The sequence below is a fragment of the Rhodamnia argentea genome, chromosome 2 (assembly GCF_020921035.1).
Source record: "Rhodamnia argentea isolate NSW1041297 chromosome 2, ASM2092103v1, whole genome shotgun sequence".
Classification (NCBI taxonomy): domain Eukaryota; kingdom Viridiplantae; phylum Streptophyta; class Magnoliopsida; order Myrtales; family Myrtaceae; genus Rhodamnia; species Rhodamnia argentea.
The window spans coordinates 16,441,465-16,513,553 of NC_063151.1; the positions used below are offsets into that span (position 1 = coordinate 16,441,465).

General features: G+C 39.5%; 3 protein-coding genes and 1 long non-coding RNA gene across 5 annotated transcripts; 2 read left to right on the forward strand and 2 right to left on the reverse strand.

The window, feature by feature from the left end:
* The first annotated feature begins 16,024 nt into the window (after positions 1-16,024).
* LOC115732485 (protein ESSENTIAL FOR POTEXVIRUS ACCUMULATION 1) lies at positions 16,025-26,652 on the forward strand. 2 transcript variants are annotated; one of them, XM_048275036.1, is made up of 10 exons: positions 16,025-16,210; positions 17,616-17,704; positions 17,889-18,779; positions 18,859-18,979; positions 19,069-19,251; positions 19,715-20,476; positions 21,805-24,523; positions 25,431-25,624; positions 25,707-25,766; positions 26,067-26,652. In XM_048275036.1, the coding sequence occupies exons 1-10, from the start codon at positions 16,141-16,143 to the stop codon at positions 26,441-26,443; spliced, it is 5,466 nt and encodes a 1,821-aa protein (XP_048130993.1). In that variant the 5' UTR covers positions 16,025-16,140; the 3' UTR covers positions 26,444-26,652. The 2 variants fall into 2 exon arrangements, with proteins under 2 accessions (XP_048130993.1, XP_048130994.1); XM_048275037.1 differs by having other exon boundaries at positions 19,072-19,251.
* A 246-nt stretch (positions 26,653-26,898) lies between these two features.
* LOC115726392 lies at positions 26,899-28,813 on the reverse strand. The gene is made up of 3 exons (XM_030656242.2): positions 28,420-28,813; positions 27,757-28,095; positions 26,899-27,511 (listed from the first exon to the last, which is right to left on the reverse strand). The coding sequence occupies exons 1-3, from the start codon at positions 28,798-28,800 to the stop codon at positions 27,005-27,007; spliced, it is 1,227 nt and encodes a 408-aa protein (XP_030512102.2). The 5' UTR covers positions 28,801-28,813; the 3' UTR covers positions 26,899-27,004.
* Positions 28,814-52,571: 23,758 nt separating this feature from the next.
* LOC115726393 (transcription repressor OFP7-like) lies at positions 52,572-54,044 on the forward strand. Its single transcript, XM_030656245.2, has one exon. It carries the CDS (start codon positions 52,812-52,814, stop codon positions 53,871-53,873), a length of 1,062 nt encoding a protein of 353 aa, XP_030512105.2. The 5' UTR covers positions 52,572-52,811; the 3' UTR covers positions 53,874-54,044.
* Positions 54,045-54,982: 938 nt separating this feature from the next.
* Positions 54,983-55,594, reverse strand: LOC125313904. The gene is made up of 3 exons (XR_007197617.1): positions 55,526-55,594; positions 55,280-55,355; positions 54,983-55,197 (listed from the first exon to the last, which is right to left on the reverse strand). It is a non-coding gene; the product is annotated as an uncharacterized LOC125313904 (long non-coding RNA).
* Between the last annotated feature and the right edge of the window lie 16,495 nt (positions 55,595-72,089).

The window sequence follows — 72,089 nt, forward strand, 5'->3', positions numbered from 1 at the left end:
CATCCGAGATGGGAACCTTCACACGTCATAGTCAAAAGACATTGCCTTTATGATTGGCTCAAGTGAGGCATAATAGGGCAAGATTAAAATAAAACTAAAAGATGGTCTCATTGTATACGTCGTCGAGGCTATTATACTAGGCAGAGCATACCAAATCCAATCCCACAATATGGACGTTTCTCAATCTATGTTGACAGTGATACTAACGGTATAGTTATTCTCGATGAACACTTCTTTATCCCAGGAAAAGCCTCGATGTGCTATGATATGTCGACTCAAACCGTAGCAATATCTTACTTTTCACTCATTCATCCCACCCTTTGTAGCAGTCTTACTCCCCCCAATATAAGACAACAAACAAGTCGGACCAAACAACCACCAAATAATTCTAGGAACACAGAAGCTAATAAAGGAGAGTTTGCAAAAGCTCGCACAAATATGCAGATTTATTTGAGCAACTGTTAAGCCCACAAAAACAAATGGGAAAGGAACATAGCAGCAACAACAAAAGTAACATGTAAAATCTTTTGATGCAATGATCACCGCAATCGTTATTACCTTGGTCAATGATCATACCATGTCTTCATCTCCACCTCCTCCACCTTCTTGTTTAATCATTAGTATCATGTCTAACTAATTCTGCAGCAACGGCATCATCGGCAATCCCGTCCTCATTATCTCGCCCTTAATTTTGTCTATCACCTATTTCACGGAATCGTTCCATGAGAAATTTTATCTGAGACTGCGTTTGAGGCTCGAAGGATCTATGATGGTGCATCATTTCTCTCATATGCTCATCTTTCTCAGCAAGCCAATCTCTGACCTCTTTAATCTCTTTGTCCTTCCGTACAAGTAAATGTCTCGGTTGGGCTATTTCCTCCTCCCTTTGGGTCCTCTTTCCACCAACCGCACCGGAGGATGAACTTGTGGTAGCCTTTCCCGTGCAAATCCTTGTCATGGAGCCCAAGCCACATGTTCTTGCACCCATTGCCTAAACCCACATTGTCTGTTCTTTAGTTGCTGGAAGTCCATCCACACTCCCACCATCACCTCCACCGGCCGTACTCATCAGCTCATCAAAATTTTCCTACATCAATAAAATAGATATGAAAATAAAATAACTTTATATATCTAACTACCATAAACATGAAAAGTTTATAACCTTATACACCTTGACTGATTTCGCTCGGTCGTTAGCCCATGTCTTATCTTTTTTCGAAAAGTTCATTCAAACAAAGCTGCGTAGGACGGCACCACCCCGAATTCACGTGTCTACAAAATTGAAACACAAATGAGCAATTAAATTAGATTAACTTACCACATATTTAACATAACTTACCATCCTTTCTCTATGATCCGCAACGTCGATGGAGCCCCCAGCATACGTCGCAAACGCTTGAGCGTAAGAAGAAGCTCGATTCCTCTTGCTCTGTTCACTCCTTTGCTTAATTTTTTCACTATCCCAGGTTATCTTTATTGCCTCCCAATCGTCGCCGGCGACAAAAGCCGGCCTTTTCTTGGCCATCATTGCTCTATGCATCACTCGGCGAATGTGATCACCGACTTTTTTTATTAAAAACTCTACGAATTTCCCCCTCATGCTCTTCATCCTAGTCATACTTTCGTTGTAATCAATGGAAAAACAACTGATTTCATTTGTGCCGAACTTAGTTTGTGAGAAAACGGAAGAACAAAACTCACCTTGAACTCGTTCCACCACAAATCTGTCACTTGTGTTGGAGCGGCAGTATAAGTAGTCCACGACCCCTTCCAATGATTATTCACAATTTGATTAAGTTCGCGCACCACCTCCACACTATCTTTGAATCCGCAATGTCACTCGGTTCACATCCATATCGAAAACCAAACGAGGGGATGACCTAAATATTACATTTAGGTTAAAAAAAATACTTACGAATCTCCATACGGCTCTATCTGTTTAGGCGTATTTTCTTGAGGTGTGCTTCCCTCATCATTCGAGGCTCCAACCGAAGAAGGTGGAACAGAAGCACATGGAACCGAAGTACGTTTAGGTTGGATGGGTCCATCGGTGCGTAGTGGTACGGGGTGAGATGAAATGGCCGGGGACGAGCCGGGGGAAAGGGTCGGGGACGAGCCGGGGCAAGGCAAATGGGAATCTAAATGGCTTGGTCTTCCTTGTGAAGATGCACCATGGATGTCCTGGGAATGGGAAGGGCCTGGTCTTCCTTTTGATGATGCACCATGGATGTGGCCTCCACACTTATACCGACATAAAAAAAAAAAAGACTAGACAAACATCAGCATAAATAAGAACATGTATTAGGGATACATAATTATGAAGCTTACCATTTTGTCTCGATTCTAGCTACCGAATGAAGACAGTAATTAGGCGGTGAAGAATTCCGATTGTATTCACAAACAAGTCCCGAGAGCTACACTGAAGATGGCTTCGCAATCGTCTCAAGACAAGAATACTTGTTGAGTAAAAATAAGCAATGGAATGCAAAAGCCGACGGGATATAAACAACTCTAACGGATGGTCTTTCTTTCTCTTTTCTTTGGCTCTTTTTATTTATGTTTTTACTCATTAATCACTACTTATTTCATTTAATTGGAGGAAACCTTGCAAGCAATAAACATGAACTATCAGAATTAAAAATAACCACCTCAATTGGACAGGCGAAGAAGCAATCGAAAAAAGAAATTAGCAATGATACTAACATGACAAAACACAAATGCGAAGAAGCATAAGCAGCATTTTCATGAGCAACAACCCCCGATTTGTCTCCATTTGCGATGGAAAATTTCTTTTGTGGCAAATTTTGCGACGAAACTTTCGCTTTGTGGCAAATGTTGCGACGAAACTTTGCTTTCGTAGCAAATTTTGCAACGAAGTTTTTTTTCGTCGCAAATTTGCGATGAAATTGTTTTGTTGCAAGATTTGTCGTAAATTAGTGACGAAATTGGAAGTGAAATGGAAGCAAAGAAAGGAATGTTTTTTCCATAACATTGAAAGCTACACCATATATAGTGGCCGTCGGTAGATGATTAGGTGTTAAAAGGATGTTCTATTCCGTCATATTTTAACGTTCTCAGTATATTTTTATAGCAGCACCAACTAGGTAATGGATATTGTAAAGAAAACCATCCTATGTATACTAAGAAGGTGTATAAATTCCATTGATGGTGAATTTGTAAGCAAAGCTATCATTAATATCATATCTAATAATGTATGAACATATGCATGCTACGGTTATCAATGGAAGAGGTAGGTGGGAGTTTTTGGTTTTTATACCAGGATACGTAAAAGGGACTACATGAACATTTTGATTCAAAGAGTCTCGACAAAAATAGGAATTTGAGTCTAAGAATTAAAGCAGCTGGTTGGTGAAAACTTTGTTCTACTTGTGCTATCAGAAACACTACCATGCAATGCATTTGGGAGTCTTTGGGTTAAAAAAGTAATGTCATGCGGCCATCCACAATCAATGGCTAACCCAACTTTCCAAGCTTTAGCTTTACTTTGAAGTATCTAATCAGCACCCTACTGTCCATAGTCCAAATATGGTTGTTAGTTCTAGACTTGGATTGTGGCTTTGAGATTTCTCTTTGATCGGGGTTCATCTATCTAGGTTTTTTGTCTTGGGGACCATTTGGGTGCAATCGGATATATTCGATCTACCGAAGGGAAATGACTCTAATTGTACAGTAAATCAAACTTTAGTGACATTAATCCACCAGTAAGGAACCGACGGGTAACCTTGTAAAAGAGAGAGAAGGTGGCAAAGTAGTTTTCTCCTTATTCGGTAGTCGAAATCTATGGCGAGTGATGCTACATAAGAAACATTTAGTCTAAGATCGGATGCACCACTAAATCGGGCGAGGAGGTAGACATTCGAGATTTGCAAATTCGACCAAACGGGTACTGTCCATGTGCGAGACTTATTGCTCATTCTCGTGTGCACACAATCGTGGATATGCATATGTAGGATTGGTCTTGTAATCCCGATAGGTAGTGATTAGGGAACCGCATTTGTCCATCATATTAACAGCTTGTAGCCCATCATGCTGTTTTGTATCAAAATCTAACCGTCTCAAAAGTTAATATGCAAATGTTGAAAGTGACTATTTGGTGGTGGTGCTTTCAGCACGGGTGAAACAAATGTGAGGAACAACAAGACAGTAGAAAGCAAGGACTTGTCGTGCACTTTAAATCTATTTGCCCGAATTCATGGTGCATCAAGAAACATGAGAAGCGGATGCAACTGAAACTCCACACTCTTGTATTCTTATTGACTGAAACAAACTAATAGGAGACAGATTTACTCACACATAATCATATTTTTGAAGTGAGAAGTTAAATTACCTCTATTTGCATAATGATCTCACGACATGTGAGTTCTAAAATAAATTGTCATAGTGTGGAAATCCCCACAAACGCTAAGACCACCAAAAAATAATAGCAGACTCTAACGAGTAATGAACTTCTTTGATTCCCCCGCCTTAAGACCAAACCCAAGTACATGGAACAAAATCATCCAACATAGTAAATTAGACAACTTTACAATGACAACAAGATTTGCTAGAAAGTTTTAAAGCTTGCAAGCAATAAACGTGAACTATCAGAATGTCAACAAGGACCACCTCAATTGGACAGGCAAAGAAGCAATCAAAAAAAGAATTCAGCAACGATACTAACATGACAAAACACAAATGCGGAGAAGCATAAGCAGCATTTTCATGAGCAACAACCCCTCGGCAAATCACAAGATTCAACCCTTATAACAAAGAACTACAAAGAAATCAAACTTTTTCACCCACAAACTCGGGTAATAAAGAGAAAAAAGAGAGTAAAAAATCACCCGATCTGTGGTTTTCGGCGGAGAAGCGGCGACGGTGAGGTGGCCGGCTTGTGGGTTTCTCGAATCCGTGGGTCTCGAGCTCGGATCGTTTAAGAGCAACAGCCCCTCCGCAATCAAGACAAGGTTGCCGCTGTCGACGGCGGAAACCTAGGAGTGGGTGGCGACGGCCTTCTCTTTGACCTCGAAAGAGCCGAAATCGAAGAGCTTCACGAGGACGGGATGAGGGTGGGAGCGACGGCGATGAGGACGTTCCTGTCGTCCTCGGCGAGGAGGGGCAAGAGGGAGTCGAGGGCGGAGATCTTGGAGTGGGGTGCCAAACTAGAGGAGGGTCGGGAGGTGGCGGGACCGGACGCGGGACGAACTTACGCTTCAACGTGGAGGAGGAGGAGGAAGGGTCGGGTAGGAGGACATCGCAATCGTGAAGGTGGCGGACGTGGAGGGAGAGGATGGAGTCGGGGAGGCAAGGGAGGTGGCAGGTGAGGGCGAGGAGAGGTAGTGAGAGACGAGAGAGAGAGAGAGAGAGAGAGAGAGAGAGAGAGAGAGAGAGAGAGAGAAGCCTTTACAATGAGGGAGGGGCGTCGGAGGCAAGCCCTAATTCGCTTGTTTTGCAACGAACCGATGATCATCGTTGCAAAACAAGCGCGCGAAACACCCACGCAAAAATTTGCCACGACCCAATGAGAATTGTTTCTCGTCGCCATATTTTGCTTTGCTAAGCACAAATAAAATAATTGCGGTGAGAAACAATTCATAAAGAGTGTCACAAAAAACCTAATCTCCATCTTCATCTTCACCTTCGTCTTCGTCTTGATCCTCATCTTCATCTTCGTTTTCTTCAACAGTATCATATTCATCATATGTCTCAAAATTAGATTCTTCGATGCCTTCTACGTTTGATTCGCGAATTTCATTTGGATATACATCTATCACAGCTCCGCATGGATCTCGTAAAGTCAAAATGTTATATTCCTCAACTTCAACCGTATTACAAACTTCCTCCCGTTGATACGCTATATCCTTCCGGTGTTCCTCGACTTTTCCTCGTGCTTTGGTTTTACATATAGCCCACCAATCAGCTTTGTTGCGTTTCAAACTAGGATACGATGCATAATATATTTGAATTGTTTGTTGTGCCAAGATAAATGGTTCATATTCATATACTTTTTTTGTGATTTATTTCAACCAAATTAAACTTCGTATGCACCTTCATTCCTCTATCGGGGTCGACCACGTGCACTTAAATAACACAACCCGCATTGATGGTCCAAGGTACTCTATCTCTATGATTTCATCCAACAAGAAAATCATCTTTCGCACTACCACTATTGGATGACCGAATACGCACACCACTGTTCATTGTTGCTTTTCCCATTACGTACTCTCGAGTGTGAAAATTGTACCCATTTATGAAATATACTGGCCAAGTTCGTACCGTTATTTTTGGACCCCATGACAGATGATATATCAATCCTTGCTCTTCGACTTGATCATCAATACTGTGAACCCGATGACGCACATGCAAAGTCAATAATATATTTTTAATTAATAATTTATAAAATATTAATAACTTGCTTTTCATCCAAAGACAACTTACATATGTTTGCAACCATGCTGCAAATCGTTCATCACATACACGGTCAAAATCATTTGGTGGTGGTCCAGACATTGGAGCTTGAAAAATCCTATTAACAAATACCAATTATATATTAGCAAATGTTCGACACAAATATATATATATGCAAAAGTACACTTACTCGAAGTATGGCTCGACTTCTGGAAAATTCAGCAAAATATATGTATGAGCTGCATGCAATTCATCATCTGTTAAATAACGAAAATTACATGCGCCGCTTGGTTGACCAAGATAATTGAAAATAGAGAATGATTTGCAATTGAGGTCAATGGGCCCCTCATCATTTCTTCCTAATCTCCGTCTCTTGCACTGTACGTGTGACTCAAAATAGTATGATGCAAATGTTGTCACTTCTTCCATAATATATGCATTGCAAATTGAAGCTTCAACACATGCCTTGTTCTTCGCTTTTCTCTTCAAATGATATAAGAACCTGGTTACAATAAAAAAAAAAAAAGTTTATGAGAACGTAATACGTAATAAAGTAACTTCAAATTTATTTAAAAAAATATTTTACCTCTCAAACGGATACATCCAGCGAAATTCGACGGGACTTCCAACTCTGGCCTCATAAGGCAAGTGAACTAAGAGATGCTCCATTGAATCAAAAAACGATGGAGGGAATATTCTTTCTAAGTTGCAAAGAATTATTGGAATATCTCCTTCTAGCTTCTCCATGTGTGATGTTTTTAACACCGTTGAGCAAATATCGTGAAGAAAATTACTTAACTCTGTTATGGCGCCCCATACAAAGTTCGGCAGAAGTTCCTTGAAAGCTATTGGCATTAGTCTTTCCATAAATATATGGCAATCATGGCTCTTCAAACCTATCAACTTGCATTCATTCAAATCAACACATCTCCCAAGGTTTGAAGCATATCCATCAGGAAATTGCACTGATTTCAACCATTGACAAGCAACCCGTTTATGCTTCTTATCCAATGTATAAATTGCTTTTGGTTTTGGTCCCCTACTACTTGCATCCACATCTAGTGCCGGCCGATCACAAATAACTCTCATATCTTTTCTCGCATTCGGGTTGTCTTTCGTTTTTCCAGTGACGTCCATAACAGTATTGATGACATTATCGAAAACATTCTTTTCTATGTGCATGATGTCAAGATTATGACGAATAAGATGAGTCTTTTAATATGGTATATCCCAAAATATACTACGCTTAGTCCACTTATGTGTGCCTCCGTACGCAATAGTAATGTCATGGGGGTTTTCAACAACGGTCGAAAAGCCATGCACTCGTTCCTAAATTTGTTCACCGATCGACCTCAATGGTGGGGACGTTTTTTCACTCCTATTCTTGGTGAACTCTTTTTTATTCTTTCGAAATGTATGATTCATTGGTAAAAATTGTCTATGACAGTCAAAATAGTTGGCCTTCTTATCGTATTTTAATCTGAATGACTTTGATCTCTCCATACATATGGGACATCCTAGGATCCCAGTTGTACTCCATTCGGATAACATCTCATAAGCTGGAAAATCATTTATCGTCCAAAGAAGTGCAGCCTTAATTACAAATGTCTGATATGTAGAAACATCATACGTAGGAACACCTTCATCCCATAACTATCGTAACTCCGCAATCAATGGTCGCAAATATACATCTATCGGTTTTTTCGGATTTTGCGGGCCGGGCACAATCAATGTTAAAAACATATAAGGTGTCTTCATATACATATCAGGTGGTAGATTGTATGGAGTTAAGATAACCGGCCAACATGAATAATTTTTCCCGATTTCCCAAAATGGGCAAATCCATCAGCACAAAGACCTAACCCGATATTTCGAGGCTCCATCACAAACTCGTAGTATGTTCTATCAAAATGTTTCCAAACTTCTGCATCTGAAGGATGACATATCGGACCATCCTCGGTTTCATGAGTTGCATGCCAAGTCATGTGTCTAGCAGTGGCTTGAGATTGATAAAGCCTTTGCAATCTGGGAATTAAGGGCAGATAAAATAATTGCTTGCACGGTCTACGCTTCTAATTATGACTCCGCCTCATACTAATATTGTACCTTGGTTGGCCACTGAATTTGTAAGATTCGGCATTTTCATCATCCCCCTAGTATAACATACAACCCCCACTACATACATCAATCCTTACAACTGGAAGACCTAAGTCATTCACTAGCTTTTTCATTTTGTACAAATCACCTGGCATGATATTATCGCGAGGCATTACTTCCCGCATTACATTAATGAAAGAGGTGAAGCAATCCTCGGACACATTATGTTCTGCCTTGATGTTTAACATTCTCGTCGTCGCTGATAACTTAGTGTGGTTGTTACAACCTACCCACAAAGGTTCATTTGCGGCTTCCAACATTTCTCCGAACCGATTAGATGTAAAATTTTCATTATGCACATTCTCATCAAAACCTGTCACTCCCGCATCATCAAATTGTGATGCATAGCTAGTGCCCACTTGTTCAAATGTGGGAACAAAACTAGAACCGGCATGGTTTGATTCGAAAGCGAAATTCGACCATTGCATCAATCACCATCCTCTGATACGGGTTCAATTGATTATAATAACCACATTCATCCCCAACCGAAAATTGATCACTTGTTCTATATCTTTCATCGGATATAAATTGTTCACTATAGCAAGTCCAGTTATAATAGTTTAGAGTGAATCCAAATCTAATAAGATGTTCTCTAACTCTATCAAAATCATGAAAATTGCTATTTCTGCACCTTTTACAAGGACATCTTAACTTATTTCCATCCCTCGAATCAAATTGATTGTTAGCAAATTCCCGAACCTGTTCCAATCCAATGCAAAACTCATCGGTCAATCCTCGACATTCGGGTGAGTTCCTATTATACATCCAAGCCCTCTCTCTTTACATTGTGTCTATTTAAAAAAATTAAAAATTATTTTAAAATATTAAAATACCATGTATACTATTTAATATTCTTAATTAAATTCGTAAAATTGAAAAAGCTAAAATGCACTAAGCTAGAATTTGCAACGAAACAGAATTTCGTCATTGTTTTTTTGCGACGAAATCTTGATTTCTTCGCAACACATCAATAATGAAAATCCAGATTTCGTCGCAACACAACAATAACAAATATCCAAATTTCGTCGCAAAATAGCAACGACGAGACTCGATTTTCGTCGCACCCTTTGCGACCAAGGAACCCTTTTCGTTGCTAACTCTCACTGCGAGCCCAAGATCCTTCATGAACGTTTTTGCAGAAAAATATGCAAATATTATCGCTAATCTTGCTAATCTACACATACACCTTGACTTATGAGCACAACTTTACTTCGAAATTAATAAGTTACAATGTCAACAAGGCTTATCGAATTTCAGTCTGAATATTTTGCAATTTGATGAAAATCACAAGATTCATCGGTATTGTGAAATCTGCAAAAGGGCGTGTACCTAAAAAAAGAAAAAAATAATAATCAACATTCATGAAGCTTATGGCATTTGATAGAAAAAATGATGAACTAAAATAATAATTTATTCTATGATTACTCACCATAAGACACAAATAAAAATGGAGAAGGGAGAATGAAAGACGAGGAGAGGGCGGAGAGAGAGAAGAGGTAAAGAGATTTTAAAGAGGGAATCTTTAATTAGCCACGAAACTACCCACGAAAAAATGTCATTGCAAACTGTCGGTGGAATTTCACGATGAATTTTAGCCACGACAACGTTTGTGGCAAAAAAATTTGCGACGAAGGGCCAATATTCATGGTCATATTGCGACGAATATAGCGTTCGTTGCAAATTTTGCGTTAAAAATATCTTATGTTAAATATTGCGACAAAACATGATTGTGGCAACTATTCCAACAAAAAGAAATGTTTGTCCCAAACTTTGCCACAAAAAAGTCTTTGTCGCAAAACATGCGACGACCACAAATATTTCGTTGCAAACTAGACGCTAGAATTTTGTGACGCAAGACAATTTCGTCGCAAAACAAGACAGAGGAGTTGGCGATGAAATAAAGCCATCGTTGCAAGTTTTACGACCACAAATATTTTCGTGGTCATATTGCGATGACAGATTTCTCATGGCAAATTTTGCCACGAATCTCTATTTTCGTTGCAAAACAATTGCGGCGAAAATACCATTTCGTCCCAATGTAAGGAAACGAAACCTGATTTGTCTCCATTTGCGACGGAAAATTTCTTTTGTGGCAAATTTTGTGATGAAAACTTTGCTTTTGTAGCAAATTTTACAACAACACTTTCCTTTCGTGGTAAATAATGCGACGAAACTTTTGCTTCGTGGCAAATGTTGCGACAAAACTTTGCTTTCGTAGCAAATTTTGCAACGAAGTTTTTTTCCGTCGTAAATTTGCGATGAAATTGTTTTGTCGCAAGATTTGTCTCAAATTATTGACGAAATTGGTTTTCATTGCAATTTGCGTCGCAAATTGGCCATGAAATGTTTCCGTCGCAAATATTTCGTGGCAAAAGCCCTGTTTTTTTGTAGTGCCTTCATCATGATAGCTAAGCCCTAGATGTAAGATATGTATTCTAGGGAGGCTACTTAAGTTAATTACATTGGGGCATTTGCCCTTCAATTAATGATGGTGCCACTTAAACCATTCCCATTTGGACATTTAACTCTCCATTTAATACCCTAATATTAGGGTCATTGATGGCTAAATCAAGATGCAATCATGGGCAGAGGATTATATAAGGAGGCCTACCCCACTTCATGCACTCAACCACCAACCTCCTCTCCAAGCTACCATTCCAAAAGTTAAGTTAATCCCACACGTGTTAGGTTGCTTTAGGAAAGTGAAAACTCTAAGTGTTAAGTTAGAATGATATACTTGGCACACTTGACTTGGTTGTTTGATGGTTGTTAATTTTAGTTTGAACTTTGATGAGTAAGTGTGAGAAAGTTATAATGATTGCGAGTTGTTGTGTTCGTTTGACTTGAATCATGAATTTCTGCATGTCGAGGTTGCGCATAATCGATTCTCGTGAGATTTGGTAGTATAAGAAGTGGAAATGGTGAAATTAAACTAGAGGAAGATAGTTTGTTGCCCAACTAACTAACCGATTCATTAGCTTAGTGCTATTGATGTTCACGTTGTTGATTATCGGATGCCGATGTTCACGTTGTTGATTGTTTAGTTATCGATGTACACCTTGCTGATCATTTAGTTGTCGATGTTCACGTTGATGATTATTGAGTTGCTCATGTTCAAGTTGACAATTATTGGGTTGCCAATTTATTCACATTATTGATTTTTTATTTGTTGATGTGCACGTTGTTGATTGTTTGAGACGTCAATTTCTAAATAAAGTTTCATATTCCGAAGTTGTCGATTTATAAGTATTAGTTCTTAAGTTATTGATTACCTATGTATGGCTCTCGATTAAATAATGATGGGTATATGTGTTGAAATGCACTTGACTATTTGTTTATCCTTAATTGCATGAAAAAATGACAAATTATTGAGATGAACATAAAGATTATTAAATGTATGTGAATGATGGTATATGACTAATACCTTTGCTACGGCCTATTCTCTTATATGATTATGTTGATGAGACTTTGGAGTTGGTTGAGATGACATGAAATCCTATGATAACATGGCTCTACTAGCCATGGTAAAATGTTAAGAAATGACCATCATCACAAGGATGTACAGTAGTGTATCTATCCTCGTTAATGTTGAGGACATTAGTGATGAAATGGGCTAAGGCGTGACAAAGGGTATGTATGATTCCGTTCCCATGAGTTGGTGGTGACGATGCCTTGTGAATCTAGATGGTCCTGGCCAATGACAAATACAAACTCATTTGTCTATATTGTAGGCTACTATGCGCAATGCTATTTGCTTGCATTTGAGTGAATAATCTCATGTAATGCTGTTAATAATTTCCATCGGTATATCATGATAGGAAATGTATTTATCATATATTTCTACATTTGTCATAAATAGCTATTTTGTGCTTGTCTCGAAACTCACATTGTTTGTTGGGACTATGTTGAGTGGTAAGATGATCTCCTATCTTAAACTTAGATATTCCATTTATTAGGCTTTGGCTCACTCCTTATTTTTTAGACGTGTAGCATGGTCCTTCGGACATGACGATGGAGGGGGATGAAATGATGCTGGTAGCCGTCAACCCTTGAGTTGGATGGTGGCTTGGTAAGTATTTAGGCTCGCTTTTGGTATGGTATGGAAGTAGAGGTGCTAGTTGACCTGACCCTTTTCCCAAGGCTTTGTATTTTGTTTGGATGATGTAGTAAAATTTGAAATTGATGTTTAATATAAACAAATGATGCAAAAGTATATAATTAAACTCATGCAATTTCTTATTTGGGATGTTGTGAAAATTTTTGTTGTGCTTCCGCATGCGTAATTATAATTTACGAGTTTAAACGAAAAGAACACATGCCGCTCGTGACGTTCTAAGGTGTCACATTGTTCCTACTTCATCCTACCTATTAGTTCCTACTTCATCCTTCCTAGTTGGCAATCAGATGAGTCTTATGTTCATCGTATAATTATAGCTTTGGTACATTAATCATAATTGACACATCAAATTTTTAATCGACTAATGAACAAAAATATAATTCATTAAAGGTCGAAGTATTTTACCCGAATACAATACACTGAAATTTTAATCTAAAATTCGGTTTACTTGAAGAAACGAGTATCTTTCAACAAGCTCGACAAGTGACTCGAACTTTTATAAGATGGGGACCTGAGTTTCAAATTAGCTTGCGTACAAGAATTAACTATTAGCAAAGGTCGTTGATAATTATTTTTAAGCTATGAGATAAATTTAGTGATGATGACACCGTATATTTTATATATTTCTATTAATAACATCCATTGATGCTCATTTTAGACTTGTGTAAAAATAACTATAAGCTTTGTAATTTAAATTAAATAGTATAATAGAGCAACTTATTTTATAGAGGTTTCTATATATATATATATATATATACATGTATATTTATACATATGAATATATATACTCCGATACCATGAATGGGCTACATATCATTCATGGTATTAGAGCCATGATTTCATCTTGTTCAATATAAGAGTATTGTTATGATTATGTATGTGTATGTATATACAGAAGAGATACACTAACGCATCCTCTTATTCATTATTGTCATTTTTCCCATGTCCTTCTCTATGTAAGAGTGATTATGCTTCTAAAGTATGATATCACTAACATATTGAAAGTGATAACTCAAAAAAGAGAAAGGGTAGCATGCAATTGGGGCTTATATACTGATTCTTTGATAGCCAAATCTAAGTCTAGTAAAGATTTATTCTTCTATTCAGGTTAAGTCCGAGGTCATTGAAATAATTTTCTCCTACTCATCTATACAAATCAGCATTGTTTTTTTTTTTTAAACGTGTTTTTCAATTTCCTTCACACTATAGATATACCAAAAAGACGGACAATATTCTAAAAATATCAAATAAATTAAATCTGAAACAAAAATTTAAAAGTAGAATCCTAGCGTAGAGTACTACAAGAATAAGCATTAAAGAGGAACGAGGGGGAAAAAGGGAAAAAGAAACGGGGTAGTAGGTAAGAGAAAGTGAAAGTCCACTTGCACAACTACCATAGTCTCGATAATTTATTTACCATATCCCTTATAAACCTTCTCATTTCATCTATTTTTTTTTTTATAAATTCACTAGTTAACTCCCCGCGTGATGCCGCGGCCAAACTAATAAGAACAACAAAGGTAAATCAATTGATGGAAAACAAAATTTGAGAAATGTTTTTTTGGTCCTCAAGTTGTGAATTGACTATTCAATTTGTTGAAAGTATGATTAGACGTAATATCGTACACAATCCTCACTTCAAGAAAATTAATGCTGGGAGATTATGGTTTTTTTTTTTTAATTGCGGCAGGTAATGTTTTGAACTCTAGAGTGAATCAATTGGCAAAAATGCATAAACCTTAGCATGAGTTCAATCGCTACTCAATCATAATTGTCAAAAGTTTGTAAATTTGTATAATATCCAGCATATGGTCGAAGCACAATGTGAGAATACCAATTTATTATGCTTCAGAAATGTTTGTTCAAGAAACTAGATAAAAGTAAAAGTAAGAATAGTGGAGAGATAAATGAGAAAACATGGTCAATAATAAAGCTGATTAGTAACATAGTCCGATGTATTGATAAAAATTCACCAAGTCACTTAGGTTGAAATGCAAGTTATTTTTATATTTGCATGCAAACATAGAGTCTAGACACGGAGGGCTAGTTATTTCGGCACAACAACTGTTTTATTGATTAAATTCTAGATTCGTCATTTACTATTTCAGAGTGAGCACTAATCATATGCATGATATTAAATTTTATCTTGCATCAAATACTTCTATTTATAAAAGATAAATAATTATTGCATCTAAAGTCACTTTAGGATTTGTCCCATATTTCAGTATTAATTGTACTTTTCCCCGTGGTAAATAAATTTTGGTTTGATACTAGGCAAACCCAAGCATACCGAATTTAAAAAACGTACTTAAAGAGGTTCAAGAAAATTATATGAAGTATAAAAATTGAAATTATCATATATCTTTATGAAAAAAACTCTATAATTAGGGGTGGAAAGTGAATTTTTCGCAATGAAGTTAAAACTGAAAATAGATACGAGCAATAGAACATGCAATTCTGTGGATAACAATTATTGCATGATTATTCCAAATGAAAAATAAACCAAAGAAAATATTAGGTGAATTCAATTACATATATAAAGCAAGGTAACTAGAGAATCTAATTGAGATTGTGCCAACTAAGCAATGGCAAGAGTGCCACGTCATACTTTTTGGAGTTCTATTTTGTTTTTCCTCCTTAAAATGCATTAATTAATTCAACACTAATTATTCTTGAGGGGTTGCTTAATGCCATTAGAGAACAACTTTCCTTCTCTATAGCGTTCTTTGAGGATCTGATGGCTATCAATGTTAAAAAGACCACTTGGGATTCAATAAATTGAGAAAAAACAAAGGAATTACTATTTGTTTCTACAACAAAAAAAATATCCAAACATAACCGTCCCTACGTAATTTGTTCCGTATTAATTTTTTCATCTATAATATCATCTATCATCTGTTATGCTTAGTTATCATTTTGTATTCGTAATTATCATATAAGAAGTACCGATTCAATTCCACGTGTCTTTGATTTTATGATAAAGTTATAAGAAGAACAAAGTATAATATTTATTGCTAAGCGGAAAAATAGAGATATATGTCCAATATATGCCGCTTTGTTTGCTGAATTATAAGAAGAACAAAGTACAATATTTATTCCACGTGTCTTTGATATCGACCTTCGACAAAATGTGTATGTGAACATGGACTATCAAATTAGACGAATTTACATTTCGTTGGAAATTTTTAGAATTTTTTTTTTCGAAGGAAATCTTTAAAAGTTACTAGTAAAGTATTTAGGGTTTTTCCCTTTTTTGGCGGATAAATGTGGCGCTTGCGTTTGATGCGGTTTTCCAATTTAACCCCTCGGCCGGTCGTGTAATCACCTCTTTTGCCACCGCCCATATATTTTTCCCTTCTTCTGCGTCAGCCTCTTCTCTCTCACTGCAGCAACCAAAGAGCTTTGAAAACCCTTGAAGCAAATCCCTGATTGTCGTCCGCAACCTTCGTCGATCCTCAATGGCTCACACCACCGGCTTCGATTCTCGCCCCAGCCTCTCTCTCACTCCTCCGCGCCAGATCTCCAAAGGTTCTTCCTCTTCCCACCCTCACTTATTTGCAAACCCTAGCCGGGCTCTGGTTTTGTTGAGGGTCCCCCTTTTTTCCTTAATGTCGAAAGACGGGTAGTTCGCGCAGAGAATTAGGTTTTGTTGCATTTGGCTTGAGTGGCTTTAGCTTCGCGGCTTAAGCATTTTCTAACTGCTCACAGACGCAATGGCTTGTGTGATTTTTTGTATGTGCTGGGTTTTGGATTCGGGGTTGTGGGCATCTATCTGTTTTCAGGGTTATTTGAAGAATGGAAGTGAGTTGTATTGCACCAAAATTCACAAGTTTGATATTTTTGAATTGTATCACTTCAAATTTTCAACTTTCATAGTTTTGGAATCTTCTCCCTTTGTTTCTGCGAGATGATTTAGAAATTTCTGTTGGTTTTTTGGTCTTTTCATTTTTTTTCCTCTGGTTGGTAATATTTGATTGTGTTTATTGTAGATTAAATTCGTTACTGTGGGATACTTTGTTAGTAGGCTGCACCGTGAAATGAGCTTTTTGTTCCTGCTTTTGAAGGATGTCTTTTTACCCTGCAAGATAATATTTTCCAATTGAAATAGATGAACACCATCGGCAGGCGCTAATGATCTTTCTATCCGCTGGATGACAGGACCATCGTTTTTATAGTTGATGAGAATTTTTGGTAATGTTGATTTGAATTTGAAGCTGTTTTGTTATTTTTCTTCCTGAAACAGTTCCATAGGCAGCAGACGAGATGTATAACATTCTTAGGCAACTATTCTATGTGTGCAGTTTTGTTCTCTGCTATGGAATATTTAGTCAATGGTAGGTGTCCTTGGATGTTGACTCATTAATCCTAACAGAAAGTACATGTAGAATGAAGTTTTAAAATAGCAAGGGTTGTCCGTGGAATGAAGGGTTTGTTAGTTGAGTACTGTCTTGTATCAATACTTGGCTTGATGCTCGGTGTGTATATATGTTTTAGCACTTGTTGAGTTTGTGTTATTGGGTGCTTAATAATTGATTCCATTTGCTATCTGTATCTGGCCTTGAGATGAGTACCAATATGCATGTTTTAATTTGTCAAGTATCCTTTGGTTGGGTCATCATGTTATTTGGCCAGATTGCTCATATCAATAACTGTAAATGATGCAAACTTTTGTTATCACTTTGTTTGTTGCCTTATAGAGATTTCACAATATCCAGCTAAAGATGAACAGTAATTATGCTTTTCCTTGAATTTTGTTCTTAAAAAGAATGTAAAACTAGAAGACAGTTTACTGGTCTGCAGTCCTGGGAGTAATTGGAGTGTTTATATGGCATGATTGTATAACTAGCTTAAGCTAAGTATTTAGATCCTTACTTCGTAGTTGGTTTGTATGTATAATATTCCCATTTACTTCTTGATTATCTGACTTCTGCAGATGTCCAAGTATCAGAAAATCCAATCCCACTGTCACCCCAGTGGCTTCTGCCAAAGCCAGGAGACAATAAACTGGCTATGGGACCTGGGGTATGTCATTGTTTTTTGGAAACTTAGTTTGAGCTTCTTTACTTCTTGACCTTCTTGCTCTGCCCCTCTGCTTTTTGGTTTAGATATTTGGGTTTTGGGATTTTATTTTTTCTTAGTTTGCATTTTTCTTAAATTGCCTTGATCAGTTTATCATAATTCATGAGATTTGTGGTACATCGATCAGGAAAACAATTTCAGCCCTCACTCAATGCATGGCCGCTCTGAGATGACCAAGTTGCCTGAAAACTGTGATGAGGTGGCTGATACCCAGAAGAAGAAGGATGTTTTCAGGCCATCCTTGCTTGACATGGAAACTGGTCGTCGAGACCGCTGGCGTGATGAAGAAAGAGACACCAATTCCTCTATCCGTAAAGACCGTTGGCGGGATTTTGATAGAGAGCTTGGAGACACTCGTAAGACGGAACGTTGGGAGAACTCTGCAAGATCCTTTGGGGAGTTGCGTCGAGCCCCATCTGGGCGATGGACTGATTCAGGTAGTAGGGATAATAATAGTCATGAGCAACGCCGTGATAGCAAATGGAGCACTCATTGGGGTCCTGACGACAAAGCCGCAGATGGTTCACGTGAGAAGTGGATGGACTCTGGGAAAAATGGTGATGTTCCAAACAAAGGTTTGGTTCCATTAGGTAATAATAGGAAGGATGAGGATCATCTTAGGCCATGGAGACCTAGTTCGTTGCAAGGTCGATCCAGGGGAGAACCTCCTCACCACCAAACTCCAACCAACAGACATGTTCCTGCATTTTCTTATGGTCGTGGTTCTGGGGAAAATGATCAAGCAACCTTTCCACTTGGACAAGCTAGAAATAGCTCGGTTGGAAGCTCATTTGACAGAATGATGCCAACTGTGGTGACAGATTCAGAGAAGGGTGATTCTGTCCATGGGGATTCTGCTACTTTAAGATATAGCAGAACAAAACTGCTTGATATTTACCGAATGACTGATGTGAGTTCACTTCAAAACATAGGACATGGGATCACACTAGTGCCTTCACTTACGCTGGAAGAAGTGTCGGGGCCTTTGGCTTTATGTTCACCAAATCCCGAGGAAATGGTAACTTCTGCGAGAAAGATAGTGAATGAAGTTTATTTATATTTTCTGCTGTTGATTTTACTTTTCACATTTTGAATAGGTTGTTTTGAAAGGAATTGATAAGGGGGAGATTGTAACAAGTGGTGCACCCCAGATCTCAAAAGATGGATCTGTTGGACGCAACTTGATTGGCTTTTCACAGTCCAGACAGCCCAAAATTGGTAAACCAGCTGTTCTTCACATGATCATGGTTGGTGCTGAGATATATATCCTTAAGGGCAGAACTGATGTTTAAATTGTATTTTCTTAGCAGAAAGCAAGGAAGACGTTCCTATTGATTCTGATGATGTCAAAATTGAAGTACCCCAAGGTAGTAGTGTGAAATTCCCTGAGGTTTTGTCCCATGAAAAGCAGCACTCAAAGGGGTCTAGCTCGAGAATGGAAAACTTTCGGGATCCAAGGCCTTATTGTGATGCCAAATTCAAAACAGAAGGTATATATTTTTGACAAAGACAAAAGACAGACACATAATTGGCTTACTGTGTTTATTAGTTGATTTTGGCAAATTTAGAGAATCGCGAGGATTTTTACAAAAAGTTGGTTTTGAGATGTAGAAGAAAAAATAGTTCTCAGTTATTTAACATGGCATGATTCTGTGTAATCTTCTTGAAGTAGAGTCGTCATGAAAATTCACTGGCAATTATCATTTGTGGAGTTGCATGTAAGTTTTGTTGGAATTTATAGATGTTATATGGGTAATATTGTTGATTGTCTAGGATATTTCTGTAGCTTTTATTGTTGCATCATTGTGACTTTATATATGTATGGTGGATATCATGAATATGGTTCTTGTTCTTTCAAGATGGCCGCATGACATGGAAGGGAGGAGTTCTCTTCTCACTTGACGTATTTGTGGTTTTAGCATTTTTCAGTAACTAAATGCTTCATAATTGCAGCTTTTGGAGAAGATGGTGACTCCAGAAAGGCTAATGATGGGATAATCAGTAGGGAGTCAATCTCTCAGGGAAACAATTCTGCAATTCCTGTCTCTGCGTGGCGTGCATCTGTGTTGGGAGATCGAAGTCACTCATCTTCAAACGATTTGAGTGATACACCAAACGATAAACGGTCCGGAGCCCCTGGAATTTCTTGGTCACAGCAACAAAAGGGCATGAGTAATGATTGGGGAAGTCATCTGGGAAATTTGTCTTACTTAAAGGATGATGAGAAATTGCTAAATGAGGATAGGCTATCTTCTGCTGGCATGGGAAGGGAACAAGAAGCAAGGCGTCATGTGCAAACTCCTCCAGAAGAGTTACTTCTCTACTATAAGGACCCTCAGGGTGCAATTCAGGGTCCCTTTTCTGGTGGTGATATCATTGGATGGTTTGAGGCTGGATACTTTGGCATAGATTTGCTAGTTCGCCTAGCAAATGCACCAAGTGATGTGCCATTTGCTTTACTAGGTGATGTTATGCCGCACCTAAGGGCGAAAGCGAGGCCACCACCTGGATTTAATGCACCAAAGCAGAATGATTTTGCAGATGCAATAATCAGGCCGAATTTCAGTACTTTTGGAAAGGTTAGTGCTGAAATTGATCTTAGGAGTGAGCAGAGGCACAAACAGGGTTCAGCAACAGAAGCTGAAAATCGATTCTTGGAGTCATTGATGAGTACTCCTAACAGTATGCCCGTGGAGAAGTTCCCCTTTTCTGAAGGTTGGTATGCAGTGATAATGTTATGAACTTTTGTTCAGGATTATGTTCATGGTTGTGAACTGGGAAATTACGAATGCCATAGCTGTTGTAGTATCACCATTGAGATCATACATTGTTGAATTGGATGAAACAATTAACTATGTGACTGCTTTTCCTTAAGATCAGAGGTTGGTTCGTGGGATCCTTTAGATCCACATCCTAGTTTTTTTTTTTTTTTTTCTGTAGTTAAATACTTGTATAGTTTACCAAATGTGATCTTATTTATTGAGTGCTACATATTTAGTATTCATTTGTTTCAAATAAGTTGGATTTGCTTCGATTCTGTATAATTTCGTTGATAGAAGTTTAAGTACAGTTGGCATTATACTCATAGGGTGTAGAAGTAATAGCATTTGCAGGAGCAAAGCCTTATGCCCTGACAACTTTGAAAGTGCAAACTCTACTCAATTTTGATCTTCCACATTTCCAGCCATGTTTCCATGTTTTCATGATGTAGTCTGAAATCCCTCAACTCCCTTGAATAACCAACTTAGACTCAAGTGAGATTTCTCGGGCAGCTTGCTAAGGTTCACTGACCTCCCTCCCTCCTTCTCATCAACAATGTCTTGTTCTCATGATTCTCATCCTTATTGTACAAGGAGGGATTTTTCCTTTTGAATTTGGAGTTCTTTTTCCATCAGGTTCTGTTTGCTGGAATTCTCCTGTTGATAGTGTCATAATATTGCTGCTTCTTGTTTATAGTGAGTTAAAAGTTGAAAATGGTTCTGCTTCCTTGCTCTCCATTCCTTGGTGGAAAAGATCTTGTTCTTTCTGGCTGAAATAATTGCACTACGATGGTGACTGGTGAGTACTTCCTACCGCATAGGCGTAGAATATTGCACCTGATGGATTGGCTTAGCCAAGAGGTAGGATTGGATCAGGACATGTCCCATTGCCTCGTGGGTACTTCCTGTGCTAGACTCCAGGGGAAGGCTTTGCTTGATGTGATGTCCGACTGGTACCTTTCTTGCCAGCGAAAAGGAAAGGAAAAGAAAAGAATAACGATGAAGTACTTGCTAATTGAGAAAATCCCAAGAGTTCACGTTTCTCATTTGCTAATGCTGGTATTATATTGGAAGGACAAATTGAATACATGTTTATCTCATGTACCAATACCTAAAATTTCATGTTATACAAGGTTGCATTTTAGTTGTTAGTTCCTTTTGCAACCTGAAGTTAGAATCCTTTAGCTGATATAGCAACACAATCAAGAAGTACCTGTACTCCTACTCAGAATCCGAGCATAAAAAAGTTGGAATTAATTTATGTTGTTTGTGTTTGCATTGTAGGTTTGCATTCATATGTTGGAAATAATCCTAGTGGCGCAGGCCTGTCTGGAGTGGATGGTGCAAACAACTATCTTTTAGCCAAGAGAATGGCTCTTGAAAGGCAGAGGTCTATGTCCGACAATCCTCATTGGCTAGGAAGAGATGGTGTATCAATGCCTCCTATGTCAGAGATTGCCCAAGACCCATTAGCTCTGCAACCAAATCTTCAACCGTTGCCTGCCGAAAGTATTCGTTTGCCTCATTCTCAAAGTGCTGATCTCCTGCCGGTCCTTCAAGGCTTATATGACAGGTCTTCCTCTGGTATAAATAACGGAATAGCTGGTTGGTCGAATTTCCATGCCCAGGGAAGCTTGCAGGATAAAGTTGACTTGCATCTTGCTCAGAACCTCCCTCCGCAAACCCCCTTTGGGATTCAGCAACAGAGACTTCAACCTTCTTTAACTAATTTGCTTGCTCATGGTGTAGATAATTCATCTAGCAACTTAACGCCCGAAAAGTTACTCTCATCTGGCTTGTCTCACGACGCCCAGCTGCTAGGTTTGCTGCAACAGCAACGTTTGCTGCAGCTTCATTCTCAGTCGCATATTCCAGCACAACAATTGTCCCTGTTAGATGAACTGTTGTTGCTTAAGCGGCAAGAGGAGCAGCAGCAACTGCTGCGGCAGCAACTACTACTTTCTCAAGCTTTAGCAGAGCAGCAGGCTTCCCAGTTTTTGCGTGAACCGCCTTATGCTAATTTACAGTCAGGTGCTATATCTACAGGGAATGTGTCTGGTGATCCTCGCCTTCAGCCATCACAAGAGGGGTTTCAGGCTGGGCCAACTATACCAGTGCCCACTATGCAGGATGAACGAATTGCTAACAATGTTAGTCTACCTTCAAAAGTCACAAAAGATGCTAATCAAAGTTCTATTTCTGAAGCTTCTATAGCTTCACTTCTGCCACATCAGATACTTGGTAATGTGAACCATCGCAACAATTGGCCTTCTCCAGCTCCTGATCAAATCCATGATAGCTATCATAAGGAGCCATTATCAGCTTCAATAGTTGGTGAGAGCTCTCCATCAGAAGTTTTTGATAGGCCTTCACAGCAGCCTTCTCATCCAGTGCAAACTTTTGCTGCCTCTGAAGTCCTTACTCCAGTAATTCCTGAGAAATCCTTCGAAAAATGTTCGAGGAGTGATGACACTATGACGGTTGTAACGTCAGAGCCAAGAAATGTTGATTCTCTGCCTTCTGAGTTTGTCGAATCTACTGATGCCGTTCCATTAGCGAGGAGTCTGGAGAATGAAATGTCAGTGGCTGATCACGCTGCTGCTTCCAAGGTCCAGCCTGACAGCTCTCTTGACGAGAAGCAAACTGAGGAAGAGTTCTCCAATGAATCTTCCAGAGTGTCGGAGGCGAAAAGTATTGAAGCGCGTGAAGTGAGAAAGACGTCCGAGAAGAAGTCGAGAAAACAAAAATCATCCAAGTCAACCTCTGCTACAGATCAGGCGAAGGGCTCTGAAACAGCTAGTATGCAGCGGACTAAGCAGTCTGAAATTGATCGGCTACTTGGTGCCGATGAACCAGTTGAGATGGGTAGAGCGACTGGCGAAGAAGTTTATGGAACATCTCCCCAGAGGACGATTGACAGGGTCACTACTGTAATGGAAACCATGGGGTCTCAGCAAGTAAAAGCAATCAAGCAATTAGATAGTGTTGAAGCTGATTTTAAGAGTGCTTCTGAGCCTAACCATGCTGCTCCTGTTTCTGCTCAAAACACACAACTACCATCAGGACAACGTGCTTGGAAAGCTGCCCCTGGTTTCAAGGTGAAGTCACTGTTGGAAATTCAGGAGGAAGAGCAACGGAGGGCACAGACAGAGGTGGCAGTTTCTGAGATTTCTGCTGGTATCAACTCTGTAAATTTTTCAACTCCATGGGCTGGGGTTGTTGCCAGTTCAGAATCTAAGATCTCCAGAGAGGGATTAGAAGATGTTGACAACTCTGAGTTTATTGTGGCTAAAAATCAAAGTTCCATTGACCCCAAGAGTAAAGAGAGTCAGTTACATGACTTGTTGGCTGAAGAACCATCTGGAAAGTCTAGTCAACGAGAGATGGAGATGTCTGATAGGAAACATGGTTCATTGTCTCAGCAAGTTGCAGCAATTCAAGTGGAGACTCTGGATGGTGAGAACTTTATTGATGCAAGAGAATCTAAAAAGAACCGTAAGAAGTCGGCAAAATCTAAGGCTGCTGGATCTAAGAACCCAGCTCCTGTTACTTCTGCTGATGTCTCTGTTGGTTCTAGTGCTGTCGAGAAAGGTAAAAGCTCCAGGATGGTGCAGCAGGAGAAGGAAGTATTGCCGATGATCCCATCAGGGCCGTCTTTGGGAGATTTTGTTCCCTGGAAGGTGGAAGCGACTAATTCTCAGCCTGCACCAGCATGGTCTACCGACTCTGGGAAGCTTATTAAACCAACATCTTTAAGGGACATCCTGAAGGAGCAGGAAACTAAGGTTGCGGCTGGCCAGCGCCAAAACCAAATCCCGATTCCTCAGAAATCTCAACCGGTTCCATCTGCCCATAATTCTTCGTGGTCACTTTCTGCATCTTCTCCATCTAAGGCGGCATCTCCTCTACAGATTAACTCCAGTGCTTCCTCTAAGCCTAAGTTTAAAGAAGATGATGATTTATTTTGGGGGCCGATTGACCAATTAAAGCAAGACACTAAGCAGTATGTCATTTTTCTCGTGTGATTATCAGTTCTTGACTTTATATGTGCTTGCCTTCTGTTTTCTATAAGTATCTTCTTTTGTGATACTTACAATCCTTTGCTGCACATCCGCACATACCTATACTAGACTTCTGCCAGAGTTCACTAGAGCAATCAGGGTAATGTTTAACTCCAGTTTAATTGGTTTTATTTTTTTCAGTTCTATGTATTCTGGATGATGTGTAATATGGTAGTGTGTTCTGCATTCATTTGCTGACAATAGGAGTCAGGAGTCATTATCAATGCACTACTCTCTTTTTTTCTGAGTGAATCAAAACTTATCCAGATTTGATTTGAACCTTTTGTTAATTTATATGCTAGATGTGATTATTACCCTGATTGAACAAACCTTGTGGGAGAAGCTATTAACCAGCAATTGCTTGGGGAAAGCACTGATTGGAAGAGAAGAGTCGAGTTCACTGTGAACAACGAAGTTTTCTTTGTTCAGGTCTATATGTATATAGTTGTCTTCAGAGCAAGAGAAATGCTCATGAGTACCTTATAAAATTATCATTTTATTGGTTAAGAGAAGACTTCCTTATGGAATAAATTAGTATTTCTGAGAATAAGACATGGTAAATCTGAATGCTGACGCAGATTTGTGCACTAGTTTCTCAAAGGAATTCACAATTGTAGATAATGTTGGGATGATATACTTGTTTTGGCGAACTGTGTCAAAAATGGAGACACAGATGAAATACCCTTAGTTTTTTGTTTTCCACTTCTATATGTCGACAATGTAGTCACTTGTCCTTTCCTCGTGTTGATTACCCTGTTCCTTCTGTTGTATTGGTTTCTCTTAGGAAGATATTATTACCATTTCTTGCCTTGCTGAGACCGATGCTTATTTCATGTTCATTCTGGGCAGAGCCGAATACCCTAAACTTGCAAGCCAGACAAGCTGGGGATCAAAGAACACTCCCGTTAAAGGAACTCCAAGTGGGTTGTTTAGTCGGCAAAAATCTGTTGGTGTCCGACCTGTTGAACATATTCGTTCGTCCTCACCTGCTTCTGGGCAGACATCTTTAAAGGGAAAAAGAGAAGCCATGAACAAACATTCAGGCAAGAAACTTTTTGAGAGGCTCTCGATTATCTGACAGTAAATTGACTCAACTGATGTTCAATTTTTGAATACCTCTTGCAGAGGCCATGGACTTCAAAGATTGGTGTGAAAGTGAGTGTGTGAGGCTTATTGGGACTAAAGGTACTTACTTCCCCACACTTTTTACAGTATTTCCTTAAAAGTTTAATTTGGTGGTACCGTGGACTATTCATAATGCGATAAGTGCTAGTAAATGAATCAAAACATTGTCAGCAAGAGAGTGAATGAACCTTTGCAATGACTGTTTTCAACCAGTAACGGCTTAGTAAAGAACGTGAAACTTCATAATTGGAGGACCCCAGTGCGTATGATCTTATCATTGTACGAAACTGTCATTCACTTCATTTTTGCAGAGATCTGCTTCCACTTGAGTTTAATGCAATCATCTTTACTTTTCTGTAGATACAAGTTTCCTGGAATATTGCTTGAAGCAGTCACGATCAGAGGCCGAGATGCTTTTGATTGAGAATCTCGGATCCTTTGATCCCGATCATGAGTTCATTGACAAGTTCCTGAACTACAAGGAATTGTTACCAGCAGACGTACTTGAAATTGCCTTTGAAAGTCGGAATGATCGGAAGGCCCCTCTTGTCGGTGCTGGAGATGTGAATTCCGATGATCTAGGGCAACTCGATTCCTTAAGAGGTCCCGATGGGCCTTCAAAAGGAGGCAGCAAGAAGAAGGGGAAGAAAGGGAAGAAGGTCAGCCCTTCAGTTTTAGGATTTAATGTCGTCAGCAACCGGATCATGATGGGCGAGATCCAAACGGTCGATGAGTAGGTTGGGTTTCATGAGTTGGATGTAAATACATGTTTTGATTGAAAGGTCTGTACATGGCCTTCTTGTCAGGTGTTTATGGCTGACCCTTTTTGTTCTTCCTTTTAGAGCAACAGCTGCGGCACTAATTTAATCTGCTCCAGCGATTTTGTGCACTCTGTAGTTTAGTCATTTTACTTGTAACTTTATTTCAAGGAAACTCGTTTCCTTTCTGTTGTTGGGATATTTTTGAGCTCTTTCAGTGTGATATCTCCAGAGACACGTTCTTCCCTTGTTATCGGAATCTTGTGTTTCATCACGTAAAATTGACGCGGCATTCAACAGTAAACCCTAATATGCAGCTGCAGACTTGTCACATTAACGCAGCGACTGGCCCTGACTTGGCCTTGCCTCGAATTGGTTCGTGGATCGTCAAGCCGCACTATATGCAAGCAATTAAAAGCAAAAACAAAGCTTCACTGATCCTGTTAATTCATCTCTCTTTCCTGTATTTACATTGCCTTTATTTTGTTCTTTGTCCACGTATTTGCTAATGTGATTCAATTGAATAAGTTTGTATCTGACTCATGACATTCCCTGATCTCCACCTTCTTGTTCCCTCTTCAAATCTGCAGGTGGCAGAAAGCAATCCATGGACAACCCACATATGTTGAAGTCCACCTCCTCAATCCTCCAAGTCTCCTCGATCTTCCGCTTGTGATTTTGCGCAGCTCCGTACCTGAACATGGTCACCGAAGTCTTCCCGCCGTGAGCGATGTTGATCCCGTCGACGTATCTGTAGTCCCCGATTGTCGACTCCATTGTGGTCTCCCAAAAAACACTGTCGTTCCCTTTCATCGACTTCATCCTCACTAGCTTTGTGTCTTCGAATTGGACCAAGAGGCCGGTCCTCTGGCTGAAGTAGCCCCACACCTTGTGGTGGGCGAGCTCGGTGTTTGGCGAGCTTTGCGCTTTCAGGATGTTTTGGGTCGCCTCGATCTTTAGCACAAAGCAGTCTTCGCCGTTGATCGTCTTTTCTCCTATGCATACCGCATCCAGGAATAGGTTGGCTGTGGATCTTGGGTCCAGGCCCTTATCAAAAGTAACGAAAATCAGATCAGACTGCACAAGGAACCAATAAATTCATGATTGATGATGACAATCGTTGAGCATTTCCGATTTTCCCACATTTGATCTGAAGTTCTTTCTCTGGAAAATCTGATCCTTTCTGGTTCTCTGCAGAAAGGATCTCCAATCATTCCTGGTTTCAAAAATGACTTCTTCCTGCTTTATTTCTTTGAGAACGAACAGAGCGATCGAATTCCAACAAAGGATACCTGAAAGAAGCGGCGAAGGGGTCTCGGAGGACCGCGATTGGCGTGGCAAGGCTGAGAGGAAGACTGATTCCAAGCGACTTTGCCGTCGCTCCCCGCGCTCACCTTGAGTCCGGAGACCACCAACTCCAGGTACCAGAGGTCAGGGTTCTTCTGCCACAACACAAACCCGCCGACCTCACTGCTCCCGGTGGCGTGTACGCTGCCATCGCCCTGCCGCATCTCGGACGCCGCCATCTTCACCTGCCCCACTGCGTACATGCTGTGCACACCGTTCAGCGCCCCTTGCCCTCCTGTGGCCGCCAGGTACTGCTGAATTATGTACTGCGCGGTCGAGGATTCCTGTTTATCCCCGTGCGACAGAGAGATTCACTTTAATTTCAACCTCCAAACAGTGGGAAAATACAGAAGAGAAAACACGAAACGTTTACATATGGAAGCCACGAATACTCTTTATCATGACAATTTGCAAATAAATCAAACATGATTTCCTAAACCCGTCGACGCGATCTTCTTATAAAGTTTCTCAGCAACAAAAGTCGAACGAAGGGCGAAATATTGCTTTCCAAATCACAATAACGAGTCAATCATCTAAAAGAGAAGAATTCTTTCTTCTTGCTTTTGGCGGGAAAGTTAGTTGTGGCAGGACGTTAGGAGTAGGCTTACAATGGAGCAACCCTTGAGGGGTCGGGTTAGAGCATGATCCGACTGGACCTGGAAAGGAATGAGAGGCGATCCGACGAGCTTGAGCAGGGCCATGAACTCGTTCCTCGACCCGGACGACAGATGCTGCTGCGGCTGCGACGACAGCGACGTGTACAAACCAGAAGAGGAGGAGGACTTGTTGTAACAATCGACGGCGGAGGAGGAAGAGGACTGGGCCTTCATCAGAGAGTGGAGGTTCTGCCACCTCAGCACGGCGTTGCTACCCATGCTGGTGAACATCTCCTCCGGGATGGGCACCTCCAGGACGGTGTCGAGCCCGTCCTCCCTGTCGAAGTTTGGGCACAGCTTCCTCATCGACGGCGACGACGTCGTCGCGTACATCGATTGTCTCTTTCCCTATACACTGGTCACTGGAAGGATTTATTCTTTGTCTTCCTTTTTCACCCTCTAATGAGAGAAGAAGAAGAAGAGGAGGAGGAGGAAGGAGAGAGGAAGGTTTCTTTTCCCCTCTCTGAGATGGAATGTACAAGTTTTTTTTTTTTTGGGATTGATTTGGTTTTGGTTTGGTTTGGTTTGGAAGTTGTGAGGGGTGGGATCAGGAGGGGTTAGAGAGAGAGAGAGAGAGAGAGTTGCATTGCATTCTTTGTAGTTGACGTGCAGGCACGAATTCAGGGCTAAGTTTGGTTGGGTTTTATTTTTGGGTAGTCAACGAACTGGTCGTGGTCAAAAGTTCATGTGCAACTTACAACCGATTAAGCCCTTGGTCATTAAGAAGACACAGCCTGGATTTCAAATTCAATTTCCCATTTCTGTACCAGATTTATCTCCTCATGGTTGGGTCTAGCTCAATTGTAGCTTAACCCTAAATATTACTCTTGGTTAAGACTGGGCAACGAAAAGCAAATGAACATCTGCGTTAGGGGTTAGTCATATGCAATTGAGCGAGACAGGGATACACGTAGATCCATAAAAAGGGAGCAGATAGCAAGAAAAGGAAGGAAATTTTAGACAGAAGAATGCAGAGAGATGCAGAGAAGAACTCGATGCGAGCAAGACTCGAACATCGATGTATTCAATCATCAAGAACCAAATAGGAAGAGTCGCCGGGTTTGTATTTATCGAGTTACCGGCAACGAAACACTATTTCTAATAAGCAACAGCCTTCCAAATGGACCAGAGATAAAGAGAGGAATTCTCTAACAAAGATGGGATATAAATAACTAGATTCCTCAGACACTTTGAGAACTGGACTAAGTTTCTTTTGGCAATTCAAGCTCATAAGCATCAGTACCAACCATACTACATTGATTCTCTCCTCCCTCAGTACCATCAAGACCTTCACGGCATCCGCATCTTCAACTTCTGGATCAACAGAAGTTGCCTCATGTTCTTCCTCTTTGCCTTCCATGTCCTCTTGCGTGACACTTGAAGCATTTGATATTAGAACACATTAGGATGAAGCGTGTTTTGTTCATTTTTGGAGGGAAAATTGGTTATATGTATGCCTTGAAGCTCAAATTTTGGCCCTTGGATTCTTCCAAAGGCTCAAATAATTTCCTCAATGATTAAGATTGCTTCTATATTGGCTGCATTTGAGTCACTACGATAGATGACATGTCACAATACATGGCCAAGATCAAATGGCAATTGCATAGCTAGGATTAGTGCTTCCCAAGGATTGATGACATTGCCAAACTTCCTTAATGATTAAGTAAATGGAAGTTTGGTAATTTTCCGCACATGGGAGGGGGCTAGTTGTTGGCCTGAGCTATGCTGGTCGACCAGCCGGCCAACATCGATAGGACCAACCGAACCGGTTGCGCACCCTCGACTAGACCCGATTTGACTGGGTTGGCTCGGGGTTCCTAATTTGTCCAATTTTGTTAATTACTTGTGACAGTTTGTCCAATTGGGTTGAATTGATAATTATCCTAATGATTTGGATCAAATTGGATTTAATCAGATCATTTCGATTCAAGCCGAGTCAATTTGGTTCGATCGTATCGACCAATGACACCTCAATTTCTCCAATTTCCAACAAAATTACACTATGGGTGAAGTTGTCAAATCTAACTAAGGCTCGGTTGATCAAATTGAACCTTAATTAATCAAATTGGACCTTAGTCTAGTATGGGTCAAGTCAATTTGGTCAATTGGATTAAACCATCTTAATTTTGCTAATCACCATTTCACAATTTGGTCCAATTAAGCCAGGGTACTGTGACTTTGCCAAAATTGACGTTGGAATTGAATTTCATGCACTTAATCGGACTCAATTCAAGCAAATGGACATTAATCATGGATAATTGATTGGATGCCTAATCGATGCTCAAAATTGGGGAATTTTGTGCCAAGCTTAGAATCTCAAAATTGGCTTGACAATTGAGTGCGGTATGACATTTATATCAAATGTCGTGAAGAAAACTTCTCTAGAAAACGACTAGAGAGCAATGAATTTTTAATTTGGTCGATCGGAAATCGGAATTCTCAATTTGATGGAAAGTGGAGTTGCAATTGAATTTTTGTAAATTGATGATACGAAAGTCAAATTAAAGTGAAAGAGAGTTGATTTAGGGTTTTATTATTCTGGAAAATGTTGACTAAAGGTTGAATTTAGAAATTAACAAAAAGTCAACTCTAAAGACTTCCTTGAATTTTTAGTGAAATCAAGGTCTTAACTCAGACAGAACACAGTGAAACTTGAAAATTTTCAAAGAACATTAAAACGACTCTTTTTCGCCAAGAAACGAGCCATGCCGCGATCTGGAACCTTAATCTTGAGTTTTTACTTTTAAGTGACATGTCGGCTAAAATCAAGTGTCCACGGTTGTCTCTTTGAGAGGGAGTTGGAAGAGGTTCCTCTCAAAACACTAAATGATACTTGATTTTAGTCTACCAACTTGAAAGAAAAGAAGACAGTGAAAAACGACATTTGATCAGGGACGTGTCTTTGAAACCTACCTCAAACCTTTGCTTCGTTTGTAGCACATTCATCCATTTCCCTTGTTTTCTTTTCTCTCTATGTGTTCTCACTCTTCTCCCTCTTGTTTTTGGGTGGAAAGCTAGGGCTTCGGCCGCTGCAGCAGATTCGGCCACGACGAAGCTCGCAAAACCACTAATTAGAATGCCTCTGTGGTCACGAACCACACCAGCTACAGCTGTGTTCGGTGAGTCTTCCGATTTAGAGTAGTGGACGTTAATCTTCATGGACCCCTTCGCCGGTGGCAGCCAGGAGTAAGGTGAGTTATTTTCTTATTGCAATCCTTTCTTCAACCTGGGATTCCATCTCAAGAAGCTTGCTTGCTCTGTTGTTGCTAGCTTGATCGTTCTGCCTGGATCTGGCCGACGAGCTTGAAATAATATGGCATTTTGTGCTTTCCAGATTGACCACGAGATGCCGGTAATTTCCTCGTGTGACAACTGGTGTGTTCTCAATTCAAAGCATTTCATGATCCATCTGTCCAAACAAGTGATGGGTATGTCTAAAAATTGCAGCTTTAATCTCTCATCTGCCCAAATCTCTGCTGTCCAAGGGCAAAGCAGGAGTGTGTGCTCAATTGTCTCCGGCGTGGTTACATAACGGACACAAAGGATCCGGTAAGATCTTTCTATTGTATAGATTCTCTCGGGTGGATAGGGCATTTTGGCATGCACTCCATAGAAAGGTTCGGATTTTTTGGAAGGTATCTAGCGTCCATAGCTTTGTCCAGAAAGGTCTTGGGGACTTGGAATGAGGTGGGTGCTGAGGCTGTTCGTTGTTGTAGGCTAGTTGGGTATAGTTTGTTGTACGAGCTTTTAACTGTGTACTTCCCTGTTTTATTCCCCGTCCAGACTAGACGGTCTTGCTCAGAGTTTCTGCTCAGAGGAATCGCTGCGATTTCGCTGGCCAAGCTTTCATCAAATATCATCCGCATGTTATGCTCGTTCCATGTCCTTTTCTCTTGATTAATTAAATCCTCTACCTTTTGGGGCTCATTCAGATTTGCCGGTCCACCGATAATTCCCCTTTCCAATCACCTATCCTCTCGAATCTTGATCTTTTTCCCATTTCCCACAGCCCATCTAATGTCACGCTCCGATTCCTGGGTACGCCATAATCCTACCAAACGCCATGGGTTATTTAAAGGCGACATCCTAGGCATGTCGTCGACCTATTTTATCTCTCAATTAAACGCATGCGAAAACGATTCGTGATCCCCGGAAAAATAATACAACAGGGATAGTTAGAAAAGAAACCAACAAGCATCCAAAAGCTCATTTTATTTATTTACTGTTAACCTTGGGAAGTACGTACACAGGCCCTACTCGGGGCTATCTCCAACAACCATAAAAAAGATACCAAGTCGGGGTTGAGGTTAACGCTTCTCCACACTACTCAAAAAAAGAGGTCAACAACCACGTCCTCCTCGGAGCCAATAGACGGTCGGGGTTCGATCGAGTGGCACCTCAAACCACACCTATCTGCTCTCCATCGGTAAGGTCTCGAAAAAAAGTTAGCAACAATAAGTGAGATATAAAATCTCCGTGACTCAACGTCCTAAACTTGAAAGGGTACTGATTCTCTCGGGATGGCCTAAACATGCGGGTTGATGTCGATAACGGACCAACAGCGTGCGACTTTCATAACGTTCTAGTTACTACGTGATCGGGCACTTGACTTGAACTAGTCAACCATCAATCACATGCACATTTACCTTGTCTCGTACACACCCAGCTCGGTGTCCATCATGGCATTATATAAGCATCACACAAGTCATGTCACATGACCAGAACACCCGTCACAATCTCACATGCATAATGCGTTACATGTGTTTTGGTTATTAACGACCATTTGGACATGACACAACCCGAAGGTTAGCGGACTTCCGGCGTGACCGGGTATCGTCCCGCCCCATCGGGCACGGCGACCGATAAGCCATGCGATTTCGAACTTCCGTCGGCATGGATATATCGGGCATTCATGTAAGGATCATCGGCCCGCTACTTGCCACGATCGGCGTCCGTTTAGCTGTGTGATTCCGAACTCCCGCCCGCACAAACCGTCGAGCATTTGATAAACCATGTGATTTTGAACTCTCGCCGGCACAGACATATCATGCATCGTCTCCCGGTACCCTTGGGTGACGGTAACTATCATGTGACCACATGAGCACACCGGACAATCATGACAATTCATATCTTCTCATTTAGCCCAATGCAAACATGGTCATGCTCACAATTAAACCGATTGTAATTTTTCACGTATAAAAATGCAATAAAAAATTCACACGTGATCATAGAGGGATACGTTTTTTGTCAAACTTGGTATTCCTCAATTCTACACCATACTGGATTTTTCGGACACAAAAACATGATATTATGACGCCATCTCATAGTACGTCCTTAATTACGTGTCCATAAATTCATTTTTCGGTATAGTAAATTCCATCTCAAAATAGGTGATTATTTACATGTCAACATATACATTCAAGGGCACGAAACAATCACCAAATCACCATCAAATAAAAATAATAATTATTTGGTAATAATAATTATTTAATTAAATTTCAGGGGTCCGATCTTCCGGATAATGACTGGGTGGAATTTGCTTTGTCTCAAGCAAATAACGATCATGGTTAATCAACCCAATTATGATTAAATTAATTCGACTATGGTTAATAAACCCGACTATGGTCAATTAACTTAACTGCGATTAATTAAAGTAATTGCAGTTATTTAATCCAACCATGGTTAATTAAAGTAATTGTGATTAATTAAAGTAACTATGGTTAATTAACTTAACCAAAGTCAATTAACTCAAGCATGGTCAACTAACTTAACACAACTATGATTAATATAACATAACCATAGTCTAGCACAATTAACACTAACAAACCACAATTAACCCTAACTAATCGTAGTTAACATAATATAAATTATACCCTAAATGCAATTAACAACCTAATCAAGGATTAGAGAGTTAACTCACAAACTAGCTCTAGGTGATGACGGTGGCGGCGACGGTACCCCTCGTGGTAGGCGGTGCGGGCGCTTCGGTTCAGGCGCGACGGTCAGGTGGCCACGAGTAGCTCGGCGACACGAGTGGCGACAACATGGGTGGCGCGGCTGTGGGTGGGGGTTCGGCCCGAGGGTTCTCGGGTGCGGGTGGTGTGGCAGTGAGGCTTGGGTCGGCGGCGACGGTGTAAAACAGCGGACGAGGGTGGCTCGCGGTGGTGAATGGCGACGATGATGATGGTGGACGGTGGCTCGGGCAGCAGCAATGGAGCTTGGGCGGCCAAGAGAAATGGAGGTGAGGGGGAGGAGGGGGGGGTCGGCTGAACAAGAGGGGGGGGAGGAATGGGGGAGAGAGAGAAAAAAAAGAAAAAAAGAAAAGGGGAGGAAGGAAAAGGATAGGTGGGGCATACTTCCATAAATGGTTTTGTCTCATTATCATAAAGATAGGGGCAATTTGGTAAATTTGCTAGTAAGGGTAGGTTAGTCATTTTCACTAATCATTGAGGGCAAGATGGTAATTTTAACATCAAGGGTAAAATGATAATTTTTCAAAGGGATAAAATGGTCATTTCAACAAAATGGCAAAACTGTAAATTTGCCTTTAGGGGCAAAATGGTAAATTCACTTCTCATATTTGACCGGGGCTAGGCTTGGGCGAGAATGTCTCAATGCTTCGATTCGACGGCTTGATAATCCCGGCTCACTTAATTCGACTTGATTTCCCTTATCAACGCCTTAGGATAATCTAATTCCCTTTTTAATTCAATAATTCAATGTCCAATGATTATCCATTAATCCTTAAAAATCCAATATTATTTACCGGACTAGAATTCATGGTTAAAATCCATCAAATTCAGTCGTATTAAAATCGCCAGAATTTCGGGACGTCAAATCTAATGTCTCCACATATTGAATCTCTACTGGCAAGCATACTTTACCATCCCCAAGACGAGCACGATCCCCATTTTTGCATTCCAAAAGTCTCATGCAGGAAAGTACAATCCTTTAAATAGATGACTCTAAAGAGCTGGCGGGGCTTGAGATAGCCTCCAGGCTTGTTTACCCAACATTACCTTATTGAAAGAGATAAGGTCTTGGAAGCCCATTCCACCGCTGTCCTTCCAAGTTTTGAGAAGTTCCCATTTCTTCCAATGAATTCCAGCCCTCGATTCGTCCTGTTTCCACCAAAAGGAGGCTATCCTTTGTTCGATTGCCATGCACATCGAGAAAGGAATTTTAAAGATGGACATGGCATATTGAGGCAAGGCTTGCACGACGGTCTTAATCAGCATCTCCTTCCTTGCTTTTGATATTAATTTCTCTTTTCACCCCTCTAACTTCATGTTTACCCTTGCTAAGATCGAAGCAAACATTTGCTTCTTTGTTTGACCCCAATCAGAGGATATTCCCAAATACTTGCTTGTCTTTTTAATCACTGGGACTCTCAATTCTGAGGCCATGTTCCTTTGTAGACTCTCCGGGCATCCCTTACCGAAGAAAATGCCTAATTTGTTCAGATTTATTGCTTGCCCCAAAGCATTGCAATATTGATTTAGAACAACGGCTAAGTTATGACATTCAGTAATTTTTCCATCGATAAAAAATGTGGCATCATCCGCAAACAATAAATATGATAATGTGGGGCAAAATTTGTTAAGCTTAATTCCTGTAATGCTGCCATCTTCAACTGCTTTATCCATCATATAAGAGAGCGCATTCGATAGTATAAGGAGATAGGGGATCACCTTGTCTAATACTTCTCGTTGGTTGGAATAAGTCAAGTTATTCTCCATTAAATTTAACACTGAAAGTCACCTATTTAACACAAATCATGACCAGGTACACCCATTTCTCGCAAAAGCCCATCCTCTTCATCCATGCCTCCAAAAAGTCCCATTCCATGTGGTCATATGCTTTTTGCATATCAAGTTTCAGAATGGCCTGAAATTTTGCTTTTTGTCTTCTAATTCTTAATTGGTGTAGCACTTCCTGAACAACTATGATATTGTCCTGGATTTGCCTACCTCCAACAAGAGCACTTTATTCCATCGCAATGATCTTAGGGAGCCAAGGTTTTAGGAGGTTTACCATAACCTTGGAAATGATCTTGTATGCAAAGTTACACAAACTAATAGGGAGAAATTATGATAGACATTCTGGATTTGGAACTTTTGGGATTAAGAAAATGTGAGTCATATTTAGTTCAGGATGAAGAATACCTGAATCAAAGAAATTTTTGACTTCTCGGAACACATTCTCTTTGATTTCCTTCCAATGATGTTGAAAAAATTGGCCGTTAAATCCATCAGATCCTGGTGCCTTAGTTTCTCCTAGCTGAAAAACTATATCATGTACCTCCTCCATTTTGATTGAGCACACCAAAGATTCATTCATCGATTCACTTAATAGATAAGGGCATTGCTCAAGTACTGGAAGGAAATTCCTTGCTCCAATAGATGTGTATAGATCCTAGAAGTAAAGTGCCGTGCGTTGCTTTAAAAGTTGTGGCTCACGGCGCCAACCTAGATCATCAATTTTCAGTATTGATATCCTATTTTTGTATCTTCATTGCATAGTGGCAGCATGAAAATATCTCGTCTTATGTGGCAGCATGAAAATATCTCGTCTTATGCCCTCCCCGCTGCGCCCCCCACCACCACTTCAGCCTTAATCCCCAATATAACTCTTCCTGTTTCCATAGCCTTTCGATTTGCTCTTTGATTTTCTGTGTCCTCTCGCTGCTGCAATACTCTAAATCCCTATTCGTATATTCAACCATCTGTTCTTTTAGGCACTCGATTTGGCTTGAGGCATTAGAAAACCTTCTCTTACTCCATTTATGTAAAGTTCCAGTGACTTCTTTGAGTTGGCATAACAAACTATCATTGCTGAAGCGAGAATTATGCCACGCTGAATTAACCGTCTTTCTATATTCCTTATCTTCCGGCCAAAATGCCTCAAATTTGAATGTTTTCCTTCCTTTTTTCACTTTAGGATTTAGGGACAAAAGAATTAGGCTATGATCCGACCCTATTGCTGGTAGCGCGAACGCCTCAGCACTAGGAAATTCCACCCTCCAATCTAGGTTATATAATGCCTTATCCAATCTTTTCTTAACAAGAGCCTCTCCTTCCCTATTATTAGCCCACGTGGAAGTGCAACCTTTACTCTCAATATCCATTAACGAACATTCGTTTAAAAAGTCCTGGAACACAGCTAAACGAAAGTTTTCAGTAGCCCTTTTTCCTACTTTCTCCCAGTGATATAATATTTCATTGAAATCCCCTAAACATGCCTAAGGAAATTTATTAGACGTAGAAACTCATCTAATCTTCTCCCATAGCTCTTTCCTCTCTTGAAAATCCGCCGGTGCATACATGACTGTGATTCTCATCATTTTACCACTACAATGGACTTTACCAACTAAATCCACATACTCCCCACACGAAGAAAGTACCTCTACTTTCATCTCATCATCCCACGTCACTACTAATCCAATAGCTACACCTGTTGAATTAGCCACTGTCGACTGCCTAAAATTTAGGTGATGTGTCATATGGTTTACTACCTCTTCCTTGTTCTTCATTTCCATCAAGAACACAATATTGGGCCTTTCTTGAGCCATTAAGGCTCGCAATACCTGGAATGTCAGGGGTGTGCCCAATCCCTGACAATTCCAGCTCAAAAGATCATCTATTCCCTGGTGGCTTATTAGGGCTAGCCACCAAAGCCCCATTCTTTGGGCCAATTTCAAACATAATAGGTGTTTCAAGAAGCTGTGTCTCATCAAGAGCAATGGAATCAGTCCCATGTGACCTGTAAGGGTTAAAGCGCCTCGTTTTCTTAGTCAATGGAGTTTTTGCTAGTTGAGTGTCTTGGACATAGATTCTGCCCATGATTTGTTCAGGAGCAGGAGTTGAGTTTCAGTACAACTTCCCCCCCCCCCTCCCCGACAACGGCTCCACATCCAAAACTTCTTTTCCTTTCCTCTTCAAGGCAACCTGCTAATGTACGTCCATCGGTATGTGTAAGTTTCACTTCCATTCGGAATTGAATCTTCTGTTTCACCAGCCTGTGCCGGTGTTTCTGGAATTTCTTCAGTTGGAATTCTTATTATTATTCACAGTTTAGTATTTTTTTTTTCGGTTGAAGCACTTATTAGCATTTTCACTTTCTTGATCAACAAAGAATGAGGAACAAGGCTAAAGAAACATGCATCTTGGACTCTTTTCAAGGATTGATGCAATGAGACTAGATAATTGTTGAATTTGCTGAGCTATGCTGCCACCTACTAATTTATTCGGACATCGCTATTTGCCTGAGATTAAGCCTGATGTTGTTCTCGAACTCAGTTTAGTGTTTCTTCAATTGGAATTATTATTATTATTCTCTGTTTAATGTTACTTATTATCATTTTCATCTTCTTGATCAATAAAACATGAGGAATAAGGCTGAAGAAACATGCATCTTGGACTCTTTTCAAGGATTAATGCAATATGACTAAATAATTGTTGAATTTGCAGAGCTATGCTACCACCTACTGATTTATTCGGACGCCGCTATTTGCCCAAGTTTTGTTACACGTGAATCTGCGAATCAATAGCTCATCGTCCATTTTAGGAACAATACAAGAACGGGATAGAATCATTATGCTAATGGAGTAAGTATCCTCTGCATCTCCTACTGGGCTTGATAGAGTGGTGACTGAGAAAAAAATTGATAGAATGTTAGCGTACCTTGCTTGGCCGACTGTGTTGCTGCTCTAACGTCAACTTCCAAGCCTCCCAATCTACAATGAAAAAGGTTTGGAGATCTGAAAGTGTTGTGATCAAGCACTTTGAGTCTGGGTTTGAATTTCCATCGACGGAGGCGAAAAGCAACATTTTTGGTTCTGGGCCTCGGCCTTTCTCGAGATCTCTCCTATTGCTTAAAGAGTGGGAGCCGAGCACACCTCCTCACAGCATTCTTTTTGACTCGTGTTCGTTTTGGATGCAAATACACAGGTTATCTATTGAAGGAAAAACAGAAGAAGCCATTAGAAGCATCGCTGAAAATGTCAGGGTGGTATCTAACGTGAGAATAGAATCGAAAGGCTATGCTGCAATCAAATTTGGGAGAGCAGGGGTAGCGTTAAAACTAAACACGCCTCTTTTGTCAGGCATAATTTCAAGCTCTAAGGGGAAGGAACTTTGGCTGGGTTTAAAGTAGGACAGATTGCCACAGTGCCGCTACTCTTGTGGAAGAATCGGCCACTATACAAAGAATTGTGAGGAGGTGCCTTATGATGAAAACTTCTTTGCCACGAATGATAAGATCCGATTCGTTTCTTGGTTGAAAGCCGAGTCTAATGACAACTAGTCCTTTTTGGAAATCTTTTTCTGAGGAAATTGCCGAGTAAGTAGGTGATGAGGAGATGATACCCGAACCTCCAGTCTACTCGGGACAGCTAGTAACAGTCCCGGGAAATGCCAAGGAAACTCAGGGCCAAAACAGTGAGGTGCAGGAAGAAAGAGGCAAAACGAAAGCCATGGAGGGAAGTGATACATCCCCACTAATCCCAAAAGAGCCGACTTAGAAATGAAGTCTCTGCTGAATCCCCCATATTATATTTAGAGCTCCCTTCAATGCAGGAACAGGGACCCTCATGCTGAGGAAAAACCGCAAGACAGGGACTGGAGAGTCTAAGAAAGTGCCTAGACACAATTCGTATGAGGAGCAGAACTCAAGCAAGTAACAATTGTGTGAGTTTGAGCTCCTTGATACCCCAATTCTGTTTGCTAGGGAAGAGGAAATAGGGGCTTTGGTGGCTAGCCCTAATAAGCCATCGGATTACGAATGAGGCTAATAAGTTGGAACTATCGGGGTTGGGCACATCTTGATAGTTCATGCCCTAAGAGCCATTGTGGCTCAAGAAAGGCCTAATGTGGTGTTTTTAATGGAAACAAAAAATAAGTACGAAATATGGCCAAATGAAACCGTGGGCCCGGAATTGGCCCATTGACCGGGCTCATGGTTCCAACCCTAAACCGGAATTGGCCCTCAAGGGCCGGTTCCAACCCGTTTAATTTTTTTTTTTAAAGGTGGGGATGGGGCCCGGTGGGGAAAGACCCTCCCCGCGCAAGCCCCCCCAACAAACGGTTCTTTGGACCGTTGCAACACCAAAAAAAAAAAATTAATTTTTTTAAGTTAAATAACTCTCCCCTTTTCTATAAATACCTATCATTCCCCTCTTTCATTTTTCTCATAAATCCTCTCAACAATTCTCTTAAATTCTCTTAATCCCGCCTCAATTCTTTCAATCGGATTTCAAATCAATTCTCTAAAAAATTGCAAGTGGAAGCAGAAATACTAGAAAGGCCAAGAAGGCGATGGAAGAGTCCAAGTATCCTATTCCTAGATATGATTATCATGAGTATGCATGTTGGGAAGACGACGACGATAATATCAACATTGTTCCCTTTTTGAACGACAAACACGTCCCAACACAAGAAAGTTTTCATCCTCCTATTGGTGTCGAAGAAACGTCGACGACAAATGGACCGGAACGGAAGGGCCGAGAGAGTACATCCGACTTGTGGCTGCATTTCGACAAGACATACGATGAAAGCGAATTTAAGTATAATATAAATTGTAAATATTGTTTGCAAACATACAAATTTACGAAAGGAGACGGCGACGGAACATTCCGTCGGCATCTAACGAAAAAACATTCAACGCAAGTGGGGATCGACACTACGCAACAACAAATTTCTGAATATGCCAATTCTAATACTTATCCTTTATTCCGTTACATTGATGCACTTTATAAGCAAACATTAGCTGAATATATTGCCCTTAATCATGCTCCCTTTACTCTCGGTGAAAATTTTAATTTGAAATATTTGATAAATACTGCGTTGATTCCGCAAGTATCAACTATTCCAAAAAGTACTCTTAAACGTGAACTTTTGTATCTTTATAAAAAAAAAAAAAATCCTTTAGCAAAATTTTTTACCGAATTCAATGGAGGTGTGCATTTAGGTAGCGATATTTGGAGTGATCCTTGGTAAATTCATTCTTATATGGGTGTCACGTGTCATTGGATAGGTGACAACCGGACCATTCAAAAAAGACTTATTGCATTTTGAGTTTTTGATAAAAAAACATTCGGCTCATAATATTTATAGAATAATTAGGCAAGTTTTAGAAGAACATAATTTGATAAATAAACTATTTTTAATTGGTTTTGATAATGCCGCCGCAAATACCACTTTCATTCCCGAATTAGAAAATATTTGCAAACCCTCTTTTGGCGGACAATTTTTTTACATTAGATGTGTTTGCCATGTTTTAAATTTATGTGTACAAGATGGTTTATGAACTCTTGAGACTTCTCTCACCCCAATAAAGGGTGCAATTAAATTTTTATGGAGTAGTGCCCATTTTATGAAACCCTAGGGAAAATTTTGTAAACAATATGGGAGAAGGGCAAAAAGGTTTCCAAAAGATATTTCGACTCATTGGAATTCTACTTATGAGTTGCTTCGTCAAACTTTTGATTATAAAGATTTATTATGTATGTTTATTTCGCAAAATATTCCCGAAATTACTTTACTTCTGCAACATTGGAACGTTTACAAAAAAAATTAGATTTTTTGAAAATTTTTAATGATGGTACTAATATTTTATCTGATATTTATTATCCTACTTTGCATTTATTTTTAATAGAGTGTGTTAATATTGGTAGTGTTTTTAATGAATATGGAAAAGATACTAAATTAGCTCGAACTATTTTAGTAATGCGAGAAAAATGATTGCTTTATTATTTCAAAATTCCTCTTGTCTATTTAGTTAGTATTGTTTTTTATCCACGTATTAAATTAGATGGTTTACTAGATTATCTGAATGTGTATTATTATGATTATTTACATTTGAAAAATGTAATAGATATTTCAAATATACAATGAGAGGTTAAAAAATCTATAGTAATATTATATTGAGAATTTTGTCCTAGATATGGTTTAAGTAATTGTGGATCTTTACAATCAGTGCCTCACGAAACGAAGCTGGTAGTTCGCTTAGTAGAGAGTACAATATACTCAAGAGTAGACAAAAAAAAATAAAAATGGGCAACATGTAGTATTTCTAAATTAGAAAAATATTAACCACTCAATTTGAGTTTCGTGATCTTGAACATAGTACTGATTTCCAAATCCTGGAGTAGTGGAAGAGTCACTCAATCGATTACCCGGTTCTCCCCCTTATCATTCGCTAGATATTATCAACCCCTTCTTCTTAAACAAGCATTTAGGCTGGTTGATACAAGCATTTAAGAGCCGCTGAGACGGATTTTAGTTTTGGATCCTCTCGCCGTTCAAGATTAAGTCCGGAGTCTATGGAAGCTCAAGCTTGTATCGATGTTTGGACCGATGCTAGATTTTGTTACCAAGAGCTGGATCGAGAACACCAATTTTTTAGTGAAGATTGTAGAGATACCACCGTCACGAGTACTATAACGGGTAGCAACGATTGACGATGAGGTAAATTGGGTTATCAAAGGTAAAAGAACTATATGGCCTTTGATTCTTCTATCCCCAAGAAAATATGTAGGCGCTTAATGATAATTCATTAAGTTTAAGCCCATTCCTCCTCTTTCTCTTTTTTTCCCAAATTTTATTACAATGTACAATTTAATTATAATTTATAATTTATTATATTTATTTTATTATTTATTATTTATTATTTTAAAAATTAAAATTAAAAAATGGAACCGGAATCGGCCCCTTCAAGGGCCGGTTCCTGAATAGGAATCGGCGGTTCCTCGGAACCGGCCATGTCTAAATAAGGATGTTGTGATTCAAAGGCTGAAAAGGAGGTTGAAGTTTCAAAACTGTTTTGTAAGAAATCCAGTAGGAATTGGGGCAGGATTGGACCTATTGTGGAATGATTCGATATCGACATCGGTGAACTTAGCTACTAATGAATTCTTTGATTTAAATGTGGATGATTCTGAGACAAGAAAGCAATTCGGATTGACCTTTGTGCATGCACCATCAACCTTCCAAGAGAGACTTGCATTATGGGAAAAACTCAAACATTTGAGTTCCGTAATTACCCTTTCTTGGGTCTGCCTAGGGTACTTTAATAAAGTGTTATACCACTAGGAGAAGGTAGGGAAATGTATGGCTGAAAATCATAGACTACATGTTTTTCAAGACTTCTTAAATGTTTGTGGCTTAATGGACATGAAGAGTAAGGGTTGCGCCTTCTTTTTTGGACTTCAAGCGATAGGTTTTGATCATAGTCCCATCATATTGTCATTTGCTACGAAAAAAGTTAGAAGGAAAAAAGCCTTTAATTTTAAAGCCTTTCGGCTGGGCAGAGAGGAGGAATGTGGGAAAAAAAAAATTTCCATGCCACGACGATTCAAAAGGCCACAGAGAAATAGAATCTCTATGTTAAAGCAAACAGATGACAGTTGGTGCCGAGCTCCAAAGGCTTTACAAAACATGACAGTGAATTTTTTCAAAGATCTATACACGACGGTTGGACGAAGAAACTTTGAACCCGTCTTGCAGCAATGTCCCTCTATTGTCACCGTGGAAATGAATATGAGCCTAATAGCTTTGCATACAGAGCACATACTAAAAACTTCTTTGATAACTTTGGAAGAAGTACAGAAGGTTGTTTTCCAGCTTGGCACTTTGAAGGCCCCAGGTTCGGACTGCCTAATTGGCCAGCTCTGTCGGCATTGTTGGGAGTTAAAAACTTCTTTGATTCCGGGCTTCTCAACCCAGAACTGAACAGAGCACATATTATTTTGATTCCCACAACTCAGAATTCGAAAAAATTGGACCAATTCCATCCTATTTAGCCTCTGTAACTTTCCATACAAAATCATCTCATATCCGGTCTTAATTTTGCACACCTGGTCTTGTCTCGATTGGGTTCTCCATTGATATTTGCAACTAAACGCCCGAGGAGTTAGGGGCGTTCCTTTTTCGTGTTCACATTATATTGTTCGTTCCTTTCATTGAATGATTACTTCTACGCACCACTTTTCAAGTTATTGTTAATTTTATTTTTTAGACTAAGATAGTTTAGAATCCTTAAATGAAAAATCATAAGAACAAGATGGATGGACATTAGAGCGGTAGCTAAAACCTCTTAAGATTTCAATGATGTGTGATCATTTTAGGAAATAAACTAGTTATGTATCGAAAGGGCGCTAATAAAAATATTAACATAATCAAGTCCTCGATCCTAGAACTCTTGTTGCGTAGGGGTAAAAATTCTTCTCCCGCATTTTTATCGGGTTTCTAACGGCACAAATGATAACTATTCTATTTCTTTATTTCTGTTCCAAATCTGTTTCCATTGGAAAAGAAATTCATTTGGAAACGCAAATTTCAAATTTTTTTTTTTTCTAGAAAAAAAAAGTTGTTCCAGAAAAAGATTTGGATTAGAAATGAAAAGTTAAAATTTTCAACTTTTCTGTTTTTGGAACGGAAATGAGAAATAAGAATTCTCTTCATCACTCACTTCCTTGCGCTCGCGTCCTTGTCGCCGGTTGCCAATCTGTAGATCACCAGCAACACTAGAAATTTATGCCACTATTAAATGACTTTTTGTTTCAGAAATATAAATTTTGTGTCGTTATCAAACACGTTTACTTGCTCAAAAACAAAAAATAGGTGGCCAGAAATTGATTTTAGAAACAGAATAGTTACCACTCGCGTCATTAATCATAGGAAAGAATTCTTCGGAGCCACCACACGAGAACCGGAAAAACAGGACCAGAGACAACGATATCGGAGGGCATCGCGACAGGGTTCACAATGAAGAACGAGGAAGATGAAAGGCGAGGACAGCAGAGCTCATTGCTCAGGGTAGACATTTCTTTTGTACTCTCTCCTCAGATCTTCTTTTCTGAATAGTTCAACACCCACCCCCCAAACTACCCCAAAGAAAAAAGAAGAAATTGTTAGGACGTGAGTACCTAGCTGGTGCCCGTAAGCCCCGTTGATGACCCCGTTCGTCCCGGTGGGCCCCATCATTGATCTTCCCACCTTCATGCACGATACACGACACGTACAGTAGCAGGACAAAAGGGGACGTTCATTGTGCCAACCTTTTCCATTTTGTATGTTTTATAGACCGTGCAAATCGATATTTTCCTGGCCTCAAAAAAAAAAAATCGATATTATCTTGTAGGTCGATATTATCTTTTTGACCATCATATTATGCGAGACCAATCATGGGCCAAAAGGATTATATGGACTTCGTCCATGTAAATTAAGAGAAATCAATTTTTGAATATAATGTATACTATAAGGCTATATTTGGTAGTTAAGATAAAATTCATGATATGATAAAATCCATCCCATCCTATGTTTGGTACCTGCTCAAAATAGGATAAAGTAAGATGTAAAGAGAATATAACCTGAATAAAATGATCCCATGGAGGAGGTAGGATAGATGTGGATATGATTTCTTCTCTTAATGGTATAAAAATTATTTTTCTAGATAATAAACTTCTCAAATTATAAAATTAAAATAATAATTATATTTAAATTATATTTGAATCCTAATGTTAAAAAATTCAAAATAAAAAAAATAACATCCATTTTTATTTATTCTATTTTTAATTTTATATATTACTTTTTTCTACTTTATATTATATAGTTTACATACATACATACATACATACATACATACATACATACATACATACATACATACATACACCCCCCCTAGTATCTATATACATTACTTATTTTAAGTACAATAGTATAGTTTATTACTTCATAAAAAATGTAGTAAGAAAAGATGGAAGGGAATAAAAATAATGATAAACAAGATTTAAAAATTAAAAAAAAATGAAGTAAAAGAACCAAGATTTTAAGTGAACATATTCAAACTTCAAAATGATCTCTCTAATTCTTGAGGAATGAGAGGTAATGAAATTTCTAAAAAAAAAATACTTGCATCTCCATCTATTCCATATCTCTAGTGTATGTTGAAGTTTCATGACTCTTTTCTAGATTTTTAATTCATGTCAAAACTTTACGAAAAAGGCAAGAGAGTTGAAACTTATTTTCCTGCTTAGCTTTTTGGTTTACGTCAATAGTCTATGAAAGTAGAAAAAGAATCAAAACTCCTTCTCCTTCGTAGTTTTGTGATTCATGTTAAAGTTTAACGAAAGTAATAAGAGTGGCAAAACTATTCATAATCACAAATGTAAATAGCTATATTTTCTCTCTCTTACTAGATTCGGCAGTGAATTATATGAAATTCTTATAGTCTCCGTTTATAAATCTTCATATTCATTTACATCGATATGTCGTAAATACCAAATAATGAACAATGTAGGATATGAACATATTCGGCTTTATTACTGCGATTCACCAAATAATGGATAGAATATGCCAAAATCCCTGGATTTCATATATTATCCTATCCAAACTTATGATGACTAGAAATATGGATGACCAAATACAGCCTAAAACTATTTGTTTTATGAAAAATAAATAATTTTGAAAAAGTTTTGTTAAAAAAATCCTTTGTAACAAAATGTAATTTCATTGTCAACGGAAATCTTTAAATATAGATTTTTGTCAATAATAGAAATATTATTCATTGACTAATTATTTTAAATGATACAAATAAATATTTTTGAGAAATTAGTTTTTATATTATTACTAAGCAATATGGGTGAGCATGGTTGGTGCGGAACCTGGACAACCGTAGGATCTGTTTGGTTCTAGGTTTCAAGGTATGTAGGGTAGATTTCAGGTTCCAAAAATTTAAAAACCTGTTCGAATGGGTAGGTTCCAGGTTCTACTACCTAGAACCTGGAACCTGGACCCTAGATCTTGAAATAAATTTTTATATTTTTCTTGGTATGTGTTTTTGCACGATTCTGCAATGTTCTATTGTGTCCGATACTGAGTATATAATCTGCAACCAAATAAACTTTTAGGTTTGTTCCAAAAATGATACGTGCTCCAATGGATTGGTTTTAGGTTTTAAAATGAAATATAAGAACCTAAAACCACTCCCTCTACTTTCTCTTAGATGTTGTACCGTTCACTCTTATTTTGGTTAACTAAAAATGAAAAAATAAAATAAAATAAAAAAATTGATAGGTTCTCGGGTATCTTGGAACACACCATAGAACTTGTGACAAGATAGGTTCCAAGTTCTAAGGTATGACGGGGCAAGTTACAGGTTCCAAAAAATGAGGAACTTGTTCCAACAGGTAGGTTCCGGGTTTTAGATGAAACCTGTAAGGAACCTAGGACCGCTCACCCCTACTAAGCAAATGGAGTGATTAAAGCTAAATTAACGAGGACGATAGGCCCCACACAAGTCTCGGTTTGATCACGTCAAATTTGATGGAATGCTTGCTTCTAGGGGCGTGCAAAGGAATCGGAAACCACCCACACCACCCAAAATCGAACCGGGATGGCCCATCACCGGTGGTTCCTAAGGGAACCACTTGGTTCCTAGTCTCAATAAATTGGAACCGGTTTGTACAAGTTTGATTCCCCATTTCAATAAATTGGAACCATTGGGTACAAGTCCGGTTCCCGGTTCTTTGTGTGTAACCACCCACTCGGATTGGGCCGATAAAATATAATATATTATTTAATTTATAGTTTTAAAAAAATAAAAAAAATCTTAAATTCCTAATTTGAAACTCGTTCTTCTCGCCTCAAACTCTTACTCTCATCTCGGTCTCTCCATCTCCATCTCTTGACTCACGGCCTCGACTCCCATTGACTCATGATCACCCCTCTAGCCATTCATTCCCTCCCTCTTTCGGTCCCAACGGCCTCCATTTGCTTGGTGGGGCTGATTTCATGGACCCACTAGGGAATCGGACTAGACCGGCGGTCCGGTTCCTAAGTGGATCCATAAAATCAATAGACAATTCTTAATTTCAATTTTTTGGAATAGGCTCTTGGTGAGCGATTCCCAATTCTAAAGTAAAATCCACACACCCCGAATCATCCTCACCGCTCCACGTAACAATGGATAATGTCTGGGCACGGGGCGGGTCAAGTAGTCAAAGCGCGTTGTTCATCGGGGCCAGGTAATGTTCAGCGTAGGAACCCTGAAAGATGGCCTCTTGCCCACGTGTCAGAGGGAAGATATGTCACGGGCTGTCAGGTAACAGGACCATTTCTTGTCGTGTTGTGAAATTGCATGCGAGGTGGTCACGGAGAGGATGAAACTCAGAAGAAGACACGAACACGTATGGCGAAGCAGTAGTCAGACGCTTTCAGCAGTCAAATCTTCCCGGACCAATCCGTTTGTGTTTGATAATGGTATCCCAAGCTTACGGAGAGCGTACTTGCTATAACTATTCATGCCGTCCCCGACAAAAACTTCACCTAAACATAGTACGATTCATCAAGTACGTTGAATCTTTGAGAACCCGAATTCAAACTCTAATTCTAGTTAGGAATGACCAAGAGGAATCGACCAAATCAAGGACAACCCTCACTAGAGCGAATCGACCGGTTGGGTCCAGTTCACGATGGCACTAGTCCAGTTTCCCAATTCTATAAAATTGAAATTTGTGATTTTAAGTTTGGTTCTTGATTTCAAAGGAGATCGAATTCGGACCCATTTTTATTTTTTATTTCTTAAATATAAATCTAATAATTCACTGTTATTTTAATTAATATATTGAATTTAAAATTTGAGTCTCTCACCCCCACTAATATAATCCATCGATTCTAGAATCCCGGGTAGATAGAACCGAACCGGGGACCGATCACCCTTAGTTCAACCCTATTCGTGCTTGTGTCGCGGTTGCACTAAGTTTACATGATCAAATCATTTCGAGCTGATCAATCTCAAAGGACAAATATATGTTTACCGTGGACTGAGTTTGAGATGAGTGAAAGTACACTCCACGGGGCATTATTATGGTTTCCATGGTCAAATTCTCAACGTTAGAATAGATACAAGAAAGGGTTGGTACAGTACTTGAATCAATAATGTATTTCAATGAATCCTCGATTCGCAAGAAATAATGAAGCAAACCCCAAATCTTTTCATCTCGAAATAACAACGACATATTGCTTGGGATCCATCATTCCCTCGATGTCATTTCCTATAATGATATCATTCACATAAAGCAGAAGCCACAGAATGACCTGATCGTTATAACGAGCAAAATAATGCTTCATCATGAGAGTTCGAATGAAATTCATATTGCTCGACGATAGTGCAGTGCGGTGCCTACTTAAGTCCATAAAAGGACCTTTTGGATGTGAAAGACCTTATCAAGAGGACAATCATAGCCAAGAGGAGGTTGTATATACACTTCTCAGTAAGATCACCATTCAAGAAGAATGCATTGTTGACATCCTTTCGAGATAGATTCCATCGTCATATTACTATAAACCCGTGCTTTGTAGGACAGATCCATTAGAATTTGTCTTGATCCTGTAGACCCATTTGTCCCCTAGATAGCATAGCCTCATCAGGTGCAACGATTAATAACTTTACACGAACTCCAAAGCCAATAATTTTGGCTCTTATAATAAGGTATAGGTAATAAGAAAAGATTAATATTACTTCAGACAATAATGTGTTACAATTAAGTATGGGGAAAATTGTCCAAAAAGTGTAAACCTATATTACGCTTGTGTCAATTTAATCCTACACCTTTCAATTGTGCTAATTCAATCGTTAACCTTTCGACAACTTGCCAATTCAGTCCCAAAATTTTAAATTATACCAATTTAGTTCTAAACATTTTAATGATTTGTCAAATTAGTCATAAATCTTTTAACGAATTGTCACTTTAGTCCTTCAGTCAATTACTCAAATAATAAGTTTAGAGCCAAAATGGTAAAATTTCAAAAGATTTAGGACTAAATTGGCATATTTTAAAAGATTTAAGATTAAATTGGTACAATTGAAAAGTTTAGGACTAAATTGGCATAATTTCAAAAGATTTAAAACTAAATTGGCACAATTAAAAAGTTTAGGACTAAATTGACAAATTATCAAAAGGTTTAAAATTAAATTAACACAATTGAAAGATTTATGATTGAATTGACAATTTATCAAAAGATATAGGACATTTTTGATAATTTTTCCGTTAAATTTGTTTATACTCGAACAACATGTACACTCCAAAAGAAATAACCTAACAAGAAAACTAACTAATTAAAAAAAATAACAAAATCGAGGAGTCAATTACAATCTCATACGATCCGACAAAATTGTGGAATATTCTGACACTATTCTAACGTTCACAAAAGTTTGCCGACTTTGTTGATTAAAGTTAATTATCCTGTACCTTTGAAACCCCAGTCTTGAGTCTAGAGTCTTCAAAACCCCATCCCTGTATGGTCGATCGTGTCGAGATCTTGCAAATCACTGCACAGAACGGAGTGTGTGCGTGTGCACACGTGCAAGACATCACGAATATGAAAAAAAAAAAAAAACATAAACAAAATGGAAAGCTGGCAAAGACCAAAAAGCAAGGGAAGACTTTCTTGCATCACACAGAATAATACAACAGAGGCTGGAGAGGATCGTTTCAAATCCATCCTTTTTCTAGTTGTTGCATCGAAACGAGTTCGAAAAATGTGGAGACTCCTTCAGCATGTTCTCACCATTCGAGGACAGGCCTCTGCTTGACCTTTATCTTTTGAAAAGGTCCCCCACCCCCTGTTAAAATTTCTGATTTGGCCAGAAAAACAATTTCTATAATCATGCAAGGCTGATAGAAAATGACATCCTAAACGTCCAACAAACAAAAGCAGCTTATCTCTATAGACTACATAATATGTATTTAGACATGAATTGTCTTGAGATTATCTTGGAACAGGCACTCATCCTTCACCATCGCCTGGTTGATGTCTATTTAGAGGTGACCGATTTTCGGTTCGATCCGATCCCACCTTAAAATTAGGAACCAAACTTGAGGTGCCTATAACCGGATCGGTTTCACGAATGGTTTAATGAAACTAGTTACATGTGCTTAAAAAACATATTCACATTTTAAATGTGTAGAAGTACCCTTAAAAATTAAGAGTTTAAATTATTTTTTATGATTTTAAAAAATTTAAAATTAAAATTAAAAAAATAATGATCATGTCCCGACGATTTGGGTGGATACTGAGTGGCTCTTTCCTTAAAGTTGGAAATCGAATTGATAATTATCGGTCTCTTAAAAATAGAGTGAGGACTAGATCAACGCTTTTCAAAATCAGACCGAACCGACCGACTCGATCCTATCTAGTCAGATCGATATTTTTTGCTCACCCTCAATGTCTGTTAGGGGGTTCTACATGATGTGCAGTGAAACTGAAATGTCATTTCTAAGGTTTCCATCCTCACCTCGAAGGTCAAGGGTCTTTTTGGCCAGTACATCTTTCCCCATTAAGCCTTGCACGCTGGGCGAAACCGCTGAAAAACCGACACGTGTCTGTTAATTGTCGTTTCAATACCCCCGAATAGTAATCGCCTATTCACTAAACAGTTCTCCGGTTATCACCCCCACGCAGGCCTATTGTTACGCCAAAAAGAGAGACCTGACCTCATAGCATCTCCATCTTTAAGCTCGTGCTCCGTGAAATCTTGGATCATTGCATACACATCTTCTTTCGATGCATACATACATAACCATAGCCATTAACTTATCCACTAATGACATCATCATGTTGTTCCGCATAGGTTAAGTTCATAAAAACCCTTTTGGTTGTTATCTGTTGTGGCACGACCATAGCTCGACGACCACATCCAAAGTTGCATGTACCGGTAGGTCTAGAATCCGATTCTGATATATATATAAAACCTAATCACATACGCATTATAGCTCCATTTGTTTTGTAAAAAAATAAATAAATGATTTGACAAATATTTTTCTAAAAATAATCATTTGTGTCGCTTATAAAAAATAATGTATCAAAAGAACTTTCATCTACTATGAAAATATTCATATATAAATTGTCGTCGATAATTAGTTAAATTGATCAGCTTTTAGAAAAATATTTTTAAATTATTTATTTTTCGCAAAATAAAGAACCTGCGTTTAAGTAACTATTTTATCCCCGATATGATTCGTCACATCATCATCGTCCATATACTAAATAACACAACTCACATGATTCTGTCGTCCAGACCGGCTGAGAAATTCCCCGTAACTTTCACAATTCTTCTCTTGGGTTTGGTCAGGGTTTCTTCAAGCGTGCGAGGGTTCCCTATTATTTTTCCTCTTCTTTTTCAATTTAACAATCCAGAAATGGCCGGCCTCTACATCTTCTGTCTCTATATTACTACGAAGTATCGATAATCTCCAGCTCAAACACAAACATAATCCGTCAACCCAGTCGCCTCACCTTCGCCTTCGCCTTCGCCTTGACTCTCTCCACGATCACCCTCCCTCCATGGCCAAGGGCTTCAAGCTCAGGCTCCCCCGTGCACTCCAAATCTGTCGCCCCAAACACCCCCCGACCTACCCACAGAACCCGCCAAGGGCTCACTGGCTGTTCCCCGCCAACCCCAAGCCCCTCGACGTCAGCTTCACCAGCTTACCTGCCCCACCTCCGTCCACCCCAGACCACTCCTTTATTGCCCGCCACGTCGCCTCCGTCCGCTGCAGGCCCTGCGCCGGCGCAGACTCTCCATCTGAGTACACGTGGCGAAAGGATGGGCAGTGGCATGAGGTCTCGAGACGGAGCCGGAGCCAGCCCAGGCTTCGTCGTAAGATATGCGGAGTTTCTAGATTCGACGTTGGCGACGTGGAAACGGCGTCGCCGGTCGTGGGGAGCCAAGGCGACCGGAGGATGACGCAAAAGAAGAAGAAGAGCCAGGCGAAAGGCAGAATGACATCGTCGGTCGTCGTGAAGAGTGTCACGTCCAGCGACAGTGGGTGGTTCAGCTCGGAGGACAGCAGTGACAACAACGGCGATGATGGGGACGAGACTGACGCATTGCTATCGACTTCCAGGAGCTTTTCGACCGATACGTTACCCGAACTCTGCCGCGCCACGAGACACGCACAGAAGGATCGGGCGACGAAGCAAAAGCAAAAATCCCCTCAAGACGAGGACGAGGACGAGGACGAGGATGATGATGACGATGCCGACGAGAACAGAATCAGGAGGCTGAGGCGCTACACCAGCGAGGGCCGAGAGGAGGCGGCGGCGGGGGAGAGGAGGCGGGGGGTGGTGATGGGGGAGAGCGTGGCTGTGGTGAAGAGGTCGGAGAATCCACTGGACGACTTCAAGAGGTCGATGGCGGAGATGATAGTGGAGAAGCGGATGTTCGGGGCCGGGGACCTGGAGCAGCTCCTGCAGTGCTTCCTGTCGCTCAACTCGCGGCACTACCACGGCGTCATCGTGGAGGCGTTCGCCGAGATATGGCACGTCTTGTTCTTCGATTCACGTGCCGACACCGTACGGCGTCGGACCGTCTCCTCGTCAGCCTCGGCTGCGGTTGAACGTTAAAGAAGAAGGTCGAGAGACTTCTTCTCTCTCCTGGGGATTAATTAATTTAATGTCAGTACTTTGAATATTTCCTTGACGATGGAATTACCGATTTCTTTTTCATTGGTGGAAGAATTTATTTTCCGGTGCTTGTTGTAAATTTGAAGCACTAAAACACCATCTCTTGTTTTCTCGCACTACAAAAAAAAATAGGTTTTAGCCACGAAATTTACCACGAAAATTTTGGCAAAATTAGTCGCTAATGGATTTTGCTATGAATTTTGCCACGAAAAAAAATTTGTGGCTAATACGGCGTCACAAAAATTAGTTACGAAAAAGTGAAATTTCGTCACTAATTTGCGATGAAATTTGCGACAAACGTAGTTCGTCACCAATTTGCGACGAAATCCTATCGTCACTAATTTGCGACGATATTTGCAACGAACTCTGTTCGTCGCAAATGTCATTCATCGCAAAATTAGCGACGAAATTTAATTTTTTGTCGTTAAATTGCGACGACGAATTGGCGACATATTATTTATTTGTCACAAAGTTCATCACTAATTTGCGACGAAAACTTAATTTCGTCGCTAATAGTTGCGACGACTTTATAAATAATTTAGCGACGAATTCTGCGACGACACCTTCAACGATGAATTTTGCTGTTAATGTTATTTAGCGACAAATTTTTATTAATTATTTAGCGATTAATTTTTGTGACGACTATTTCATTAAATGACGAGATTTTATTTTCCCATACATTTTTAGCGACGAATATTGCAACGAATATTGTGCAATGACGACTTTTGGTGACGAGTTTTGCGATGAGATTACACACAACAAAGATATTAAAGAATATTCAAAACATGAGTGGCTGCGCCATAGAATCTTTTACATATGATCAAGTGAAAGAGAGTTCAAATATGCACCCTCTAACAGTCCAAAAGGTATCCAATAAAAAATGAAATACTAGTAAATACAAGAGGTCAAATATGCACCTTGTTTCAAGAATATATACTAGTAAATACCATGTCAAATGAAAAATGAAATCGCAAGAGATGAACTGCCCTAAAAAAACACAAACCAATGATTAGCTTTCTCTGTACTCTTGGACTTCTCTTGAACAAGTGTTTTTGTACGAATTGATGATCGGATCGGATCAAACAAACCATCCTCCGCAAGAAAAGTTGTTCTAAATCAAAGAAATGAAAACCACAAATGAGCACTGCAAACTAACTGTTTTAATACTATAATAACGACCAACATCCACAGAAAGTAATAACCCGAGCTCTTTTGCTTTTGCAGATTTCCGTCCTCCAATATCTTCATCACATAACAAGTAATTCTAGACACAAAATTAGGAAACTAAGTAACTCAGATTCATATAACACTCTTAATACTAAATCATGAAAGGAATATGAGATGACCATCTTCTTGCGGAATGATCCGGTTACACAACCTCCATGTCGTTTAATTAGATCTTTCGCTTCTTCTCTCTCCAAACTGGAAAATTGTAAATGTGCCACTAATAAATCTCTAGATTCACAAATCACTAAAAGCGTAAGCAACCAGGAAAGAGATGTCCTCACATGGTAAGAGAATAAAAAATATGCAACTGGGAATTTGGAAGCAAAAGTTTTAACTTAAAGAAGGGGGAAAATGATTTGAAGTACCTATCAAGTGTTCCACTGATTACAAAAGTTAAACCCGCTAAACAATATGGAGCACTGTCGGGGACTTCCCGGCACATAATGAATCAACATAAACAAGATAATTAATTACAAGAAAACATTTTATCCCCAAAAGATTTAAAGGCAATATAATACAGTAGGCTAACACGGGTTTCTTATATGTAGAATTAGTAGAAGGCCATGGAATAGAGGAACCTACCATCAATCAAGTGATCAGTCTACTTATGATACAAGTATTTAATCAGAATTTTTCCCAATGTCATCCGACATATACATGGGATTTAGGTGCAAATGGACTTAAGTCGTGCCATGGTCGAACATGAAGGGTAGATCTATATAGATGATGCTTCACTAGCACCCCAAAAACAAGAAGCCATGTGCAAATCAACAGCATCATTCGGTGGCGGGAAAGAGGTAAAACAGCAAGTAGACTAGCAGATGACCTCCTATTCAAACTTCTTGGAACCGTATTCACCAAACATAACCCAAGTTTTATAAGTCGTGAGATTTACTCTGTGAACAATGTCAATCTGAAGCACCTTCGGGGACTTCCCGCCTTACCTTTTGAGATTTTCTTTTGGTTGAAACATCTTCTTGTTCTATTTCATCTTTCAGCTTCTCCTTATCTGCAGTGATCCAAAGATCTTAAAAAAAAAAAATGAAAAAAATGACCGTATTTGTAAATTAGATGAACTCGGAGAAGTCTCATAAGGTTCCAAACTGATCTCCATGATTACATCTATAAACATGTAAATTACCATCAGTAGCACATAAGAGAATTGGCACATTGACATGGCATTTCAAAGGAAATCAGACGGGAAGCGCTTTGTGATGACCACCCGGAGAGCACAATAAAGCGAGTAATAAAGAACAAATCGGATGAAAACAAAACTTCTAGATATAGATCTCTCTTGTCCGGGTAATGCACCAATACAGAGCAAATCAAGATGAAGAGTGCAACAAAATCAACTTTATTGAGCAACCAATAGCACTCAATTCTGCATGAATTTTATCAAACTTCTCTTAGAGACATAATTACTCTTTCTTGGTTGTTAACCCACGGGACCGGGGAAAAGAATTCTTTCTTCAGAATTTTCAGAAAACGGGAAAAGAGAAAGAGAAGCAAAACCAATGATCACTGGATTGCCCAAGCACACACAGAAAAGGGCTCATACAGAAGCATATGAAGAACAAAACCGACACGAAAAATCCACACAGCCAAAATGATCAGCACCAATCACAAAGAAAAGCTAAAAAGCAGGAAACTTTCATCAAGACTCGCTGCAAAGTCGAAACCAAACTGTTCCACAAGCTCCATCGAGTTGGGATGGTCCTTCCTCTCTTCCAAAAAGAACCAAGAACTCACCCAAAAACGAAAAGAAACGAAATAAAAAATGATTGATCGCAAGGGAGTTTGAAGAACACTGGGTCGCGATACATCAAAACTAAGAGACGATGAGAGTTTTATCCGAAAGACCTCACAAGAATGGGTTTGCCAAGGATCGAATTCGGCCCCTTCGGAGAAAATGGGGTAGACTCGAAACGATGACAATGACCGCAGAATGTTTTGCGACGCCAAAATCAGGCTTGTGGTGGAATGGGACCGGAGAACGCATGGAAGAAGAGCCAAGGGAGCTACACAATGGCTTGTGGTGGGGTGGGACCGGAGAACGCAAGGGAAAAGGCGCGTCCGACGATTTGGGTGAGGGCGAGAGGGTGAATGAAGAAACCTAAGGGGAAGTCGGGAAAATGAAAATTTTGGGATATTTGGCGGGATGGGTTTACATTTTGCGATGAACTTCAGTTTTCCTCGCTAATTAGCGATGAAAAATGAAGTTTGTCGCTAATTAGCAACGAAAATGTTTGTCTGTCGCTACTTAGCGACGAAAACGATTGTTCGTGGCAAACTTTTAAGAAGAGAATTAGCGATGAAAAAGGTGATTCGTTAGCGACGAAATGGGTTTTCGTTGCTAAATGCTCAATAGGAGGTTAGTGACGAAAAACACTGTTTGTCGCTAATTATTTTTTATTTATATTTATATTTATATTTATATCGTATTAGTGATGAAAATAGTGATTCGTTGCTAATTTGAACATTTTTTTTGTTATTTTTATTTCTATCATATTAGTGACGAATATACATTTTGTCGCTAAATTAGCGACGAAAATATCGATTCGTCACTAATTTTAATATTTTCTTTGTTATTTTTATTCATAGTGCTAATTTTGCGACGAAAATAACAGTTTGTCGCTAAATTGAATATTTTCCTTTTTATATTTCTATCATATTGGCGACAAAAACTATGATTCGTCGCTACATAGTGCTAATTTTGCGACTAAATCAACGTTCGTCGCTAAATGCTTCATAACAAATTTGCGAAGAAATTTGGTTTTCGTCACTAAATGCTCAATAGGAGGTTAGTGACAAAAAACGCTGTTCGTCGCTAATTATTTTTTTATTTTTATTTATATCATATTAGCAACGAATAATACATTTTGTCGCTAAATTGAACATTTTCTTTGTTATTTTTATTTCTATCATATTAGTGACGAATAATACATTTCGTCGCTAAATTAGCAACGAAAATTGTTATTCGTCGCTAATTTTAACATTTTCTTTGTTATTTTTATTCCTAGTGCTAATTTTACGACGAAAATAACAGTTCGTGGCTAAATTGAATATTTTATTTTTTATTTATATTTCTATCATATTAGCGACGAAAACCATTATTCATCTCTACATAGTGCTAGTTTTACAACAAAATCAATGTTCGTTGTTAATTAGCGACGAACAACAATTTTCGTCGCTAACTTTTAAAAAGAGAATTTGTGATGAAAAATGTTGTTCGTTGCTAATTAGCAACGAAATAGGTTTTCGTCGCTAAATGCTTAGCAACAAATTTGCGACGAAATTTGGTCTTCATCTGTAATTGCTCAATAGGAGGTTAGCGACGAAAAACACGGTTTGTCGCTAATTTTTTTTCATCTTTTTTACTTTTATTTATATCGTATTAATGACGAATAATACATTTCGTCTCTAAATTAGCGATGAAAATAGTTATTCGTCGCTAATTAGCAGTGAAAATGTTTGTCCATCGCTACTTAGCGACGAAAATAGTCGTTCGTGGCAAACTTTTAAGAAAAGAATTTGCGATGAAAATGGTGATTTGTCGCTAATTAGCAACGAAATAGATTTTCGTCGCTAAATGATTAGCAAAAAAATTGCAACGAAATTTTGTTTTTGTCACTAAATGTTCAATAGGAGGTTAGTGACGAAAAACCTTGTTTGTCGCTAATTATTTTTTTTTTTTTTTTTATTTATATCGTATTAGTGATGAAAATAGTGATTCGTCAATAAATTTGCGACGAAAATAGTGATTCGTCGCTAATTTGAACATTTTTTTTGTTATTTTTATTTCTATCATATTAGTGATGAATGTACATTTCGTCGCTAAATTAGCGACGAAAATATCGATTCGTCACTAATTTTAATATTTTCTTTGTTATTTTTATTCATAGTGCTAATTTTGCGACGAAAATAACAGTTCGTCACTAAATTTAATATTTTCCTTTTTATATTTCTATCATATTAGCGACAAAAACCATGATTTGTCGCTACATAGTGCTAATTTTGCGATGAAATCAACGTTTGTCGCTAAGTAGCGACGAAATAGGTTTTCGTCGCTAAATGCTTCGTAACAAATTTGCAATGAAATTTGGTTTTCGTCACTAAATGCTTCGCAACAAATTTGCAATGAAATTTGGTTTTCGTCACTAAATGCTTCGCAACAAATTTGCAATGAAATTTGGTTTTCGTCACTAAATGCTCAATAGAGGTTAGCGACGAAAAACGTTGTTCGACGCTAATTATTTTTTTATTTTTTTTATTTATATTTATATCATATTAGCAACGAATAATACATTTTGTCGTTAAATTGAACATTTTCTTTCTTATTTTTATTTCTATCATATTAGTGACGTTTAATACATTTCGTCGCTAAATTAGCGACGAAAATAGTTATCCGTCGCTAATTTTAACATTTTCTTTGTTATTTTTATTCCTAGTGTTAATTTTGCGACGAAAATAATAGTTCGTCACTAAATTGAATATTTTCTTTTTTATTTATATTTCTATCATATTAGTGACGAAAACCATTATTCGTCGCTACATAGTGCTAATTTTGTAATGAAATCAACATTCGTTGTTAATTAGCGATGAACAACAATTTTCGATGCTAACTTTTAAGAAGAGAATTTGCGATGAAAAACGTGGCTTGTCGCTAATTAGCGACGAAATAGGTTGTCATCGCTAAATGCTTAGCAACAAATTTGCGACGAAATTTGGTTTTCATCTCTAATTGCTCGATAGGAGGTTAGCGACGAAAAACACTGTTTGTCGCTGATTTTTTTTTCATTTTTATTTTTACATTTCGTCTCTAAATTAGCGACGAAAATAGTTATTCGTCACCAATTTTAATTTTTTCTTTGTTATTTTGATTCATAGTGCTAATTTTGCTACAAAAGGCCACGTTTCGTTGCTAATTAACGATGAATGTTGATTTTCGTTGCTAAATTTTAAGAAAAGAATTTGCGACAGAAAAATACGTTCATTGCTAATTAGCAACAAAACGTGGCCTTTAGTCGCTAATTGGCGAGGGCGCCTACTTTCGTCACAAAGGATATAGCGATGAATAATCTTTTCATAGCCGTTTTCGTCGCTAATGTGTGACGAAACTTTTTTTTGTGGCCATTTTCGTCGTAAATTAGCGACGAAATATTTTTTGTGGCTATTTCCATTGCAAATTAGTTATGAAAAATATTTCGTGGCCATTTTTGTTGCAAATTAGTGACGAAATTTTTTTCCATCGCTATATTCGTCGCTAATTAGCTATGAATTGTTTCGTTGCTAATTTCGTCGCAAATAGCGACGAATCTTACTTTTGTCGCTATTTTCGTTGGAAATTAGCGACGAATTTTTTTAGTTGCAAATTTTTCATGGCTAAATCCCTATTTTTTTGTAGTGTCGGCAAAATGTCACATGAGTTATGCGTCGCCTAAGTTTTTGAAGGAGAATTGATATATATAACAATTTTTTAGTAAATGTTATACTAACGATTTATTTTGAGCAAAAGATCAATAAATAATAAATAAATTATTATTAGGGATCAGCTCTTTTAAGAATTTGTGACTCACAACGTATTATTATTGTTATAGTCACCCAAAGACCATTATGCTAGAAAAGTTCTTTTAAAAGATGGATTTGTAATCCAATAATCTTTTTTTATATGAAAAAGGGTTAAAGCAGTATAAAAAATCTTAATGTCGTTAAAACATGAATTAACTTTGTAGAAGCTAGTCCTTACAAAAAAAAAACTTTGTAGAAGCTAGTTAAAAGAATTTAAGGCCTACAAGACAACGATTCTGATTATCCGATTCTGTTTTCCGGAACAAAAAAAGATGAGAAACCTATTTGGCAACGTACATGATTCAGATCTTCATTTTTTTTATTTTATTTTGTTCTCGGGAACACTTTTGGATCAGAAACAAGAATAAAAAAAAAATTAATTCTCTGTTCTAGAATCACTTTTGAGATACAAGACGAATAAAGTGAGAAGGCACTAACTTTGTTTCTCCCACCGGTGATCGTTGCTGACCATCGGAGAAAAAAGAAAATAAAAAATATTTTTAAAAAATATTTAAAGTAATTTTTTAGTAATGAAAATAAAATTTTAATAACAATAGAATAATTTAATAAAAATAAATATTTTTTAAAATGATTTAAAAAAATAAAAAAAATTTGAAAAAAATTAAAAAAAAATTCTCTAGATTTGTATTGCATTCTTAACAAATTATGAGAAATAAATATGACATGATTTGGTTAAACATAGAAGTGTTTAAGTAATACATGTCGGATTTGGTATGGGTTTGGTTAAACATAAACTTGCTTAAGTGCAAATTTGCGGTAAAAATTCAAGTGCAAATTGCCTATTGAGCTTATGTTCTTTTTATGGATTTTGCATGTGTCTTTATGCTCCATGAAATTAATAGACTAATTATGGTTTGTGCATGATATGTATTCATTTTATTAGTGATGCTATATAGGTTGATTTTGTAATGATCGGATGTAATTATTTGACTTAAATGAAAAAATTGAAAACAGAAGTTGTTCCTAAGAACAAAAATTGTGTGCAGTTATCAAACACATTTCTATTCTAGGAAAAAAGTTTGTGCAGTTATCAAACGCATTCCGATTCTCTAAAACTTGTTAAGAGAACGAGAATCGGAAAAAAATAATTCGATCAAAATCATTTTTTCATATCAAAATCATTGCTATGCGAGCAATTAGTCTCCAAACGCTTATTGATTTCAAGATTATATGCAATTCGCTTCTTCCCTCATCTGTTACTAAAAATTTAATCAAATTTTCCCGGCGTGTTGCTTAATTAATGTGGTGAAAGAATTAGATGGAGCGACACGCCAATAATAAAGATTTTTTTTTTTGGAAAAAAGAAGGGCTTAGTTTCATTAAGAAAAAGCTCAACTTAAGTCCAGTCTCAATTTCGACGCCAATGTTTGTTGTCTAAAAAAAGATCACTAACTTTCACTATAATCCCCATCCTACCCCACATCTAATACTCAACCCTAGTTCCTTTAAAATTATCAATATCATAGTTAGTTAGAGGTCCATTATCGGAACCTACATCTTCACCAAACACCCTCACCAATTACAGAGTAATAACAACTTCTTGTGGCGAAATTTGGATGGGAGGCAGATTTTAGATTATAGTGAAAGTCGGTGAAACCTAAAATTGAAAACCTTTTAAGAAATTATATAAAAAAAAATGGAGATCTCTCCGACCTTAATGACAATTGGCTCTTGACATGAGCAAGGGCATTCAAGTTTTATCTTATTATTGGTATAAAGAGTCCACATTTGCCTATCAATTTCCTTTTTGATCATATGACACTACTGTGTATAATTTACGTTCATGCGATGGATATACTTCTTTCTTCTTACTTGCGATGCAAAACACTTCACCTCATGTGGAATTCATAATCGTGTGAATGGATGAACGGCTGCATTTGGGTAAACTTTAGGGGAATGCAAAGTCATTTCCCCAATGAGCTTTGAGTAAAGGTGTATTTGGTGAAAGTAAATAGTGTTTGGATAACTCATTTTTGTGTATGTTTTGCAAAGCACATTTGAAATGAAAAGAAAAAAAAGAAAAAGAAAAACAGAGGGTTGGCAAGTTCAGGAGCTCCTTTTTCTTCTTCAATTCCCTCTCTCTCCGTATTCTTACTCGGAGATAGAAAAACCCGGAGCTGCCCATCGTGAATTTACAGAGAAAGAAACGCGGAAGACTACTGGAGAGTGGCCATCGCCATCGCCATCGCCTTCGCCTTCGCCCACCCGTCCATCCCGGACGCCAAGGTTGAGCAACCTAGCCCCACACTCGTCGATCGACACAAGCGAACCCGGGCGACAGATCTGCATTTGGAAATGAGATCTGGGTTCGGGGCCCGGCAAGCCTAGGCGACCGCCGCCGGTGTCCAGCGAACCAGGCGGCCATCGGTGTTGCGCCCCCTCAAGCGACAGCCGTCGGTGGGGGCATTTTTCCAAACCAGGTGGAAAAAACAAACTAATTACCAAATCAGGTGTTGACTTTTTTTATTTATCAAATCAGGTGTCGCTCGGCAATCATAATGCCGAGCGACACCCGGCTCAGCGATCACCCCGCCGGTCGGCGGGGGAAATGCTGGCCCGCCCCCCGCTCGGCACTTATAGTGCCAAGCGGGCGGGCGGCCCCCCGATCCGCCAAATTTAATTAATTTTATTTTTCATTTAAAATATGAGATAATTTGCACCGATTAACTTTCCATGTAAATTTGCCCAAAAAAAATTTTCCATCTAAATTTGGTTTTGCCCATTTAATTGTTTATCACATAATTACATGAAGATATAGAGTAAATTTGCCGAGAAGGGACTGATTCGAGAGTAAAAAGACGAAAAGGGGGTCATTCCCGACAAGTGAGCTTGGGTTGATATGTGAATGATGGAAGCTAAAGGGGCAAAAAGGTAATTTTCGTATGTGCATGCATTTGGACTTGGTCGGGGGTATCCTCGCACTCCAAAGGGCTAGGTGCTTATGAAAATTCACATGCAATTGACTAATCTTAGGGAACCAAACTCTTAGCTAGGGCTAAAGCTTGAATTCATCCGAACAAAAAAAAAAAAAATCACGCGACAAACTAAGAAGTCTCAAAAGCAATCGGTTGATTTAACAACCCGTGGATTAAGGGCATAGCGATTTCGGCGCATCGCGAGAATTCTTATAATTATGTATGTATATGTAGCAACCGATATCACGCCAAAGCATATGATATTCGTGCCTCATGTTTGAATGAGGAGGGCCGTAAAAAATAAAAAAATAAAAAGGCATTCTCTTGTCGAATGAGACTGTCATCACTTGCACCGGCCTCCGAGAAACCAAGCAAAGGATTAGCCGGAGAAAAAAAGGAAAAAGAAAAAAAAAGGTCATCAAGAAGATTGGCTTTTGACTATGCCCGAAATCAAAGATGGCCCAGAAACTAAGATGCCTCTTCGACTATTCAAAGAATGGCTTCTTCGGAACATGCAATTTGTAATTTTTTATTTTATTTTAATCATGTTTTGTCAATCAATAGTTACCCAAGTTGCTTTCTTGTGTAAGTGGAGCAAAAAAAACATGGCTGGCGAACAAACTGAAAAGTTCAATGTACATGATATTGAAGAGATTAATTAACATTGAAAGGACATTAAGGCCGTTTTTTTTCTTTTTGGGGGGGTTGGTCGAAGTTCATTTTAGTACTTGGAAAGAGGCAAATTTCGCGAGCCAATGTTGACTTTTTGACTAGACCCTAAGGCTCATTAGGGTTCAAGTCATTGTCTAGCTTACGTGTATTGGAGTAATCTCGTATTAAACAACAGATCGGAGTGTGGAGCGATATAAGATGGATTCCGAATACGATGTTTGCTACATTTTAGGAAGAATCTTGAGGAGATTAGTGACCGCGGAACGACTAGAACCACTCTTCTTCCCACCTAAAATTGATTAGAAAGCGTAGGGTGGGTAGAGCAAAATAGATGTTGTTAGATAAATGCTTTCAGTTGATGGTTGGAATGTATGAAAGCGGGGATAAGAAAAGTCCCGGGGTGGATAGACAACAATGATTTGGGGCTATTGAGGTCGTCTCTTTCCTCATCCATTTTATGCTCATGGCTTGAGCATTTTCTTCTTTCTTCCATTCTTCACCCTCGTCCACTTCTGATTCTTAATCCTCATCTTCTTCTTCTTCTGCCCCGTGAGAGTAAAGCCTTCCCCATTCGTGTCGGGCTTTCCAATCTCGGGTTGACAATCCTCGCAGAACCAAATAACGTCCCCATGGAAAACTACGGTCTCTAGGCAATAGCTGAAAAGCAGATTAAAAAAAAAAAATGAGGTCGACAGTCAAAATTTTTAACGGCGAGCATTCTCTTGCATGCATGCACACGAGCGCGCACATGTATCATTATGTGATGTAATTGTAGAGGGTGCGAGGGGCGAACTTACCGGTGGACAGCGTATTCCTTACGGTCGTTACAATATATCAAAGTCTCGTCAAAACCAGCATCTCCGCATTGGAGGCGGACAATCGCCTACACGAACATAAAATCAGGGTAGACCTCAAACCTTATTTGGATTTTAGGCATTTAAAAATGTACGACATTTAAAACTGATCAAGCTAATTCTCACAAAATGGAAACCAAAATTGTGATGGTTGTGAAAAACAGTGATAACGAGTGAACCTTTACGAGAAATTAGCGACGAAATGTCTAGGACGGCCAAAGTATGCGTACCACTTCCTTCACCGGATTAGGCGCCACGAACGCAGAATCCTCGTCCCGGCCGTAGCGGGGGGGGTAGTCGCCGCGCTCGGCGGCTTCGTCTTGTTGGACGAGCGAAACCATCCTCTCCTTCCTTTCTTTCACGAAACTCTTAAGAACGAGAGAAAATGACCGGGAGTAACTTCATTTTTGAGCTCCGAAACCGATTTACTTCTCGTCCAATTTATTTTGCGAAATTTGGGGGAGGCCCCCCCCGCCGCGCTGCCGCACCCCCCCCGCGCGGCTACGAGGCAGCACCACCCACGGGTGCTGCAGAGTCGTGGCGGGGGGGCCTCCCCTAAATAGAGAGAGAGAGAGAGGTCATGTCACTTCAAAAGAGAGAGAGAGAGAGAGAGAGAGAGAGAGAGAGAGAGGTCATGTTACTTCCCAAAGCACAGAGTCGAGTACTTGGTTGGGGAGGCCTCCCCAACCAAGTACGTTGCGGTGCCAATAATGGCACTGCGGGGACAAAAATAAAGAAAGAAAACAAGTACGTTGCGGTGCCAATAATGGCACGGCAGCATCTGTGGGAGGCCTCCCCTACACCTTATTGTGTGCAGACGTAGCTTCTATTGCGTTCGCACGCGGGGGGCGTTGCGGCGCCATTCACGGGTTTGACTAATTCAGTTTGAATTCTTCTCTTTTTGCATTTGAAAAGTCCATGATGCCCAAGATTTTTGGCTCCATACGAGGTGGGAAGGGATACTCCGACAACGTATATGTGTGCAATTACATGTAGTAATTATATGTGCACAAAGTAGGAAACTATTGGCCGTAGATTAATTAAGTAATTATATGTACACATAAATGATGAAGTATCGCGCAATTGAGATATTGTAATGTTAGAAAAAAAATTACACATGTAATATAAAAATCAACTAAAAAAATGAACGTAATAAATATGATCGTTGAACGGTATTATAATATTACAAAAGTGTCATCAAACTATTCTACATAATTGACACAACTGTCATCTAATCACGGGCCGATCTGTGCGCACATGTTTGCCTGTTGCGCCCTGATTTCCCGCAGTTCGTGCAATGGTTACACGAATTGCTACTGCTCGGGGTTCTCCAATCCATCTCATTACGTATCCGAGATGCACGAGGCCTTCCTTTCTTCCTAATACGCCTTGGATCCGGAACTAATGGCAACTCATTAGCTTTATCCCAATAGTCATGATGCCCTAACGGATGAAACATGTACCGATAGCACTGAAGGGTTTTGTCCAATGTATAGCATTCATCTACGAACCCAGTGTAATCAATTGCATGTAGTTGGCATACTGCAATGACGTGGGAACAAGGAATTTTCAACTGTTCAAATTTCCCACATGTGCATGTTCGCTCGTGTAGATGCACTTTGTATTTGTTGCCCCCGGATCCTCTGGTTCTATCACGTGCGATTTTCACTTCGTAAATCCCTCTTTCGGAGTCGAAACATCTTACCCGATGCTTCTTTGCCTTTTCGCTATTTTTGTGGAGCGTTTCACCCCCAATTTGCGTAAATTGCCATTGGTTGGCCTTCTGCATCGTGTACATCGTTCTCCTCGTGTCAAAATAATAGGACAACCGGTAGAATATCTTTTCCACCATGGCTGTTATTGGCAAACCACGAACGGGTTTCAGCATCCCGTTGACCGATTCCACCAAATTTGTGGTCATCGACCCATATCTCTTCCCTCCATCATAAGCCTTTGTCCATTTCTCCCTTGGAATCTGATCACACCATTCAACTGTGGGTTGATCGACCTCCCTAATTCGGCTCATGATGAAATCGAACTTCCGTCGTTGATTCGCGTAAGCTGCACATTACAACAATAATCAATACATTATAGTAAAATTTTTTAAAAAGTTTTGAGTTGGGAATTCACGAAATTCAACATTCACCTACCATTTGAACATGTTTTATCCCGTCGGCATTTTTGAAATATTTTTTGTAGTTGCTGACAATATGAAGAATGCAAAATCTATGGTGGGCATGTGGAGGAAGCCACTTTGTTGTCTGCATTGCTTGTTGAATCCCGATATATGCGTCTGATATCACACAAATATCATCCATTACGGTGACATATCTCCGCAGCATATTCATAAACCACCGCCAGTTGTCAACATTTTCCCTATCAACCACAGCAAATGCCAATGGGAAATTATGATTATTCCCATCAAATGAGGCCGCACAAAGGAGCGTTCCTCGGTATTTTCCATACAAGAAAGTACCGTCGACAAATATAACAGGCCGACAACTTTTGAAACCTTCAATTGTTTGCCTGAAAGTCCAAAACATGCGGTCGAAAACCGTGCGGCTCTCATCCTCGGCCATGCGATCCTCGATCACGAAATGAGAACCTGGATTCTCTTTCATCATTGCGTTCATGTACCTCCTCAACCTACCATATGACTCATCACATCCTCCAAATTCTTTGGCAATCGCCATTTGTTTGGCCTTCCAGATTTTACGGTAAGTAGGTTGGAAGTTCAGCTTGTCTTGAATTTCTGCCATGATCGCCTTGATTTTGATATCTGGTTGGGCGGAGACCATTTGTTGGATGAAGCTGCATATGTACATTTGATCGACGTGTGGATGATCTGCAGATGCATGTATATTACTGCATGTATGTGGGCTATTATAATTACTTATTTACTTATTTTCCAAAACATGCCACCCACTTTTGTGATCGCGCGGAGCCTCCGGCCGCATGGTCCATTCGGATTACCACACTTGATGACATATTCTCTCCTCTTTGTGGTATCATAGCAAAACCTATGATTTCTTCTCATTGAGTACTCTTTGGCAGCTAGCTGTACCGCATCCCGTGATGGAAAAATCTGCCCAATAGCAAATTCTTTCGACGGATCAAATACCGTACCGCCCGACTTTGCTCTTGTATCGTCTTGCAACATATCAAAGTCGATCTTCGAATAGGGCAGTGGATGTACCAATGGCTGAATGGGGTTACTATACTGCGTATTAAAGTAACTCTCCATATTGTCAGATTCAACAGCTTCGGCATCACTATCATCACTGTCCATCCAACTATCATCGTCTTCATTGCTAACCTCATCATGGCCATTCTCATCATTATCACCATCATCATCATTATTATCGTTATTATCATCGAACTCACCCGGTCGATTACGCACATCATCTTCTTCTTCTTCTTCTTCTTCTTCTTCTTCTTCTTCTTCTTCTGCTTCTTCTGCTCCTTCTTGTTCTTCTTCTTCTTCACAAACATTGGACCCTTCCCCTGTATGGTAATCATGTATCACCTGGTGTTCATCTACAATGACATAAAACACTACAAACCCCATTCCAGCGAGTCGATTGGCAAACTGCTGGATCATCCGAACAATATTATCATCACGCACGTCCATTATATCATACACGACAAACCCTTGTGTGACATTTGGGTATCTATAGATGATGCTATGAATGTACTGGTTTCCAGTAATATTCAACGCGCTCTCAATCGTAGCACGTAATGCATCTAATGTCCATATGTTTGCAAACTCGAACCAGGCGGATTCTCCGTCTTCGTAATCATTTCCATAATCTTTTTGCATTATTCTACCTCCCCAATGCACAATCGCAATAGATGTAGACACCATTACGTTAAACAAATTATAAATTATTTGGCGGCTACATTTTACGAAACATTAGAACAAGCAATATATCAAATGAAATAAACATTCTGCTAAAGAAATGTTTCCAAAAATAAAATTCAATAAATTTTAAATGTTGCAATTATTTCACATATAAATAACAACCCAAAAAATAAATCGATACTTACGAAACCGTAAAAAAAAGGTACAAGGAAATTAACCTCAAACTATCGATGGATAGCACGTGCCGAATGAATATTTCTTAAGCGCCAAGAGAATGCACCGAGCAACAAGGTTGGCTTTGCACCAAATCACAACTTTTGAAAAAAAAAATTTCAAAAATTAATTTCAATATAACGCATATATTAATAACAAATATAAAAAACACACACTGTAATATACACTTACTGAAGCAACGGAGAATGCAACAATTTCTGAGCCTAAGGCAAGCGAGAGGATTTTTGTGTGAAATAGAGGGAATGCGAGAGTTGGAACACGAGAGAGGGAGAGTGCGAGAGTGATCCGAGAATGCGAGAGTGAAGGAGAGGGGGGCTTCAATTGTGCTTTAAACATAGCCAAAGAGAGGCCGTAGCATCCGTGAATGTGCCCGAACGCGAATAATAACGCGGCAATAATAGGGGGTAGGGGCACCCCCTCTTACGGATGGCGCCGCAACCTAGGGGAGGGCCCCCCCACTGCAGCGCCATTATGGCGGCCGGGGGGGGCCTCCCCCGGGCTGCAGCGCTGCGGGGGAGGGGGGAGGGCCCCCCTCTTCAGCTGCAGCGCCATTATGGCGCTGGAGAGATAGTGGAGGGCCTCCCCTAGGCCGTAGCATGGCGCCGCAGCCGTAGGGAAGGGGTTGCCCTCCACTCCCTAATCTTGCAGCGCCATTATTGGCGCCGCAGGCCGTAGGGGGGAGGGGGCTACCCCTTCACATGACCTTCGGTGCCAATAATGGTGCTGCACCCGTGGGAGGCCTCTGCGGCGCCTTCACGGGCGATGCCGAGTAGCCTTCGGTTCTACTTTTTAAGTAGAATCGAAGGCGCTCTCATTCCTCATCATCGGTTATCTTCCTTGGATTGCTTACTCAACTCTCGCGCTCTTCCTCGATCACTCACTAAAGTTACGAAATTTTGTCATTCTTCTCAATTACGTTGATATGGCACAAGTGAGTCACATTCAGCCCGGGGCCCGAGGTTGATTCACTACTTAGGGGGCGGGCCGGACACGGATCACAAGCTTTATGGGACGCCGAGGTAATTGCGGAATTTAGCATGTTAACCGTCATTAATTCGGCTCATTATGAAAATTGTCACTAATAGTTCATGTGACAATTTTGCGGATACCAGCAACTGCAGTTCTTAGATGTCGGCGAGCGGCGCAACACATAGGTGAACTTGATCCGCGAATAGTCCCTTATCTGCAAGATTCGAGATTTTACGATGTTTATAAAATGGGGTTTGTCAAGCTTGATTGGCATTTGATTACAGCATTGGTCGAGCGATGGAGGCCCGAGACCCATACCTTTCATATGCCGGAAGGTGAAGTTACGATCACGCTGCGGGACATTGCGATGATTACGGGGCTTCCTATCGAGGGACTTGCGATTCTTGGCCCTACCGATTGGAATTGGGGCGCTCTCTGTGATCAATCGCTTGGTGCTCGGCCAGCTCAACTGCGCGGCACATAAATAAATTTAAAGTGGTTGAGTGAAAACTTTCATCATCTTTCGGAAGATGCCGATGAGGTCACTGTACTATATCATGCTAGGGCATTCGTTCTCCGTTTGATTGGAGGATATATTTTCGCGAACAAATCGGGTGCTCGAGTTAGTTTGCTATTTCTCCCACTATTGGCGAACATCGAAGCCCCTACACGGTATAGTTAGGGTTCAGCAGCACTAGCATGGTTTTATCGAGAGCTATGCCGTGCAACCGATCCAAACGCGAGGCAAATGGGCGGTGCCCTACATGTATTCCAGATTTGGGCGTGGGAGCGTTTCAAATGTGTCTCCCCCGGTCTAACTTCCACTGCTCCTTTCCCGGATGCACCTTTCGGTAGTCGGTATGTCATGTATTACCTTTTTTATTTCGTGCGTCATTAATTTTTTTGCGGTGCGTATAGTATATGAAATCTAAAGTTTTATGTTTCAGCAGTTGGAGTCGAGGCCGAACTACAACCGACGTCCCCACGCATACCGTAACACATCTGCGCTACCAATTTGATCGAATGGGGACCGATGATGTAAGTAATGATAGCAATGAGTGGGTTCAATATCATGTTAATCTTTAAATTTAGCTTTGGTGTAATTTGATATATTTCATTACGATAACAGATTATTTGGGAGCCGTATGACGAAATTGAAGAAGATGTACCAGACATTTGCTTTCACGGACAAAACTATTGGAGGGCGAAAGTCCCACTCATCTGTCACTAGATAGTTGAGTGGCACTATCCGCACCGTGTACTTCGGCGGTTTCGGTTGCAGCAGCCAATACCTAAGAATCCTCACGATCATAGTGGCTTGCATGGTCTTGATAACACGCCACCCAAGACCGATTGGGAGAATCAGCACAGACGGTGGATCAATTTGTGGAACAGACGTGCCGAACGTATAGTGCGGGGTAGACATTCAACGAAAACACTCCACTTTCATTCCGGATATATGGAGTGGTTTCGTCGACATACAAGGAAGTGGATTTCTGTTGCGGGAGCTGCAATGGGTTCAACGATTTGTGCATTTTAATTTCAATTTATTTCACTACTTATTTTAAGTAACATAAATTATTGATATATTAATAACTTTTGTTAATTTTGATATCATTACTAGGGTGACGGCGTCGAACGGATCGTACATATCATGGATTCGGTCGGTCCATCTCTTGAGGCTTGGGAAGAAGTGAGGACGACAGCTAGGGCAATGTTATATGCCCGGAATGAGGAGTGGCGGCTAACAATGTTGCCAGCACCTCAACCAGCAACTACAGCAACACCCGTTGGGCCGGACGAGGAGGATGACCCCCCCGAGACTGTTCACCCG

What these genes read in the sequence shown, in the direction of transcription:
- LOC115726393 (XM_030656245.2), top strand. Translation starts at nt 52,812, where the DNA reads ATGGCCAAGGGCTTCAAGCTCAGGCTCCCCCGTGCACTCCAAATCTGT.
- LOC115732485 (XM_048275036.1), top strand. Translation starts at nt 16,141, where the DNA reads ATGGCTCACACCACCGGCTTCGATTCTCGCCCCAGCCTCTCTCTCACT. An exon ending in TCCGCGCCAGATCTCCAAAG is followed by an intron (nt 16,211 to 17,615) that starts GTTCTTCCTCTT and finishes TGACTTCTGCAG; the next exon opens with ATGTCCAAGTATCAGAAAAT. An exon ending in CACCAAATCCCGAGGAAATG is followed by an intron (nt 18,780 to 18,858) that starts GTAACTTCTGCG and finishes CATTTTGAATAG; the next exon opens with GTTGTTTTGAAAGGAATTGA.
- LOC115726392 (XM_030656242.2), bottom strand. Translation starts at nt 28,800, where the DNA reads ATGTACGCGACGACGTCGTCGCCGTCGATGAGGAAGCTGTGCCCAAAC. An exon ending in CCCTCAAGGGTTGCTCCATT is followed by an intron (nt 28,096 to 28,419) that starts GTAAGCCTACTC and finishes GGGGATAAACAG; the next exon opens with GAATCCTCGACCGCGCAGTA. An exon ending in CCCTTCGCCGCTTCTTTCAG is followed by an intron (nt 27,512 to 27,756) that starts GTATCCTTTGTT and finishes ACTTTTGATAAG; the next exon opens with GGCCTGGACCCAAGATCCAC.